General features: G+C 44.6%; 1 protein-coding gene across 1 annotated transcript; it reads right to left on the bottom strand.

Moving 5' to 3' along the window:
* Nucleotides 1-27332: 27332 nt before the first annotated feature.
* SACK1A (scaffolding CK1 anchoring protein A) lies at nt 27333-56342 on the bottom strand. Its single transcript, XM_083186188.1, has 4 exons — nt 55860-56342; nt 40436-40603; nt 39422-39546; nt 27333-27906 (listed from the first exon to the last, which is right to left on the bottom strand). Exons 1-4 carry the CDS (start codon nt 56340-56342, stop codon nt 27333-27335), a joined length of 1350 nt encoding a protein of 449 aa, XP_083042314.1.
* Nucleotides 56343-72089: the final 15747 nt, after the last annotated feature.

Here is a 72089-nt window from a genome sequence, read left to right as displayed (position 1 = left end):
TTGGCTCCGCTTTCCATCACGTAAGACAGTGTGAGCATTGTTATTGGAGTTAGCAAAGATACCTTTCTATGTGTTCCCTAAGCATTCTGCATGTAAGCACATGTAAGCTAACATCGATTTGAGCACTAGCTGGTGGTCCCCATAAAAGATACACAGATAGGATTGTCACACACGCTATACCTGTAAGCACGTGTAAGCCATCCACATTGGAATTTTGGGATCCCTTCCTTGGAATAATATTCCATATATTGTTTGCATGAAGAATTGTGTCTGATAGCCTGTTTTTGCTGTTTCTCTTTTTCGTTCCCCACGTGGAGACTCAGCTTTATACCCAAGAAGTAACATCTTCGGTGAACACAGAGAATCATTTGTTTGAGGCAGCAATATTGATCATCACAATTGAGAGGATAAGCAGCACAGAGATCTCTAAACCACCTTTGTTTCTATAGGGCATGAAATACCGCCTGTCGGCACATGTCGGCTCAAAAAACCTTATGACCAGTCGACCTTCCTCATGTCGACCTTTATGCAAATTCGACCCTAAGTCATGTCGACCTTGGCCCATGTCGACCTTAAGTCAGGTCGACCTTCCTGCCAGTCGACCTAGTGGGGTCGACCTAATGACTGTAGACCTAAGTTCATTCTGACAGATGACCGCTTCCCCCCACTACGACCACTGTGTATATACTGTGTGTATATATATCAATGAAATACCAAAGTACATCTGATGGTTGCACCTTTGAACGCACGCAGTGGATCAGAGGCGCCAGTGGGCCTCTCAGTACAAATTCACCCACTGCAAACGTGATAACAGCTGTGACCCCATTTGTGCCTATTTTTGCATAACCTACAGTTTCCCATATAAAACGATGCACAAGGCATCCCAGTATAGTCATAGACAGACGTCCGATGTCCACCTTCTCCGCGGATATGTGACCAGCGGCTGAGTTTGCAGGGTAATGAGTATTGTATTACTGTAGGCAGAACTTGGCACAATGTAGTATATATGTACATGAATAATTAGTAGGATCAGTTCTGCTCTCACTGACTGACTGGTTGTAGTAAAATACATGTGATGAAATACATTTCATGTTAGTGCTCAATTAATGCATCTCATTAAACTGATTGGCAAGCTGTAAACTCATCTGCATAATGCGTCTTATAAAGCAGGTGTGGCAATTGTATTGTCTGCATTTTACGTAAGATGCACTGTGTTCTCTTTTTTATTATTTCTTTTAAATCAAATCAAATCCGAAATAGAGAAATCTAAAGATTTTCTTGGTTAAAATCGTTTCGAGTTACCGTCTAAAAGAAAATGGTCACTGTATTTTTTTTTTTTTTTGGGGGGGGGGGGGGGGGTTACAGACAATGAAAATTTATTTTGCCGTTTAATTTTGTGTTTTTATTTTATTTCAATTTATTTTTAGTATATAGAAAACTATTATTATTTGTATTTTTAGTATTGTTATTATCATAATAATTATTTTTTCCTTTTTTATTATTATTAATTTTTTTAATTTTTATTATTATTAATAATTAACTATTAATAATTAATTGTAATATTATTAATAAGAATTGTTTATTATTATTATTATTATTATTATTATTATTATTATTATTAAAAAAACAGTTTTTTTAAACCTGTTTTTTTTTTGGCTTTAAGTCTGTATGAGAATCTGCTTAACACAGTGATTCTCAAAACTTTTTGAATCACGACACCCCCTACAGTATCACAATATTTTTCACGGCACCCCTAGGCCAAAAGTTTGTTACCTAGCATTTCAGAAAACAAATATTAAATTAAATAAGTTGTGATTACATTTTATCCTTAGGTCCAGTTATGTGGTGAGGAACATGATTCCCTTCTGTTTATCTACATATTTTATAATTGGAAGCCACAAGCACTGATTTTGCCTATTATATTGACTATAAATAATTTGAATTGGTTCTGGACCACCAACCTCAGGCACCCCTGCAAGTAGTCCGAGGCACCCCGGGGAGCCTAGGCGCACAGATTGGGAACCACTGGCTTAACACCTTGACTAAAATCTCACCACAGATTGGAATACACTAATAATGAGCAGCATCACTAACAGCAGATCCTCCTGTCTGCGGTCCTGACACTCCAACTGTTAGAATGTCACTTGTAAAATGGCTGCCGCCTTAAAGCAGACAGTTATTTAGGATGCAAGAGGTTGCCGCCTCCTCTAGCATCCTAACTGTCTGCTGTGAGGGGGCGGCCATTTTGCAAGTGATAATCTAACAGGAGGATCGCCGGGACTGCAGACAGGAGGATCTGCTGGTCCAGGTGGGCAGCAGCGGTGAGGAGGGGGAGTGTTGAGCGGTGAGGAGGGAGAGAACGACAGATTCGGCAGTGGTGGCGGCCCAATTAAAACCCAGCAATAGCTTTGCAGATCCCGCGGCGCCCAAACTTACCTAGCACCTCAAAGCCACCATGGGGTCTGCAGAGCTTTTGTTGCGCCACTGCGTAAAGGAAATAACTTCCACCAAACCCAAACTATAAATGAATAACACCCATCCACCAGTAAATAATAGATATTAGTTTGTGTGTCTATGGTGCATGAGGTTGGATGTTCAAGTACCCTGCATGATCTGCTGAGCAATGTGCATTTTAAATACAAGAATATTTAAGGTTATTATTAACTGTGCACACAATTCAAACTATTACTATTACTGATAAATCGCTTGTTAAGTGTATGAATATACTATAGGACAGGGGAGGCCAAACCAGTCCTCGAGATCTACCAACAGTTCACATTTTCCAGACCCCCTTTCTAGTGCACAGGGGTAGTCATTACTAACTGTCACATTTCCCAGACCACCTAGCTGGTGCACCAGTGCAGTCATTACTGTCACATTTCCCAGACCACCTAGCTGGTGCACAGCTGTAGTCATTACTAACTGTCACATTTCCCAGACCACCTAGCTGGTGCACAGCTGTAGTCATTACTAACTGTCACATTTCCCAGAACACCTAGCTGGTGCACAGGTGTAGTCATTACTAACTGTCACAGCTCCCAGACCACCTAGCTGGTGCACAGCTGTATTCATTACTAACTGTCACATTTCCCAGATCACCTAGCTGGTGCACAGCTGTAGTCATTACTGTCACATTTCCCAGACCACCTAGCTGGCGCACAGCTGTAGTCATTACTAACTGTCACATTTCCCAGACCACCTAGCTGGTGCACAGCTGTAGTCATTACTAACTGTCACATTTCCCAGACCACCTAGCCGGTGCACAGGTGTAGTCATTACTAACTGTCACATCTCCCAGGGCACCTAGCTGGTGCACAGCTGTAGTCATTACTAACTGTCACATTTTCCAGACCACCTAGCTGGCGCACAGGTGTAGTCATTACTAACTGTCACATTCCCGGGTCACCTACTGTAGCTGGTGCACAGGTGTAGTCATTACTGTCACATTTTCATACATGCTGCATTAATTCCTAACCAAAACATTCCACAGATCCACAGGTGGCTTGGAAAACGTGACCTGTTTGTAGATCTCTAGGACCGGTTTGGCCACCCCTGCTATAGATAGTTCAGTGTCCAGTGTTGAAGTCCCTTGCTTGGAGCTGGGCAGACATATTACGATAGACATCCTAAGCTGCTCTAACATTTGATGGTGAGTCCGATATGTGCTCGATGGTACCTGTACAACATTAGCCCCAGTTGAGGCTGATACTGCAATTACCTCTATATCTCGCCCTTTGTCCTACGGCCACACACTTTCTCCCGCTGTGCAATCTGCAAAAGCCAGTTCTCTCACTGCACAGGTCACAGCGAGTACTAAACACAATACGCCGTGTGATCCGACAAGGACACCATTATAAATATACATCACCAGTGCTGCTGCATCACTGACATAATCACAAGTGACAGTGATCTTTTCAAGCAGAACCAACCTTTGTGAGTGAAAGTATGTGAGCACAGAGCAGAGCCGGTAGCAGGGTGTAGCGTCAGGATTTCCGGCCCAGCCCATTGTAGGGACAATACCTTTTATTGTTGATTTGATGAAACAGTGCATCTGTGTACTGCAAATATTCCTGCGGGTTTACTGCAAGTGCAGGGACTTACTGTAAATAAAAGGTGATGTGTCTTAATAACATCCATAGGCTGGAATTTTGTGCTTTAAAAAATGATTCTTTCCACTTATGTCAGTAACACCCTGTCAGAACACGGTGAATGGGTCAACTGTCCCTACAGTCGGTGGAAAGTCCTGAGCATTTAGGACGGTTTCTCAGGACCGGGGACAGCTCCACACTGGAGCAGATGGGGAGCTCCACCCAGGTCTCCATCTATGTGGTTCCATCAGCTGATTATTATTGTATAGCGCTAAAACCGGATCAATTGAATATTACAATGTTAATTTATTAAAAAGAAAATTAAAAAAATAAGATCAATGACAATAAAAATATATAAAAGAATATGTGTATCAGTTTCAAATATGGACAATGAGGGTTAATACTTATTGTATCTGGAACACTGCTAGTTGTATATTACTCCCATGGAGCTAGTGACTCCTTGATCCACTAGATGGTATATCACTTGGAATGCACATGTTACATCTTCCCCACCTGCAGTGCACATGGTTTTGTCCATTAGAGAAGGAATTTGCCTCTAAGAGTGAACTAGAATAAGGCCCATTGTCCTTGTGGGTTTGAGGGACCTCAATGGTGGAGACACAATGACATGTAGTTGTTTCATCCTATAAGACAAAGATTTCCATACATGCATGTAAAGCGCACACGTACTTGGGTAATAATAACAGATGACGCTCGCAGGATGTAGTTTTTGTTCAACTCTTAGTGACCCAGGTGTGCATTTTTCGTGCTTCATGTACACTGCTGACACTCGCACTGACAGCTGATATCCCAATGTCACTTTCAGGTTTGACAGAGACTCTCAGCGAAACTCAAATAACTATTGTTGGCACCTGTCCATCTTTTGTTTTTGTTCTTGCAGATCTTTACAGTCAGATACAGTAAGCAATCGTTACAACTGAAGTTGTTATTATATTACGGCCATATTCCTGATTTCCCGGGGTTGTTCTTCACCTGAAATAAACTTAGACAAATAAATAAACGTTATACACAGTGCTGGTGGGTAGGTCTCACCGGTGGCGGTTTCTACCTATGGGCTGCAGCCCCCCTCCCCCCCCCCCCCGGTAAAATCCGCCACTGTACTGAAGCCAGATGCTGTCTGTGAGACTGCTCTGGCTTCACTGTGTCTGGTCTGGCAGTGACTTCCTTCACTCCAATGGAAGCTGGCCACATGCGCAATACAGAGGTCGGTACTGCGCATGCGTCAGTTCCAGCGCCTGTCATCATTGTACAGGCACTGGGAACACTGTGGCGGGGACCAGGAGGAGCAGCGGCGGCAGGGGGTGCTGCCAGCATCGCGGCCAGTTCCCCTCCTACCATAAGGTAGGATCCGCCACTGGATCCCACTGTATGCACCCTATATGCGACCATTAGAAATGTCTCATGATTAAAAATTTACACACAATTTTTTACTTATTTATTAAATTACCTTTTTTTATCTGATTTTATTATGTTAATAGCCTCTCCTCCCCCCCCCCCACCCCCTTGTCTGTTTAATACATTCTATTCCATTGAATTTATGGCAACAGACTACGATCGTTAAGTCGACACAGGAAAAGTCAACTACATTGGATAGACCACTGAAGCTCGACATGGGTTAGGTCAACACCTGAAATAGGTCGACATCCTCAAGGTCGACACGGATGGACGGTCAACACAAATATATCAATTATATAGTTCATTATATATATAATTGATAGAAAATGATGGGGAGAGGACGGGTAGGAAGTTCGTCTGCACCCTCTTAGTGGGTCGTCTGTATTTTTATTAATGGACCCGTGTTGCCCGCTATTTACAATTCACATGCGGGGGTTCCACTCAGGGTAACTTGGAATATACAGAAAACTGTGGTAGCACAAAAAGAGTTCGTGCCGAAAAAGAAGTTACGCTGTTTGAGTGCACACTATATATTTTGATAGTTTGTACTGTATTGTAATGATGAGTACGAGATAAGTTTAACTTTTAATAAATTTATTTTTAAAAGGATTTCCTCTTTATTTTTATTCCTTTATATTCTTGGGAACAAAAGAGGATTTGGTTATCTAGGTGAAATATAAGGTTAAAATCATATACATTTAGACATGGTGCTCATACAAAGAAATGAAATGAGAAAGTGTGGAGAAGTAAAGTATTTAAAAATGTCAGAGCCCGTGGTCTGCTGCACTTAATTTGATATTTTTGATAATATTACTGTAGGTCTCCCCTGGGTCTTATCGTGTCTATGCACTCTTGCCTATATTTGGCTTGCGCCCGGTTACCTATTCAGATATATTACGTATGGGGATATATGCTGATTATTACTGTTGCCTAATTTTGTTGGCGTTTAGTTCAGCATATTCCTGTTATCCAAGAAAAAAGGCTTTTTCAAGACCTTAATAGGTGAAACGCGCGTCGAGCTGTTAGATCCCGACCTCTAGCTGCACTATATGATAATAATGTTATAGAAATGTATATGATCTAAATCCAGAAAATTTGGGTGTGTATGCGGGGACAACCAGCGGGGATACTCACCAAGAAGTGAGGAAAACAATTGGTGCTATAACACAAATATATGTGTATATCAATATAAAAAGCACCAATCACTTAGAGTGGGAACGCAGCCTATGAGTGTGCATAGGAGCAAGCCAGCGTGCACACATATAAAAAGTAAAAAGTGCCACCCACCCAAAGTGGGAAAAGGAAGGTTTTTCTGAATGCACATATGAATCAAATGAAAGCACATACAAAAAAACTGTGTAAACACACAGGGAATCACCATTAACCCTTAAGCGCGCACAAAGATATATTATATTGCTGGATGTATCACTATTTGTAGAGTAAAAAACTCACAAACAATAGTATCAATATAAACACTCTCCAAAGCAGGAGATTGTAGCAAAGCTCCAATTATTGATAGGAGATGCTTGTTGCAACTAAATGATACAAATGTGGTAATTAATACAAAAACCCATAAAGAACATACCAGCAAAATCCACAAGTGAGCGCTGAATAAACACCTAAACGTTATGTGCAAATAAAGAGAGAACAAATGCATGTGTATCTTTAGTTGGAGAATCACTGTGAATAAAACCCAAATAAATATTCAATCAAAAACTGCAACAGGGCTCCAACTGTCGGTCCAGACAGGGACCCTTACGGCAGCATAGGAATACATATTGAGGTGAACAGTGATAGACCAACTAAGAAACCATGCCACTCTATAAATATTAAAATTAGAACCCAAAGGTGATATGTGCACATAAAAACTATACACAGAAAACCTTCTTTTCCTAAAAACCTTTTGGAACCGAAAATCCCAACAGTATTATTACTAGCTGGGGCAAACACAACCCCCAGGCTTGGAGGGAGTGGTATAACCTCAAATTCTGAGGAGATACAATAAACCCCACACACAAAATCCCCCCCCCCCCTTTTTTTTCTTGGATAACAGGAATATGCTGAACTAAACGCCAACAAAATTAGGCAACAGTAATAATCAGCATATATCCCCATACGTAATATATCTGAATAGGTAACCGGGCGCAAGCCAAATATAGGCAAGAGTGCATAGACACGATAAGACCCAGGGGAGACCTACAGTAATATTATCAAAAATATCAAATTAAGTGCAGCAGACCACGGGCTCTGACATTTTTAAATACTTTACTTCTCCACACTTTCTCATTTCATTTCTTTGTATGAGCACCATGTCTAAATGTATATGATTTTAACCTTATATTTCACCTAGATAACCAAATCCTCTTTTGTTCCCAAGAATATAAAGGAATAAAAATAAAGAGGAAATCCTTTTAAAAATAAATTTATTAAAAGTTAAACTTTATCTCGTACTCATCATTACAATACAGTACAAACTATCAAAATATATAGTGTGCACTCAAACAGCGTAACTTCTTTTTCGGCACGAACTCTTTTTGTGCTACCACAGTTTTCTGTATATATAATTGATATACAGGTATTTAATTGTCCCCAATGCTGGAGTTATCCCAGATAACCATACCTATCAGCCCCACTTATTATTGTGAAAATACATAGATCTGGGAACTTATCCCATATTTTATCTATTTTTGCATAAAAATAGAACTTTAAGGGGGTATTCAATCTCCCCACAGGGAAGATGGTCGCCGGGCCCTATTCAATGCGGTCTTCCCCGACAGCATTAAGCAGGGCCGGCGCCACCACTAGGCAGCTCTAGGCATTTGCCTAGGGCGCCGGCACCTGGAGGGCGGCACTTCGCCCCTCACCCCCAGCGAACTGTGTAAAAAAATTGCTGCCCCGGCATCCCTGCAGTGCTGCTGGAGCGGTCAGGGGTGTCCGTGCCGCAGGGGTACCTGCGGCGCCATCATGTGTATAAAGCTGGCTGCGGCCGGCGGGGTCCCTGTAGTGAATATCAAATAACTAGCGCTATGCACGCGGCGGCGCGGGAAGCACTAGTCATCTGCTATTCACTACAGGGACCCCGCCGGCCGCAGCCAGCTTTATACACATGACGGCGCCACAGGTACCCCTACGGCACGGACACCCCTGACCGCCCCAGCACTGCAGGGACGCCGGGGCAGCAATTTTTTTTGCACAGGTACCACCCCCCCTCCCTCCCCCCGGCACCGGGGCGCCCCCACCCCGACTCGTCTGGGGCGCTCCGGTGCCTTGCACCGGCCCTGGCATTGAGCAGGGTGTCTTGGCAGAACGAGCCCGACTTCACTAGCTGTCAGGCTCGTTCTGCCAAGAACGGCTGGGAATTAACGAGCTGCTGGCTGCGTCTCGCCTCTTCCCAGCCGCAACTCGCGGCCAAGCTCCCTTCTCGCTCCCTGGCAGGCGGGACATTGAATCCCACCTGCATGTTCTCAGTCGAGCTGACCGAGAACGGGAAAGGGTCACGGCGGTCGAGCTTGCTCGACCGCCGTGACCTAAACATTGAATACCCCCCTTAGTCAGGCAAAAAAAGGATAACTGAATTAAAAACAAAAGTACAGCTCTTATCGGCAGAACTGTAGTGGTATTTAGGTATGGATGTGCAGAGGAACGGGACCCAATAATTCATCTTGCCTGGGGCCATTAGGTTCTTAACTAAGCTCAGAGGGAAAAGGGTTTGAAGACAATTAAAGTTCAAAAATGAAATGATTAGGTAATAAAACGTAGGTCCCGGAATCCTAGAACTGGCGTGAGAAGTGATGAAAGCGCGGACCGCCTGAGGCTCTGCACTGCGGCGACACAAAGCCCATCTCCCTGCTCCCAGGCACCTGCCTGCTGTACACAACAGGTAAGCTAAGCTTGTTAGCTGATGATAAGCCTCTTCCTGTCCACCCACACAGCGCTGGAGGCCCCAGGTCTCCCATCACTGAGCGCAGCAGCTGGGCCTGTTTACCGAGCACTTACATGACATCAGTAACACAAACATGTCATCAGAATTCCATGTCCATGCGTGTTACACTACACGGAGCACCGCGTGAGGGGCACAGGAGCGTGGTGACATCACCCGGCAAAGTGATACGTTGTGTACAGGACACAGGATCATTCTGTCTGTGCAGGTCAAAGCTAGTTTTATCTGCTGTAATAGGAAACCTGATATCCTGAACTGTATGGAATGGGATCATTGGATCACAGGGTAGCACTAGGGTGACAGGCATTAGGTCAACACAGCTAGGTCGACATGCAGGAAGGTCGACATGCAGGAAGGTCGACATGCAGGAAGGTCGACATCACTGAAGGTCGACATGGGTTAGGTTGATAGGGTCATTAGGTTGACAAAAGCAGTAGGTCGACAGTCAAAAGGGTGACGTGCTTTTTCACTGTTTTTATACCCGAATGTTGACACAGTCAACATGGACACTAAAATGTAGCACTGCATCCCCTGGCATGGCTCGCTGCACCTGCCATGCTTCGGTGCGGTGCCTCGCTAAGCTTGGGACATTATTTTATTCTCCCACCACGCCCTAGTGGATGGTAGGGCATGAAATACCACCTAGTATATTGAAAATTTGGGTGAAGGTAAACGTGGCGCTCGATGGTTTCTGGGGTTCGCCCTTCCGAATTCCTTGGGGTCTTGCCCTAAAGGTACCCCTTGGTTTTATAAATACAAAAGAAATGGGTGGAATTCTGATACTAGGCGCTCTCCACTTGGACGTAAATTAGAGTCTAGGGATGATCAAGAAGGGAAATACAGAAAAATTACTTCCCTTAGTCACAAGGTGATGTTCTTCTGTCAGCTTAGGAGGAATTTCCGGTCCAAATATTCCTTTTTTTCCTTCCTCTTTTGTGTTCTCCAATGCGTTTATATGTGAAGAAAGTAGACAGTGTATTATATCCTTCACTCTTTGCATGAGTAATATATTCCACAGTTCTATTTATGGTTCACACGCGTACCAAAACTCACTATAAATAGTGGTTGGACACACTTATAGAGGTGTCTTTCTACTAGGTGACACGCACCCGTACTCACGATGTTATCTGTTATGCGAAGCTCATAAAGGTATCTTTTCTTTTCCAAAAAGAATTTTTTATTGGTACACACAATGGTAAAAATAAAACAGATAAAATATTTCTCCAAAAAAAAACTGTCCTAATCACTGGTTAAGAATAGATGGTGCTAATGTCCAGTCAACACTTCCAAATGGTGTTCCGGACCCAAAAGGCAGTGGACTTGTACATATACACTCACCTGATCCTAGCAGTGGTCTTCCAGTTTTTGCACATTCAGATCTGAGTCGACATGTTTCAAGACTATGTGTCTCTTCCTCAGGGCTCAGATCTTTGTGTGCAAACTTCCCTTATATTCCGATTGCCCCTCCCACTTCCGGTTTTTAAAAACCGGATGTGCAAATCAGTGTATGAAACATATAGTCCAAAAAGTACTTTATATGTCTCCTTATATATCGCCCTCTTATATAGGCAGGGCAGCGTTGGTTTCCTATAGGATCACATAGATCTTCTTGAAGAGATCTTCAGCGCCGCGTGCGCTAGCCGCATCGACTTCCGGTGGCGGGTGACGTCACTTCCGGTCACTCGTACTTGCGAAATTCTTTGCCGCACATCTTGTGCCCTAACTTCCGTTCTCACATTCTGAACTGTCCCCAGAGACAGTGGTACTGAATCTAAGGTTCCGTCCTTGGTATGGCAATATAGGAATGTTCCGTTTTTTGGTATATATACATCAGTTTTCATTCGCAATGATTTTTCTGAAAGATATCATTAAAAGTGATGTTTATTTCATTAATATTCACATATTCTCACTGGAGTTTGCAGAGAACTCTTATATATATAAATACTAGGTAAAGTGACATAGTGATAATATAAATATAAATATACATAGAGATATACGGAGGTATATAAAATGGTATATGTAGAAAAGGTATATAAAAGGGAATATATTTAAAATACATATATAAAATAATCCTTTAAAATAATCCTTTAAAATGAGAAATATGGATCATAACTACATATATAAGAAAACAGGGTGATTGAGGGTAAAATTCATTAAAGGAACCATTTTAGCTCAAAATCTTGATTAAGACCCAGTGGAATAAGAGTTTTATATTTGTAGATCAGCTTCATCTCAGTTTTCGCTAATCTTTTTTCTATATTCCGATCTTTCCAAGTTGCTACTACTTTCTGTAATCCTAGGAATCTTTTAATAGAATTAGTAGAACAATTGTGCTTCTCCTTAAAGTGACTGGAAAGGTGATGGGTTGTTAATCCTTTTTAATATTCCGCAGATGTTCGGATATTCTAACTTTCAGTGGACGTGTTGTTCTTCCGATGTAAAAAAGCCCACATTTACATTCCACTGCATATATTACATTATGAGTGTCACAGGTTATAAAATCTCTAATTTTAAAAGTCATTTGATTAATTGTCACTTCAATTGTTTTTGAGTTTTCTGATTTAACTGTTCTGCATCCGATACATGTTCCACATCGGTGAAAACCTTTTGAGCGGACCATAGACTTTCTCTCTTCTGGTAAACAGCTTCGTACTAGTGTGTTCTTCAAATTGGCAGATTTCCTGTAAATAAATTTTGGCTGTTCTGGCAGGATTTCCTTCAATATGGGGTCACTTTTTAATAGATGCCAATGTCTTTTAAATGATTTTTCTAGGTCCTTGTGGTTCCGGTCATACTGTGTGAAGAAGGCAAACTGGAAATCGTTTCCTGGTTTCGTCTCTATTCTGGTTTTCACTTGAAGTAGACTTTCTCTATTTTTTCTATCGGTGTCTTCAATTACTTTATCTAGATCAGTCCCTGTGTATCCTTTTTCTAGGAATTCCTTTCTCAATTTTTGGTTTTGTAAATGGAGCACTTCTGGTTCACTGCAGTTTCTCTTAAGACGTAAAAACTGGCTTTTAGGAACACCTTTCAGCCATGGTCGGTGGTGTTGACTTTTAATTGGAATAAAGGTGTTGACATCAGTGGGTTTATGAAAAGTTTTAGTTTGTAACCCGGAATTATTGATGTAGATGGTTAAGTCCAAAAAATTCACCTCCAATTGGCTCCGATCAAAAGTAAACTTGATGTTATGGTTATTCTCGTTTAGTGTTCCTAAAAAATGATGAAGTTCCTGTTCTTCTCCCTGCCAGATTAGAAGAACATCATCGATATATCGATTCCACCTAAGTAATTTTGTGCCCCAAGCTATGCTTCCGTAGATGGCATCCTCTTCCCATCGGGACATAAACAGATTCGCATAGCTTGGGGCAAATTTTGTACCCATGGCGGTACCTCTTAGTTGTAGGTAGTATCTACCCTCAAAATAGAAAAAATTGTTATATAAAATGAAACTTATAGATTCCATTATAAAATCTTTTTTTTCGGTGGAATATTCTGTCCTCTCCAAATAGAAGCTCACCGCTTGTAGACCATCTACGTGGGAAATACAGGTGTATAAGGAGGTTACGTCTCCCGTAGCCAGCCACTTATTTTCATCCCATTTTTCCTCTTGTAATATCCTAAGGATATCGCCTGTGTCTTTTGTATATGAGCGGTTTTTGACCACTATCGGCTGTAAAAAAGAGTCGATTAGAGCCGATAAGTTGGAAGTAAGGGAGTTGGTTCCCGCAATAATCAGTCTCCCGGGGGGGTTTTCACGATCCTTGTGGACTTTCGGCAAGATGTATATTGTTGGTGTCACTTCATCTTCGATGTCTACATATTCAAATTCCTTTTTTGTAATTCCATGGGTAAGGAAGTGTTTCCCTATCAGTTTTTTAAAATCGGTGCGTATTTTGTTCGTGGGATCGTTATTTAATTTTTTATATGTATCCTTCTCTTCCAACTGTCTGTTTATTTCACTTATATATTGGTCTCTGTTTAGTATGGCTATTCCCCCTCCCTTATCACAGGGTTTAATTACAATCTCTTTATCTTTACCAAGAGATTCTAGTGCTTCCTTCTCTTTCTTCGTGATGTTGTTGTTGCTTCTCCGTTCTTTCTGACTCTTTTTCTCTATTTTTTCTAGGTCATTTAGGACCAATTTATTAAATGTTTCGATGAAGTTCCCTTTCATATACGTTGGGTAGAATTTTGACTTCTTTCTAATTTTTTGGACTTAACCATCTACATCAATAATTCCGGGTTACAAACTAAAACTTTTCATAAACCCACTGATGTCAACACCTTTATTCCAATTAAAAGTCAACACCACCGACCATGGCTGAAAGGTGTTCCTAAAAGCCAGTTTTTACGTCTTAAGAGAAACTGCAGTGAACCAGAAGTGCTCCATTTACAAAACCAAAAATTGAGAAAGGAATTCCTAGAAAAAGGATACACAGGGACTGATCTAGATAAAGTAATTGAAGACACCGATAGAAAAAATAGAGAAAGTCTACTTCAAGTGAAAACCAGAATAGAGACGAAACCAGGAAACGATTTCCAGTTTGCCTTCTTCACACAGTATGACCGGAACCACAAGGACCTAGAAAAATCATTTAAAAGACATTGGCATCTATTAAAAAGTGACCCCATATTGAAGGAAATCCTGCCAGAACAGCCAAAATTTATTTACAGGAAATCTGCCAATTTGAAGAACACACTAGTACGAAGCTGTTTACCAGAAGAGAGAAAGTCTATGGTCCGCTCAAAAGGTTTTCACCGATGTGGAACATGTATCGGATGCAGAACAGTTAAATCAGAAAACTCAAAAACAATTGAAGTGACAATTAATCAAATGACTTTCAAAATTAGAGATTTTATAACCTGTGACACTCATAATGTAATATATGCAGTGGAATGTAAATGTGGGCTTTTTTACATCGGAAGAACAACACGTCCACTGAAAGTTAGAATATCCGAACATCTGCGGAATATTAAAAAAGGATTAACAACCCATCACCTTTCCAGTCACTTTAAGGAGAAGCACAATTGTTCTACTAATTCTATTAAAAGATTCCTAGGATTACAGAAAGTAGTAGCAACTTGGAAAGATCGGAATATAGAAAAAAGATTAGCGAAAACTGAGATGAAGCTGATCTACAAATATAAAACTCTTATTCCACTGGGTCTTAATCAAGATTTTGAGCTAAAATGGTTCCTTTAATGAATTTTACCCTCAATCACCCTGTTTTCTTATATATGTAGTTATGATCCATATTTCTCATTTTAAAGGATTATTTTAAAGGATTATTTTATATATGTATTTTAAATATATTCCCTTTTTTTTTTTTTTAATCATTAGATTTTTATTTTTATTTCTTCAATAAAATAACAGGGGGGTACAGAAGGGAAAGTTGGGGGGGGGGGACAAAAAAAACAGTGAGTAATAAGTTGTACATGTCTCACACATAGCATCAAATCAAGATAGTACTTTGATAGTTCAGTCTGTATCCATATGTTCAAGGAAACATTGCTAATCCATTACATTTCAATTTCAATGCAATTCAATTCAATTAGCCCCCATCTACTGTGAGCACAGTATATTCAGATCAGGAGGACTGATGTGTACCGTTGTGTGACCGGAATTTTCCATATACATGGACCAGCCAAGCCATTTAATAACTATTGAGTTAGAGAAGGAGGAGTACTTGGCGTCGGCAGTCTCGTATACATAGTGGCTATGTACTTTATTCCGGATAGACAATATGGACGGAAGTATATCAGATTTCCATAATTTAGCGATGCTGGCCTTGGTAGCTATAAGGACATGACCCAGAATATACCTATCTGCCGCTGATAATATATTCCCTTTTATATACCTTTTCTACATATACCATTTTATATACCTCCGTATATCTCTATGTATATTTATATTTATATTATCACTATGTCACTTTACCTAGTATTTATATATATAAGAGTTCTCTGCAAACTCCAGTGAGAATATGTGAATATTAATGAAATAAACATCACTTTTAATGATATCTTTCAGAAAAATCATTGCGAATGAAAACTGATGTATATATACCAAAAAACGGAACATTCCTATATTGCCATACCAAGGACGGAACCTTAGATTCAGTACCACTGTCTCTGGGGACAGTTCAGAATGTGAGAACGGAAGTTAGGGCACAAGATGTGCGGCAAAGAATTTCGCAAGTACGAGTGACCGGAAGTGACGTCACCCGCCACCGGAAGTCGATGCGGCTAGCGCACGCGGCGCTGAAGATCTCTTCAAGAAGATCTATGTGATCCTATAGGAAACCAACGCTGCCCTGCCTATATAAGAGGGCGATATATAAGGAGACATATAAAGTACTTTTTGGACTATATGTTTCATACACTGATTTGCACATCCGGTTTTTAAAAACCGGAAGTGGGAGGGGCAATCGGAATATAAGGGAAGTTTGCACACAAAGATCTGAGCCCTGAGGAAGAGACACATAGTCTTGAAACATGTCGACTCAGATCTGAATGTGCAAAAACTGGAAGACCACTGCTAGGATCAGGTGAGTGTATATGTACAAGTCCACTGCCTTTTGGGTCCGGAACACCATTTGGAAGTGTTGACTGGACATTAGCACCATCTATTCTTAACCAGTGATTAGGACAGTTTTTTTTTTGGAGAAATATTTTATCTGTTTTATTTTTACCATTGTGTGTACCAATAAAAAATTCTTTTTGGAAAAGAAAAGATACCTTTATGAGCTTCGCATAACAGATAACATCGTGAGTACGGGTGCGTGTCACCTAGTAGAAAGACACCTCTATAAGTGTGTCCAACCACTATTTATAGTGAGTTTTGGTACGCGTGTGAACCATAAATAGAACTGTGGAATATATTACTCATGCAAAGAGTGAAGGATATAATACACTGTCTACTTTCTTCACATATAAACGCATTGGAGAACACAAAAGAGGAAGGAAAAAAAGGAATATTTGGACCGGAAATTCCTCCTAAGCTGACAGAAGAACATCACCTTGTGACTAAGGGAAGTAATTTTTCTGTATTTCCCTTCTTGATCATCCCTAGACTCTAATTTACGTCCAAGTGGAGAGCGCCTAGTATCAGAATTCCACCCATTTCTTTTGTATTTATAAAACCAAGGGGTACCTTTAGGGCAAGACCCCAAGGAATTCGGAAGGGCGAACCCCAGAAACCATCGAGCGCCACGTTTACCTTCACCCAAATTTTCAATATACTAGTTCTATCTTACCCTAGAAGGTTTCGAGCGCAAAGATGTTTGGACACAGAGAGAAGAGAAGACAAACCGTGGAAGAAGTATTTAAATTGACTGAAGAAACAGATATGACAGATGAGAAATTAACGATAGCCATGAGAAAGCTAGGAGACTGGCTAGTCACCGAGAACAAATTGTGGTGGGAGGTAGCCACACTGGAGAGATACATGGCGGAGCATATCATTCCTAAAGGCTTGCGCCTGAAGAAAACACCATCCTTCGAAGAGAGAACAGAGACCTTCAGCAAAGAGTGGGACAGTATTTTAAATATCTGCTCGTTTTCTCTAATGGAGCTCATTCTGAGAGAGAGAAGGGAAAAACTCAAAGAGGTCTCAGAGAGAGTAGATACCATACAATCACTAATAACTCAATTTAGCCAAATGTCAATATATGCTGAGTTAGAACAAAAAATCATAGCCAAGCTGGACAAAAACACAAAATTTCTAACAAAGAAGAAACAAAAGAAGTTACATCGGGATTATAATTATTACAAATTTGGTCTCAAAAAAGACACCTCAAAAAAGACATCACATAACATCGAGGAGAAACATAAGAAAAATAAAGAAAAGACAACCAAGCTCAAACAGAGAAAGAAGAAGAAAGAAGATAGTCACCAAGAATCATACAAACAAATAGAACATCAATATGAACCTCAGCAGGAACACATCAACCATTCCGGGGAAGAATATGGAAGATATGAACCTAGGAGAAATTTTCCCCGCAATAGAAATATGCCATTTAAACCTTATTGGCAAAATGATCATCGGAGAACCTATTATAATCCCAACAGAGAAAGAAGACCCTGGAAAAACTCCTTTGGACCTCCAGAACAACTATATCTTCCAAGAAGAGAGATCATTAGGAACCAATATAGACCTCGTGACTACCCACAATCATGGCGAGGAGGGGACAATATAAGAACAGGAAGATACCATCCCGGAAGGGAAATATATCCCCAATATAGGGAAAGAACCAGATCGCGAGATCTTCATGGTAATCATTATGAAAAAGAACAAACAAGAAGATACAACTTAAAAACACGAGAAAAAGAATATGAAGAAAATCATCAGAGAAATCGCTATGAAGACCATCAAGATTCCAGCCTACGTAAGGAGAGGGATGAAGAAAGAGGTAAACCACAAAGGAGAAATACCGATCCACAACATCACCATAGAAGTAAGAACTCACAAAGAACAGAAGTGCAACAAAAAGAAAAAACAAGAAAACCAATTCCGGAGAAAAGAGCAAATCCCTCCTCACCTTTTTTAGAACTAAGGAGAGAGAGGTTGAGAAGAAGAAGTCCCACAAGAGAAGACGAACCGAGGAGGAGAAATCGGAACTTCCACTAAAACCTAAGAAGAATCAAAGAGGGAAAAGAGGGGGGAAATCTTCTAAAAAAAGCTATAACAAAAGAAAACGAATGAAGAAAAGAACAAGTGGAATAAGCACGACCAACGAGACGAATATAGTCTTCAACTTAAGCAAGAGAATCCTTACCAAAACAGAAGAAGAAGTTCTTAATAAAGGGCTCAAGTACGCCCCCACCTCCACTACAGACACCTTCGATAAATTCGTGGATGTGCAGAAATTCGTAAGACAATTGACTCTAAAGAAATTTTTCGCTTCAAAGAACAACATGAATAAGGAAGATGAAGCCAACATAGACGATACAACAGCAGGAACCTCCAGAGATGAAGAGAATAAAATCAATCCCAAAATTAGAAAGAAGTCAAAATTCTACCCAACGTATATGAAAGGGAACTTCATCGAAACATTTAATAAATTGGTCCTAAATGACCTAGAAAAAATAGAGAAAAAGAGTCAGAAAGAACGGAGAAGCAACAACAACATCACGAAGAAAGAGAAGGAAGCACTAGAATCTCTTGGTAAAGATAAAGAGATTGTAATTAAACCCTGTGATAAGGGAGGGGGAATAGCCATACTAAACAGAGACCAATATATAAGTGAAATAAACAGACAGTTGGAAGAGAAGGATACATATAAAAAATTAAATAACGATCCCACGAACAAAATACGCACCGATTTTAAAAAACTGATAGGGAAACACTTCCTTACCCATGGAATTACAAAAAAGGAATTTGAATATGTAGACATCGAAGATGAAGTGACACCAACAATATACATCTTGCCGAAAGTCCACAAGGATCGTGAAAACCCCCCCGGGAGACCGATTATTGCGGGAACCAACTCCCTTACTTCCAACTTATCGGCTCTAATCGACTCTTTTTTACAGCCGATAGTGGTCAAAAACCGCTCATATACAAAAGACACAGGCGATATCCTTAGGATATTACAAGAGGAAAAATGGGATGAAAATAAGTGGCTGGCTACGGGAGACGTAACGAGAGGACAGAATATTCCACCGAAAAAAAAGATTTTATAATGGAATCTATAAGTTTCATTTTATATAACAATTTTTTCTATTTTGAGGGTAGATACTACCTACAACTAAGAGGTACCGCCATGGGTACAAAATTTGCCCCAAGCTATGCGAATCTGTTTATGTCCCGATGGGAAGAGGATGCCATCTACGGAAGCATAGCTTGGGGCACAAAATTACTTAGGTGGAATCGATATATCGATGATGTTCTTCTAATCTGGCAGGGAGAAGAACAGGAACTTCATCATTTTTTAGGAACACTAAACGAGAATAACCATAACATCAAGTTTACTTTTGATCGGAGCCAATTGGAGGTGAATTTTTTGGACTTAACCATCTACATCAATAATTCCGGGTTACAAACTAAAACTTTTCATAAACCCACTGATGTCAACACCTTTATTCCAATTAAAAGTCAACACCACCGACCATGGCTGAAAGGTGTTCCTAAAAGCCAGTTTTTACGTCTTAAGAGAAACTGCAGTGAACCAGAAGTGCTCCATTTACAAAACCAAAAATTGAGAAAGGAATTCCTAGAAAAAGGATACACAGGGACTGATCTAGATAAAGTAATTGAAGACACCGATAGAAAAAATAGAGAAAGTCTACTTCAAGTGAAAACCAGAATAGAGACGAAACCAGGAAACGATTTCCAGTTTGCCTTCTTCACACAGTATGACCGGAACCACAAGGACCTAGAAAAATCATTTAAAAGACATTGGCATCTATTAAAAAGTGACCCCATATTGAAGGAAATCCTGCCAGAACAGCCAAAATTTATTTACAGGAAATCTGCCAATTTGAAGAACACACTAGTACGAAGCTGTTTACCAGAAGAGAGAAAGTCTATGGTCCGCTCAAAAGGTTTTCACCGATGTGGAACATGTATCGGATGCAGAACAGTTAAATCAGAAAACTCAAAAACAATTGAAGTGACAATTAATCAAATGACTTTCAAAATTAGAGATTTTATAACCTGTGACACTCATAATGTAATATATGCAGTGGAATGTAAATGTGGGCTTTTTTACATCGGAAGAACAACACGTCCACTGAAAGTTAGAATATCCGAACATCTGCGGAATATTAAAAAAGGATTAACAACCCATCACCTTTCCAGTCACTTTAAGGAGAAGCACAATTGTTCTACCAATTCTATTAAAAGATTCCTAGGATTACAGAAAGTAATAGCAACTTGGAAAGATCGGAATATAGAGAAAAGATTAGCGAAAACTGAGATGAAGCTGATCTACAAATATAAAACTCTTATTCCACTGGGTCTTAATCAAGATTTTGAGCTAAAATGGTTCCTTTAATGAATTTTACCCTCAATCACCCTGTTTTCTTATATATGTAGTTATGATCCATATTTCTCATTTTAAAGGATTATTTTAAAGGATTATTTTATATATGTATTTTAAATATATTCCCTTTTATATACCTTTTCTACATATACCATTTTATATACCTCCGTATATCTCTATGTATATTTATATTTATATTATCACTATGTCACTTTACCTAGTATTTATATATATAAGAGTTCTCTGCAAACTCCAGTGAGAATATGTGAATATTAATGAAATAAACATCACTTTTAATGATATCTTTCAGAAAAATCATTGCGAATGAAAACTGATGTATATATACCAAAAAACGGAACATTCCTATATTGCCATACCAAGGACGGAACCTTAGATTCAGTACCACTGTCTCTGGGGACAGTTCAGAATGTGAGAACGGAAGTTAGGGCACAAGATGTGCGGCAAAGAATTTCGCAAGTACGAGTGACCGGAAGTGACGTCACCCGCCACCGGAAGTCGATGCGGCTAGCGCACGCGGCGCTGAAGATCTCTTCAAGAAGATCTATGTGATCCTATAGGAAACCAACGCTGCCCTGCCTATATAAGAGGGCGATATATAAGGAGACATATAAAGTACTTTTTGGACTATATGTTTCATACACTGATTTGCACATCCGGTTTTTAAAAACCGGAAGTGGGAGGGGCAATCGGAATATAAGGGAAGTTTGCACACAAAGATCTGAACCCTGAGGAAGAGACACATAGTCTTGAAACATGTCGACTCAGATCTGAATGTGCAAAAACTGGAAGACCACTGCTAGGATCAGGTGAGTGTATATGTACAAGTCCACTGCCTTTTGGGTCCGGAACACCATTTGGAAGTGTTGACTGGACATTAGCACCATCTATTCTTAACCAGTGATTAGGACAGTTTTTTTTTGGAGAAATATTTTATCTGTTTTATTTTTACCATTGTGTGTACCAATAAAAAATTCTTTTTGGAAAAGAAAAGATACCTTTATGAGCTTCGCATAACAGATAACATCGTGAGTACGGGTGCGTGTCACCTAGTAGAAAGACACCTCTATAAGTGTGTCCAACCACTATTTATAGTGAGTTTTGGTACGCGTGTGAACCATAAATAGAACTGTGGAATATATTACTCATGCAAAGAGTGAAGGATATAATACACTGTCTACTTTCTTCACATATAAACGCATTGGAGAACACAAAAGAGGAAGGAAAAAAAGGAATATTTGGACCGGAAATTCCTCCTAAGCTGACAGAAGAACATCACCTTGTGACTAAGGGAAGTAATTTTTCTGTATTTCCCTTCTTGATCATCCCTAGACTCTAATTTACGTCCAAGTGGAGAGCGCCTAGTATCAGAATTCCACCCATTTCTTTTGTATTTATGAAATACCACCTGTCGACACATGTCAGCTCAAAAAACAGTGAAAACTCCCATGTTGACCTTTTGACTGTCGACTTTCCCCATGTCGACCTAATGCTTGTGTCAACCTAATGACCGTGTGATTAGGGATCCAGGGACCGTGTCCCAACTGTATTTGTACCAGAGACAGCTATTTGGAGCAGCTGCAATCATGGGAAAACAGCTGCCACGCATGTGCAGGAGGAATTTTGTCTCCGGAACACGGCGGGCTCCATGTTTCCGGAGACCTGTGTATGTTCAGTAGCCTATGGCACAATGCCAGATTCTACTGCGCAGTGAAGAGGAGGAGGCCCACCCAGAGTATGCACATGGGTCTCCTCCGTTAAAACGCCCTGCAGCTCCTAACTGTCATTTTGCAAACACAGCCCCTAACATGGATGCTACTATTTCTCAAGGTACATGGTGGGAAATGTACTAAGCAGTGAAATAAATCTGAAGCCAATCTGCTTTGAAGTAACATTTATAATTTGCATACTATAAAATTACTCAGAGCGGCTGACTGGTTGCCATGGGCAACATCTCCACTGAAGCATCTCATGACCCCATTCACCTGGGAACTTACGATTTCAAATTAAGTCCAAGAGGGAGACAATTGTGAAGCATTCTGATTGGATAATGTGAGAGTCACTCTGGAACCAGAGAGAGAGTAAGGGGGTTATTCTGGTTCACTCAGAAAGGCACAATCACTCTCTAATGGACAAATCAATGTGCATTGCAGGTGGGGCAAATGTAACATGATGATGTACAGAGAGAGTTAGATTTGGGTGCGGTTTGTACTTCAAACTGATATCTATATTGCAGTGTCAAAATAAAGCAGACAGTATTTATCCTACACAGAAACAATATAACACCCATATCTAACTCTCTCTGCACATGTTACATCAGCCCCACCTGCAGTGCACATGATTTTGTCTATTAGAGAGTGATTGTGCCTTTCCGAGTGAACCAGAATTACCCCGTAAGTTAGGCCTGTAGATCATGTCTGTAGTGTTATAGGGCCTTATTCTAGTTCACTCTTTCTGACAAAATCCTTCTTAGATGGACAAAACCATGTGCACTGCAGGTGGGGCAGATGTTACTTGTGCAGAGAGAATTAGATTTGGGTGGGGTTTTACTTCAAAGTGAGATCTACATTGCAGTGTAAAAATAAAGCAGTCAGTATTTACCCTGCACAGAAACAAAATAACTCACCCAAATCTAATTCTCTCTGCACATGTTACATCTGCCCCCCTGCAGTGCACATGGTTTTGTCCATCTAAGAAGGATTTTGTCAGAAAGAGTGAACTAGAATAAGGCCCTATATGTGATGTTTTAGTGATCTGTCATTTAATACTTTTTAACTTATTTTATTCTGGGAATGATGGTGCACGTGTGGCCTGGGGAGGATTGCATGAGATATCGGGTATCAAGCACATTTACACCCTGACAATAATATGGCGACATCTGTATCCGTTACAGCAGCGTACTGCTATGTGTGGCCTGAGGTGATACAAACACTGGAACTGCGCTGCAACACATTCCACTTGGTCTTGGCTGCTGGCCAGTCTCAGGCATAACCGTGGTACAGCACAGACACATCTACATCATAGAGAAGCAGATCTCTCCCCGGTATGACACAGGAGATCGTTCACCTGCTACTGACAAGCTTTCTGCTACTGCGTGATGCTCCGACACCAATGTATAGAGACGTCACAGGAAAGTTACTGCTGTGCTCACATTGCCCCGGGCACAAGCAACTAGTGGGAGAGCGCTGTGAGCATTTGGTTTGGGAATGACAGAATTGCTAAAGCATGATACATCACTTCTCTTCTGGCTCATTTCTCCTCCTGTATCACTGCTTCATACATCTACCCCTTTGTGCTTTATAACCAATGTAGGAAATACCACTCATGAGTCTATTTAATCAGGGTTGCCTACATTTAAAGTCTCTGGAGACTCAGGAGACTGACAGCAGAACTTCTGGGGGGGCCTGATGTAGACACCATTGAGCCCCGCCCACAGTAAGGCAATCCCACGATTTGTGGGTCTATGAGGAGAGGGCGGGGTTAAAAAGGGGAGTAATTTGCATATTTAGCCCCACCTCCTCCCCCAAAAGCCACAAATCGCTGTCATTTTAACAGTGACGCCGGGGAGATGGGGGGTCTGGCAGTATCCGGAAGGGCTTGCCCACCTTTCCGGGGAACCGGGAGAAGGACCCAATTTTTGGGAGCTTCCCAGCCATTCTGGAATTTAAATGTATACAGTAGATCACTTTCCCCAAAAATTTAAAATGTGTGTTAGGTGAAATGAGGGAGATTGCTAGACTTCTCGGGGAGAGAGGGAGATTGCTACTATTTTAGGGAGTCTCCTGCAGAATGCTTAAGTGTAGGCCACTATGACCTGGAAATGTTCTCTATTACGTAGCAGCAGTCTAGAGAAGGGATAGACCACATAAACAGACAATGGGACAATTCTATGGTGGGCAGATAATAATATTGTTCATACAGATGTGTTCTACTAATGTTGTTGCTGACAACGCCGCACAGTATGCGAATTTCCACGCCAACACCCAGTGGTGGTCCCCTTTTTCACAGCATACATGCTGAAGCATGCCACAGCACAAGCAGTGATATAAAAGGACACATCTGTATGATCTCTATCTATGCAGGAGACATCTAGAGGCCCAAGTAACAAGGCTGTTTGCTGTCAACCAATACATCAATTTTATGGGGGGGGGGGGGGGGGGGGGGCAGATACATGCCAAATGATTTTGTAGTAATGATTCCATAGTAAAGGTAATAAAAGTGCTGGGTATGGCAGTGAAGTAAGAATTGGATGCCAGGCCATCTCATCGCAAACAGCAAGCAGTTTATTTACAGTTCAGACAGGGTTATCATGGACATAACATTTATTCCATTGTCCTTCTCCCTCATTACATCTTTCAGCATTTCCTTTCACTCGCAGCATAAACAATGATGGGACAGCAAGCCATTATCAGGGTATCATGGGATCAGTAGTGCCACAGCAGCCCACTAGGACTCTTTTTATTTGTGTGCTCTTTCCCCTATTCACTGGGGGCTCTCTGCTGTCTATCTAACCGGGATCTCTCATGGACTTGTTGCTGGGGGCTTCCCGTCACGCGGTTTCCAACCACTGACCCAGATCATCCTCTCCCAAAACTCACACCTCTCGTCCTGCTGCTAGGTACCCCCAAGGTACCCTTATTCCTTCCACTGATTTCTGCATACTGCTGCCCTCACACGCTGGTGTCCTTTCCATAAGGCAGGAACCATGGAATAACAACTGGTTTGGACCATAAATTCCCACACTCACTGATAAGGCTGCATGGCTTTTGTAAAACGTTTCACTGGGGCAGATGTATTAAGCCTTGAGAAGAGATAAACTGGAGATAAAGTGGAGATAACTTGGAAGAGTTAACGCACCAGCCAATCAGCTGTGTTTGAAATATGACAGTTGGGATCTGATTGGCTGGTGCGTTATCTCCTTCCACTTTATCTCCAGTTTATCTCTTCACCAGGCTTAATACATCTGCCCCACTATCTGTTAAACCCTGCAGTGTCTGCAGCTCAGCTAAAGCTGGCCAGTAAAGTCTGGGCTGCCACATACACACTAAGTGATGTGTACCCAGTGCAACCTCAGTTGCACCGGGGACCCGATTGAGAGCTGGCATTGGCAGTTGCGATAGGAATGGCTTCTGTCCGTCTTGCAGAGATACGGTCACTACTGTAGGTCAACACCATTGAGGTCAACATTCATTGTGTTGACTACTGAAGGTCACACAGACAAAAGGTTGACATGCCTGCCTAATGTCGACTCAAGCATCAGGTCAACCTTGGGAAGGTCTACATGGGGGTTTTCACAGATTTTTATTAGCCGACATGTGCAGTCTGGCGGTATTCCATGCCCTGCCATCCACTAGGGCGTGGAGGTAGAATAAAATAGGGTGTTGAGTGTAGCGCCCGAAGCATGGTGAGAGGACGTGGTGCACCGATACGGTGTCCATGTGGACTATGTCGACATTGGGGACAAAAAAAGTGAAAAACCCATGTTGATCTTTTGACTGTCGATCTTCCCAATGTTGACCTAATCCTTTTGTCGACCTTTTGACCCCATCGACCTTAGGATTGTTGACATTTTTTCTGTGTCAACCTAAGGCCTGTTGACCTTCAGAGGTTGACCCAATGTATGCCGACTAAAGTTGGTCCAATGATCCGTACCCGTCCTGCATACAGGGCTGACGAAGGATGTTGCTGATGATGTGTGGGAGAACTCATCGTCAGCAGCAGAGTGCGCACAATATTTAGACTATAATTAGATTTTATCATTCTGACCCGTCGGAATCGACAAAACCGTTATCAATAATATATAGAGGTCCTCATTCAGAGTCAGTTGTAATCTTGCAAGGATGAGCAAAATGACAACTGCCGGCACCAGGGCAAGTCCACCGCGCTCACTGTGTCCCTCCCCTTGATGCAAATGCTAAATTTTGCGTTTGCATCCCTAGTGTGCAAGCACTTTGATATACAGTGAAGCACGTACTCAATACCGGCTTCCTCCTGGGTCCATTATCCATGTTGCTGTGGATGTGTGTCTTGAAGTACGCCCCCCCCCCCCCCCCCAAGTGTCCGGACATGCCTGCGTTGTCCACACTGTGCCCCAGCAACAGTCAGTCGCCATGTCGTCGCTCCTAAAACTGCAGTCACAATACGCAAATTGTAAAACCGTCACCTGCGATTTTTAGTAGACCTGCGGCGCTAGATGAATTAGCCCCAGAATCCAGAAAACATTGATCGTTGATCTGCAGCATAGTAAATCTGCCCTTTAATTTTTAAAATTTACATTGTAATATTTTATTTTGATCAATTGGAAATATACATAAATATACATACATACAAAAAAAAAATATATATATATATATATATATTTATATACCTTTTCCCCAATGTACTGCATTCTCATTTCACCATATGCACAAATCAATCTACAATCATCACTGTATCCATCCGAATTTCCTTTCATCTTACATATATACTATATAAACCAGTGCAAGTCTTTGGTTCAATCGGTGGCGCCAATAACAGTAACCATACAATGGTACACGGGTATATACCGTAACACTTTCTTTAACAAGAGTAACAAAAAGCAGAACATGGAAACCACTTTGCTAAGCTACAGGTAAAAAAGTAGTGTAAAGAAATATGTATAAATGTTAAAAAATAGTAGTATACTATATCAAGAACAATACTTTCTGGCGGCAAAACATGAATACATACAGTGGCAGCGAATAAGCATGGGTGCATAGTTTTTGTACGTTTTCAATGTCACAAATTTATGTCTTATTTAATAAAAATGTCTATTTGTTTATATTATGTTCTCTTTGTTCCTTATTCACCTTTCAAGTGTTTCTCTAATAGTGCATTCTGAGCATCATGAGACAATCCCAGACATTAAGTCATTGTAGGCTTTGAGAATAATCTCCATCCTTGGGTAAACCTCGAGATGGGAGGTTCCTCCCTACGGGTCCTGATGGAGCGGTAGAGGGTGTTATTGTTGTTGAATAGGTGTGAGGTGGGCTCCGGATGATAGTTCCTCTGCTGGTAGTTGGTTTGGTAGTTGGTTTGTCCGAGAGGGGACCTCAGGGAAGAGTATCCATGGAAAGAGTTTATCCTTTGAAGTGGAGACTGGATTGGAGACTGAAGTGGAGACTGAAGTGGAGATTGCACTGGGGAGTATACAGGGGATGGGGGGCGCTGTGAAGCTTGGGAGATGCTGGTAGCTGGGGAGCTACTAAGGGGTTCTGATGTAGTATTGGCACTCTCCTGGGTGCTACTGCCTGTCCTGGTGCTCACCCCACCGTTGTCTTTCCTCAGTACTGGTGCCATGGGAGCTGGAGACTTCAAACCCATCACTGGTTTGGAGGAGGCATAAAGATGCCTGAATTCCTCATCGAACAGTTCAACCACCACTCCAGAAAACTTGGACAAGAAGTTTCGGTGGACCTGCCCAGACAGCCACGTGAAGCTGAAATAACAGAGAGAGAAAACGTTAACAACCCATTGGTCTCTATATCCAGGGCTAAAAGTGTGATGAGGAACGGAGTTCCACCCCCTTAAATGGTGAGGTGGAACTAGTTCAACTTCCTTAATGTTTGTGGGTACCCCCCAAAATCTAGGAGTTCCGGTGGATATCACATGAATATTGCGTAATAAATGTGCCTCTAAATTTGCGCCGGTCGTGGTGCAACATCCGAGTGCAAAGTTACTGCCCTTTTATTTTTTTTGTTTGCATTGCCCCCAACTGAGAATCAGGCCCATTATGCATAAACAATGCTATGAAAACTAAGTAAGAATTACCAATTAAAAAATAATCATGTTGCATAATAAAATGTAAAAATTATACAAGCAAAAGGCAGAGATTGTTCACAAATTATATAGAGTGGCTAAAATACATATAAATATAGAGGACTTACTATTATGAAATAAAAAAATTCCAATGATCATTTAGGAAAATTGCTTCAAAAGCTAATAAAAAAAATAAAAAAAATTGCACCTGCTCGCCACCTGTTGGCACCCACCAATCCTCTCGCCAGTGCCCCCTCTTGAAGCCTGCGGCAGCACAAAGCCTACCGTTTTTTTACAGTCCCTACGGAGGGTGGCTGGCCACACCTCCCTGCACTGGCCATGCCCCCTCCCAGTACCTGGACACGGCACAGCTGTTGTCACTCACAACCAATCACTGCAGTCCTCAATGACTACACTTTGGCAGGGGGTTTTGTTACTGTGGGGACCGTGTGACACGATTAATGGCCCCACTGTACAAAGCTTGTAATATTGTCATTGTGCCGCAGGGGCGTGGCTACAATGCTGTAATTGCAGTTACCACGCCCCCACACAGCCTCCTTCAGTGAGCCCCATCCCCTATCATCGCCGGCCCAGACACTTACCTTACTGATCTCACTACCGTCTCCCGAAGACGGTAGCCAGAAAGTCAGCAACCATGATGTATTGTAAACTGAGGATAAAATGAATCAAATTCAATTATCGCTTAATCATTGCTGTAGCTGTATATAACTGCGCCAGCCAATAGAAGCTCGGAGCCGATTGCAGTGAATTTGGCCTTTGCGGCACATGAACAGCCCCCACACATGCTAAGGTCACAGATCCTGTCTGATGACTTCTCAATGAACCTGTTTGGAAAGCTGGGAACGCAGACCAGTGAGCGCCATTCGTCTTTCAACAGATCAAATAATCAAATGATAACTGTCATTTATGGAAGCTATTACAGAGCCTCAGAACTCTTTTGAAGAGTGATGAAATAAATGCAAAATAGTTTGTGCGTGTATACCCCATACAAACTTGTGTGTTGGCCTTGGGACCGTCTCCTTGCGCTGACTACTGACAGAGGAATGCAGGAGTCACGGCGCAGCACACTACCTGCCAATCACCGGTAATTATGGACAAGTAGGAACAGAGGCAGCGAGTGAGGGGATAATCTAATCAACACTTTGTTTGGCTTTTGCATCAATTTGCCCTTGAGGGTAAACAGAGCCATTATTTTATATCATACATTTCGGTGGCAAAAGTTCATCTTCCAAAATAAGGGCCTGATTCAATCCAGTCTAGCAAACAGGTAAACGCCTCCTGCCGCCGAGACGAAACACTCCCCCTCGCGTGCCCGCCGCACATCCAAAAAAATCATTTGATAATCGCTAACATCTAATGATTTTTCTGCCATTCGGAATGAACACTGGACACTAAGTTTTAATTTATACGGTGTCCTCAGAATTTGGGGCGGGCGCTGATGTCATGTGTGCAGGGGAATGCCAAGCATTTTCAGGCAGATGCCCATAAAACGCTGGACGTTTCCCTGCTTCTGCCTCGACCGCCCTCCCCCCTCTTCCTCGATTGAATGGCTCGACGAGTGTGAAAGTTGCCAAAGCTGTTCGCTTCCGGGATTTGCACATGGCCATATTCGCACACGCAGCGGGGACGAATTCGGACTGCTACGAACAAATCTGAATCGTCCTTTAAGTTAGTTGTGCAAGTGGCGCGTTGCCTACATATCTATCCGGCCCCCCGCCTGGCCCCCCGGAAGGGAGTGCAAGCCTACCGCATTTAGCAAGGCACCCGCATCGGCCCTCACACCACCTCCTTTTACTGGTCAAATACCGGGCATTCGTGGCTCTTTGTTGAGGGGGCGGGGCTAAAATGACAAATTGCGTCATTTAGTACCACCCCCTTCTGGAAGAAAAGCTGCAGAAAAGAGAGGAGAACTTTAAGGTAGGAAAGTATGCTATGACTACTGTGTCTATGTTATGATAAAAGGGCCTGATTCTGGTGGACTCGCAAAAAAGCGGCATTTCGCTGCTTTTCGAGCCAACTAACGCCACCGGCTGCGCGCTGAGTGTCACCGCAGGCCTACGAATTGATGATTTGCATAAATATCGATTCGCGAAAAATTACTTAGCCACTTACTGAGTTAATAAATCGCATTCCGCACACACTGGGGAATGAGAAGGGGAATAATCTGTATTGTTTGTGCTTGTTCCATACACCTGAGTACATACATTAGCTGAGTTTATGTGTAAGAACGTCAGACAATGATTCCAGCTGAATACATCAGCCCTGGCACTGATTCTTGTACCCTGTGCCAGAATACACACAGTATATACGGACTGGAGCCAACAGTGCGCACCTTCTGTGACAGGCCGTACATCATATTTATTTCAAAGAATCAACGAACAACACAGAACAAATTAATTGTGTAATTGTGACAAGTGCTGAACTGAAATGGAAGTGGTTTTGTGGACCTGAGTCAGAGGAACTGATGTGTGTAAGCACCTGAAGATACTCAAAGTGGGTTCCTCCGACCTGGGTATTTCTTGCTGTTCAAAGGGCATGCTGCCATTTTTGCTCTGCAATACGTTCAGAGTCTGCGGAGTTGGGTTCTATTTTATTACTGGAACTACATTTTCTCCTGTATGTTGGTCTTCCCAAGACGCTCTATGCAATGTAATACAATTCTTTTCCTCATCAAATGATTTTTTTGCACCCACACGCAAGGCTGCAAATGGATGTTTATGCTAAACATCCATTTGCATACGTGCAGGGAAATCGGTGTGCTTGGGGGCGGCCACTCACCCCCAAAGTGCACAACCTATACCTGTGTGTGAATACCGTCCATCACCAGCAGAGAATCATCAATCTCCGGTGCCTGCTGTCACTTCACTACCAAGCACCTCCTGGCAGTACTAGAGGTGGGATTCAACCGGTTCTCACCGGTTCTGCAGAACTGATACCTAATATACGTATCAGTTCTAAGGATCCTAAGTGCTAAGGAGCGCCGCAGATGCTCACAGGGTACTGTAAGCAGCTGTGACAGCCGGGCAGAGAGCTGCGTGCTGCCTGGCTGTATACATAAAGCAGATCCGCGGCTCGCGAGCTTGCGGTCTGGCAGCCAATAAGGAGCGGCACTGGTTGTTCATTATTGGCTGCCGGGCCGTGAGCTCCTATTGGCTCGCGGTCCAGCGGGAGAATTCAAAATAGCCGCGGACCTGCTTTCAGTATACAGCCGGGCAGCACGCAGCTCTCTGCCCGGCTGTCACAGCACCTTGTGAGTGTCCGCGGCAGTAAGATGCGGCGGCATTTCACTCCCCCTTGACAATGAGCAATTACTCCCCCTTGGCAACCAGCATGTATTCCCCCTTGACAACGAGCAATTTACTCCCCTCGACAACCAGCATGTATTCACCCTTGATAACGAGCAATTTTCTCCCCATTGGTAACCAGCATGTATTTTCCCTTGGCAACGAGCATGAAGCCCCTGGCATCGAGCAAAACCCATGAGCATGTAGGTAAGTTGCACTTATGATTCAAATATGTAATGGGCATCATGGTGTGCGGCATAATGTGTGACTGGCATCACGATGTTTAGCACAATGTGTAATGGGCATTAGTAATGCCCATTACACATTGTGCTAAACATCGTGATGCCAGTCACAATTACGCACAATTACGCATTACGGTGTGTGGCCTTATGGGTAATTGGCATTACGGCATGTGGCTTTATGCGCAATGGGCATTAGGACATAGAACCTGTGGTTAATTTATTTGAATCCCACCACTGGGCAGTACCCACCCCCATTGCTGGGCAGGATATCAGGTGATCTCAGCTTAGCGCCTCATCCTGACTTCCATTCCATTCCTGATCTTCTAAGATTATACAGCCTAGATGCAGCGGACTGAGCCAATGCGTATATCAGTGCACCGTGGTGGCGCTTTGTAAGGGACCTTTGACCCCTGGTGCCTAGAAATGTCCGGGTGTAATACTTCCTCATACGTGAAACAAAGTTCAATCACCTAACTTTACACTGAGTCATGTAGAATGGAGGAAATACTGACAGGTACCAGAAATTCAAGGTACCTGATGGATTATCTGCCCAATATGACATACCTGTCTCATTATGAGATTATGGCCATGTTACTGCCCCGAGCCTCCTTGTGTTAGAACCTCAGGAGCGTATTTCCATCACTGTCAAGAAATGGGTCTCAGGTAACTATTTTTCTGTAAATGTAGCTACAGCCTGGGGTTCCCAGCGATGCACACTGACAGGCCCTGCATGTACTTCTAGGTAATGACAAACTATGCTGACCTCCAAACCGGGAGACAATGGAAAATCAGCGTCCTGCTTTCTCTCTTTCTATGAATCAACAATTATATGGGCACTCCGCTGGAGAGGTCAGGGGTGCAGAGAGACACACCTGTCCCTGGGAAATGAATGGAGGAGTGGCCTAAAAAGGGTGGCGCCCCTTAAAAATGATAGAATGTTAAATATGAATAATTGCAAGACAATTTCATTTCACAGGAGTGGCCTTTTTCATGGAGAGGAAGCACGGAGGAGGGCACCCACTTCCTACCTTGCTTGCTGGAAGTATCATGCTCCTGCGCCCCAGTGGCGCCTGCTCTCCCCCCCCCCCCCCCGCCGCCACCGCTGGGGCTGCGGAGCCTTCCTTACGCCACTGCCCGTATGCACTAGAGAATGAAAAATCTGGGACGCCTGCGTTTTCCCTGACACAGCCAGAAAGTAGATAGATATCGTCTACAAACGCCAGATTCCTGTTAACATCCCCACAGCATGATGCTGCCACCACCATGCTTCACTGTAGGGATGGTATTGGCCTGGTGGTCCAAATATGGTACCTGGCATTCACGCCAAATAGTTCAATCTTTGGGCGGTATTCAATGAGAATACCTGCGAGGTGCAGCGAATCCTTTTTAGGATTCGCTGCACATTCGCCACGTTCCGGAGCCGGCGGGCTCCGGTATTCAACGTGTCAGGGGCTCGCTGCCCCTGACCGGCGAATATGAGCTCCTGCGGCGATTGCCGCAGGGAGCCTGAGGACGGTGCCAGGCAGAGAGATGGTAGTCTCTCTGCCTGCCCCAGAACTTTGTGGGGGGTAGGTGGGCTTCCCGGGTGCCAGGCAGCACAGGCTGCCCCCCGGGGGTGCCAGCAGGGGAGCGTATATTCACTACACACGATCGTAACGATCGGATGCAGTGAATATATGAATATGTAATGAGCGGCTCGGCTCCGGCGCCCTCTGCTGGATGCTGTGTAAAAAAAAATATATATATTTTTTTTTAAATTAAATATATATTCATGCACATGAATAAAAATAGCATGCCCCTCCTCAGAATAAAATTCCTGATTTTTTGACACCAAATGTAAATAAACAAACCACTTTATTTTAAAAGTTCACATTCCACTTCACCATAAAAAGATAGCGATTGCTACTCGGTGAATCATGGTGAAAAAAACCTTGAAATGTATTCGCCATGTGGTCATTGAATAGGGTGATTCACCGTTTTAGTCAGAAATTCGCCAAACAGCACAAATTCGCCATAAAAACATGGCGAATCAGGCTCATTGAATACCGCCCTTTGTCTCATCAGACCAGAGAATTTTGTTTGAGATTTTCAGTTTAATTTTGGCAAACTCCAGGCAGGCTGCCATGTGCTTTTTACTAACAAGTGGCTTCTGTCTGGCCAATCTACCATACAGGCCTGATTGGTGGATTGCTGCAGAGATGGTTGTCCTTCTGGAAGGTTCTCCTCTCTCCACAGATGAATGCTGTAGCTCTGACCATCGAGTTCTTGGTCACCTCCCTGACTAGGGCCCTTCTCCCCTGATTGCTCAGTTTAGAAGAACGGACAGCTCTAGGAAGGAATCAGTTCTGGTGGTTCCAAACTTCTTCCATTTACGGATGATGGAGGCCTTTGTGCTCATTGGGACCTTCATAGCAGTAGATATTTTTCTGTACCCTTGCCCAGATTTGTGCCTCAAGACAATCCTGTCTCTGTGGTCTACAGACAATTACTTTGACTTCATGCTTGGTTTGTGCTCTGACTGTCAAGTGTGGGACCTTATATAGTCAGGTTTATGTCTTTCCATTCATGTCCAATCAACTGAATTTACCACAGGTGGACTCCAATGAAGCTGCAGGAACATCTCAAGGATGATCAGTGGAAAGAGGATGCACCTGAGCTCAATTTTGAGCTTCATGGCAAAGGCTTCGAATACTTATCTACATGTGATTTCTTACGGAGTGCACACACATGCAATTTACCCTTCGATTTTGACTATATAGTCTTGCATATCGCACATCACATGGAGACGTGGTTTTAAGCTTTCTATCCTGATTCGATGCCAATGCGCGCTCCCATTCAGCTGAAACCGAAAAGCCAAATAGACAGGGCAGCAAGGACTATATAGTGCAGACTGAATGTAGATAGTATGAATTGTATGTACATAGCCAGGGCCGAAACTAGGTGTTTCGGCGCCCGGGTCGGCAGTCACTTGGTCGCCCCCCCCCCCCCCCCCCACTAAATTACTGCCTTGGGGACAGGCAGCGGGGGTCCGGGGACTGGAGAAGGTTAACTCCGACTCCTAGCGCTGCCGGGCGGTGGGCGGGAAGCAGATTTTGAAAAGACTTGCCGGACGCTGATTGGCTGAATTCAACCAATCAGCGTCCTGCAAGTCTTTTCAAAATCATCAGCGCTTCCCGCCGCCAGGCAAATAGCGAGCGGCTGTGTATGTGAAAGCTGACGCTACACCAGTCCCTGGACCCCCGCTGCCAACATACCTGTGTGCAGCCAGCAGGGGTAGGCAGCGTCCAGGGGTCCAGGGACTGGTGTAGCAGCAGCCTTCACTCACTCCATCTCCTAGCGCTATCTGCCTGGCGGCAGGAAGCGCCGATGACTTTGAAAAGACTTGCCGGACGCTGATTGGCTGAATTCAGCCAATCAGCGTCTGGCAAGTCTTTTCAAAACCTGCTTCCCGCCCACCGCCCGGCAGCGCTAGTAGGAGCCGGAGTTAACCCACCAGTCCCCGGACCCCCACTGCCCGTCCCCGGGACCCTGGTAGGAGCCAGCGTTAACCCACCAGTCCCTGGACCCACGCTGCCCATCCCCGGGACCTCACACTAGCGCCCCCACCCTCCAGCTCCCGGTGCGCGTGATCCCCTAGCCCCCCCCCCCCCCCTAGTTACGGCCCTGACATAGCACGAGTTAGCAAAAATTGCATAACAATCTAATCTTAAGCCCTGTACACACGGGGCGATATATAACCAGAGATGGTCGCTGAGGAAAAAGAAACTGCCGGGGAGCCTGACAGTGGAACCAGCAATCACTACGGGCAGAAAATGGGAGCGTGCACCCGGCGATTTTTTTCGCCGGTGCACACTCCCATCGCTGGCATTATGGCCACTCAGCGACCATATTTCCAGCGATATTTGCAATAATCGCCCCCGTGTGTACGCACCTATAGTCGAATAGCAAAGGAATCTCACCGTGTGTGCACACCATTAGTTTTTATTTTTAATAAATCTGCAAAAATCTCCCAAAAACATTTTTTATGTTGTTATTATGGGGTAACATGTGTAGAATTTTGAGGGACAAAATTAATTTATTCTGTTTTGTGATGAAGCTGTAACATAACAAAATGTGGGAAAAAGTGAAGCGCTGTGAATACTTTCTGGGTGCACTGTATATCTATATATAAGGTACTGTAACATGATAAAACAATGCGATAGTTAAATCCTTGTTTAATACTCTTTGATGAATATCTTCACGTAACCCCATTAATGGCTAATAACCCTCTTCTCACGTAATAAGCCCTAACTATCACTATATACAATGAAAGGAAGGCGCCGCGGCCTACTCATTACTGTTCTCCTAAATCGGCAGAGACTCCCCCAGGCTTGTACAGGTAAAGATTATTAAGCATTCATTAGCAGCAGCAGCAGCAGCATTTTATAGCCTTTTCTAAATGACACCTCCACATACCAGGGTTTCACCAATCCTGTTATTACACCAATTATAACATAGGGCCGGGCCCTGGAGACACGCTATATTACAGGATCTATTTCTGGATCCACTTCAGGATAAAAAGTTATTGTATTTTTATATAAATACATATCTGGAGGTTACAGGCTGCGACTGGCTGCAGAATACGGCATAAGGGTAACCTGTTATCACACGCAAGGTTTCTCACAATGTAAAAACATAGGGCCTAATTCAGGTTGGTTTGCAAAAACAAACTCCTTTTTTAATGGACAATACCATGCTGCGCTGCAGGCGGGGCAGATGTAACAGGTGCAGAGAGAGTTAGATTTGGGTGGGGTGTGTTCCAACTGAAATCTGAATTGCAGTGTAAGAATAAAGCAGTCAGTATTTACCATGCACAGAAACAAAATAACTCACCCAAATCTAACTCTCCCTGCACGTTACATCTGCCCCATCTAAAGAAGGAGTTTGCTTATGCAAACCAACCTGAATCGCCCCATATAGTAATATTATATTTAGGTAAAACATACAAAGGTTACTATTACTGGGTGAATGTCGCTGGACACTGTAAACTAGGGGCCTGTTTCAGACCTGCGAATATATGCTGCCTAGCAAGCAGGTTAATCCCTTCCGCTGAACGTAAGCCCCCCCGCTGAGTAAATCCCTGCACTAACATGCACTGGCACATCCCCTCGCATACTAGCTGACCATCCAATCATTTCTGTAGTCTATACTTACTACCCAGATGCCCGCTATCCACCAAATTGGCATCGACACGCCTGCATCTGCAGGGGTTTGCCCAGCATTTCTATGGGCGCACCCATAAACGGACTTCAATGAAGCTGCAGGAACATCTTAAGGATGATCAGTGGAAAGAGGATGCACCTGAGCTCAATTTTGAGCTTCATGGCAAAGGCTGTGAATAGTTATCTACATGTGATTTCTTACGGAGTGCACACACATGCAATTTACCCTTCGATTTTGACTATATAGTCTTGCATATCGCACATCACATGGAGACGTGGTTTTAAGCTTTCTATCCTGATTCGATGCCAATGCGCGCTCCCATTCAGCTGAAACCGAAAAGCCAAATAGACAGGGCAGCAAGGACTATATAGTGCAGACTGAATGTAGATAGTGTGAATTGTATGTACATAGCCAGGGCCGAAACTAGGTGTTTCGGCGCCCGGGTCGGCAGTCACTTGGTCGCCCCCCCCCCCCAAAAAAAAAACAAAACACCAAATTACTGCCTTGGGGACAGGCAGCGGGGGTCCGGGGACTGGAGAAGGTTAACTCTGGCTCCTAGCGCTGCCGGGCGGTGGGCGGGAAGCAGATTTTGAAAAGACTTGCCGGACGCTGATTGGCTGAATTCAACCAATCAGCGTCCGGCAAGTCTTTTCAAAATCATCAGCGCTTCCCGCCGCCAGGCAAATAGCGAGCGGCTGTGTATGTGAAAGCTGCCGCTACACCAGTCCCTGGACCCCCGCTGCCAACATACCTGTGTGCAGCCAGCAGGGGTAGGCAGCGTCCAGGGGTCCAGGGACTGGTGTACAGGACACTGCTGCACACACACACACTACACCCCTCTGGGAGGGCAGTACAGGACTCTGCCGCACACACACTACACCCCTCGTGGACACTAGACCCCACAGGGAGGGCAGTACACGACACTGCCGCACACAAACTACACCCCTCAGGGAGGGCAGTACAGGACTCTGCCGCACACACACTTCACCCCTCTGGGAGGGCAGTACAGGACACTGCCGCACATACACTACACCACCCCTTACACCGGCGCCTACACTGTCTCATTCATTATACATGTTTCCCAGTACCGTGTGCTGGGTACTGGGAAACAGAATATACAGGAGGGTGTTATATGTGTTCCATGGATTAGGGCCGGTTGCCTTTGAAGTCTCTGTTCACACACTTGTTGCTCTCCTGTGCATTTCCATAGATAGAATCAGAGATAAACAGGCCGGTGCGCAGTCCTATAATTACAGGTAATTCTGGGAGAACTGTGTAACAAGTACCTGTTATATAATAATCAGCTTTGGCAGCAACAACTATGTACACGTTCTCTATACAAGTCTTCCTAAAAGTGAACTCTTTTATTGATCTCTCCTAAGTGATCAAGATAATTATTTATTATTATTCATTTTACTGTTTTGTGGAGGAAATAATCCATTTCCAAATTTCTGTCTGCAAAATAACCTGGTTTTTCTATGTATAGTTTCTGCAGCCCCTATTTCCCTATATCAATGTTGTAGAACCTGAATCCTTACATGCTGGTAGGCTCACTTACGATTTGGCAATTTATCACATGTAACTCTCAGGGAACTGCAGGCAGGGGGACAGGAGAATTTTCAAAAACCCCATTCAAATGAATGGGTGGCCGCTGATTGGCTGAGAGCCTTCCATTCTATTGTATGAGGTTTTTTAATCTCCTGTCTGCCACTCCGACTCCGATTCCAATCCGATGTGCACTTGACCGAGCATCAAATTGAATGTCAGACACATGCTATTTCTCGGCCAGATCTGCTGGAATTGGGTGAAATTGGGCCCAAATCTCATAGTGTATGTCGGCCTTAAGATTTGATGGAGGATTCTTGGTCTGACTTCCCAAATTTTTTTTTGTATTATATTTTGATTTATCAAATCTTTATCAAATCTTGGAAATAAATACAGCAGAGAGAGAGAGGGATAAAAAGGGGTAGACTTATCAAATATTGGAGAGAGAGAGAAAGTACCAACCAGCTTCTAACTGCCATGGATGTGCTAGAAAAATGACAGTTAGGGACTTATTGGTCGATTGTTTCTCTCCCTCAATGATTTACTACATCTCTCCCTAGGGGATGCAGTCAATTTGCCGGCGGTCGGGATCCCGGCGGTCGGAATCCCGACACTGGAATCCCGACCGCAGAAATCCCGAAACTTTCTCCCTCCGTGGGTGTCCACGACACCCATAGAGGGAGAATAAAATAGTGTGCCGAGCGTAGCGAGGCACCGGGCCCGCTGCGTGGCGAGCGCAGCGAGCCCACAAGGGGGGGCGCTCCACGTCCCCCCCATGTCGGGATTTCAGTGTCGGGATTCTGAACGCCGGGATCCCGACCGCCGGCATTTCGTATCGGATCCCTCCCTAGGACCCCTCCTACAAGCACAAATACTGCAGTATCATAGACCAGCCACCTACCTGTATGTGCCGGACAGGACGCACCTCCAGTCGGATATGATGAACTTTTCATGAATTTGGCCAAAAAACTTCTTGCCGGATTTTGCGCAGTAAACTTCGCCCGTTACACTCCTGATAGATATATTCTGTAACATACCAGTAACAGTGTCAGGACCGAATCATATGGAAACCATATCATACACCAACCCAGGATTTTATCAGTGGAAATGGTGACCAGGTAAAAATCCTGGGTCTAGTGACCCAGGATTCTCACCCAGGAACCAAGCAGGATTTTAAGTGGGAAACGACTCTTACCCAGGTTTTTTGACCCGGGCAGGGTAGGGGAGGCTGCCATTGTGCAGACGCCCCCCTCTGCTCACCCATCCCTTGCTAACAGCCCGCCCCTTCCCTGCCAGTGCCCCCCCCCCACCGCCACTGACCCCCCCCCCCCCCCGCTGGTGCCTGCCCTTCGTTGAATGAACAAAACTGTAAGAGGTTCATGATAATTGTATAGGTCCTTAATAGGGACCTACAGTATCCAGTTCTTTCACTGTTCTTTTTTATTATGGAATCTTTCAATTTTAGAAACCATGGTCCTAAGGGGGTGATTCAGAGTGACACGCTAAACAGCAAAAAAAAATCGCTGCATAGCGAGCCTTCTATCGCCGCCCATGCAAATGCCCACCGCAGTCCGCACATCCCAACCGCTTTGCGAATGGATGTTTTTGTCCCGAATTACGATGTGTTAACATGGACACCGTGCGCTCGCCATGCTTTGGGCACGGTGCCTCGCTGCCCTCGGAACACTATTATATTCTCCCTCCACGTCCTAGTGGATGGTAGGGTATGAAATACCGCCGGGTTTTAAAAAAAAAGTGAAAAACTCATGTCGACCATTGACACCACTCTCCGTTCTCTATCCTGCAGCCAGTTTCTCACCCTGCTACAATTTTTTACCCCTAGACCACAGGTTCTCAAAGTCGGTCTTTTATCTAAAACATATAACAGATGCAGGTGTGTGGAAATAGCCGGTACCTGGAGATGGACGTCTTTCACCTGCAGCTTCTCGCACATGTCCAGGAAATTCTGTATCTTGCTGGCGTCGAGCAGGAGGTAGACAAACACGTTCCTCTTATTAGCCGCTTCCAACACATCGCAGAATATCTCAGCGTCTGTGAACTCGTCCATCATTATAGCCAGGACCTGGACAGTATAAAGTAATGTGTGTTACACATACAGGTTGGTAGTGTAAAGAAACTCATATTGACCTTTTTTGACTGTAGAACTTCCCATTGTCGACCTAATGCTTGTGTTGAACTTCTGCCCCTGTCGACCTTCTGCCCCTGTCGACCTTAGGCATGTTGACCTATTTCATGTGTAGACCTATGAACCATACCCCCTATAGTATCTATCCATCTGTCCAATAGGACCTCTAGCATCTGTCCAATAGGACCTCAAGCATCTATCCATCTATCCAGTAGGACCTCAAGCATCTATCCATCTGTCCAGTAGGACCTACAGCATCTCTCCATCTGTCCAGTAGGACCTCTAGCATCTATCCATCTGTCCAATAGGACCTCTAGCATCTATCCAGTAGGACCTATAGCATATCTCCATCTGTCCAGTAGGACCTATAGCATCTATCCATCTGTCCAATAGGACCTCTAGCATCTATCCAGTAGGACCTATAGCATATCTCCATCTGTCCAGTAGGAAGTATAGCATTTCTCCATCTGTCCAGTAGGACTTCTAGCATCTATCCATATGTCCAGTAGGACCTACAGCATCTATCCAGTAGGACCTCTAGCATCTATCCATCTATCCAGGAGGACCTCTAACATCTATCCATATGTCCAGTAGGACCTACAGCATCTAACCATCTATCCAGTAGGACCTCTAGCATCTATCCATCTGTCCAGTAGGACCTATAGCATCTATCCATCTATCCAGGAGGACCTCTAGAATCCATCCATCTGCCCAGTAGGACCTACAGCATCTATATATCTGTCCAGTAGGACCTCTAGCATTTCTCCATATGTCCAGTAGGACCTCTAGCATCTGTTCATCTGTCCAATAGGACCTCTAGCATCTATCCATCTGTACAGTAGGACCTACAGCCAAGGGCGTAACTACCATAGGTGCAAGGGGTGCATCTGCTATGGGGCCCAGAGCTGAAGGGGGCCCATGTTTACAGTCTAATCTGTATATGCTATATACATGTATTACCATCAGTTGCTAAATAGGGGGCCCTTACAAACTTTTGCTATGGGGCCTACAAATGTCTAGTTACGCCCCTGCCTACAGCATCTCTCCATCTATCCAGTAGGACCTCTAGCATCTATCCATCTGTCCAGTAGGACCTATAGCATTTCTCCATCTGTCCAGTAGAACTTCTAGCATCTATCCATCTGTACAGTAGGACCTACAGCATCTCTCCATCTGTCCAGTAGGACCTCTAGCATCTATCCATCTGTCCAGTAGGACCTCTAGCATCTATTCATCTGTCCAATAGGACCTCTAGCACCTATCCATCTATCCAGTAGGACCTATATCATCTCTCCATCTGTCCAGTAGGACCACTAGCATCTATCCATCTATCCAGGAGGACCTCTAGAATCCATCCATCTGCCCAGTAGGACCTACAGCATCTATATATCTGTCCAGTAGGACCTCTAGCATTTCTCCATATATCCAGTAGGACCTCTAGCATCTCTCCATCTGTCCAGTAGGACCTATAGCATCTGTCTTCTTCAAGGCAGCGGACATTTTTGGAGGAACATTTTCAGCAGATGCCAATACGAACGGACAGACTCATTGGAATCTGCACCCCCACAGCACCGGCTCCCCCCAGCCACCCCTTGGGCTGCAGTGCCACTGTTACACCACTGCATTGGAACCCTTGGGGCTCATTGCCCAATTCTGAATGCGGGCCAGTAAGCAGGAAATGTGTGTCTACATCAATCCTTATCAAGCTCAGTCTTCACAGACACCTAACAGTGCATGTTTTCAAGGTAACCTCAGCAATAATTTGTACCATTGAGGGCTGTGTTCAGAATATAACAGAAAAGAGGACACGAATGTAAAAATCCTACAAATCCTACAAACCCAACTCTAACAATCCTGGGTCTAGTTGTCCTTTACTATGTTATATTATTATGTTATATTATTTATTATTATTATTATTATTATTATATTTATGTTTTAGGTTGTGTCATGACAGAGGAACCACGAAGTTTGCATATTAATGCTTACTGTACATAAACCTGTTATTCTGCAGTATTCTATATAAAATCCGCCCTTCTCATAACAATCCGATCTGATTGGTCCATGGATGATAACCACCTATTGTATGTGTACATTGGATCCTAGATTATTTTATAAACAGTACATAATAGAAGCATAATACAGATTATAAGTAGGTTTGTCACTCCACATAATGCCAAAAATAAACCTCTTGTTTTCACGCTGTCAAATGAAATGAATAATTTCATTAATTCATTTGCATTGATTGCTGTGCTGCGATCACCATAGATATTGTTTTTCTACCCTCCCACGTTGTTTATATACACAGAGATTATTCATGCTGATTAATTAGCCGCACAGGTGGATGTATTGATTCAGAGGGAAGCGGGGACAGGTGAGGCTGTAGTACTCACTTCCTGTGCAGCGGTGTATAATGGCAACGTGCAGGTAATAGGATGTTAGTATAAGCGGTAATGTCTCCCCCATCTTATATTGTATTTACCAAAACAGGAACTTTAATAATAGCCTTTTACATTATAAGACAATGGGATTTATAGATCAGACTCATGTGATAAAGAACACAAAGGAAACACACGTGACTTCAGCGAAGAGCATGTATTAAACTGTTCCATACTCTCTGTACAGCGCTGCAGAATATGATTGGTGTTATACAAAGAAACAATAACAGTACAGATCTCCCATGTCCGAAATGCTGGGAACCAGAAGCATTTTCATATTATCATATAATGAGATATCTTGGGGATGGGACCGAAATCACGAATCATATACACCCAGTGACGGATCCAGGGGGGAACACTCCGGCACATTACGTGTCGTTTAGGGTGTCATTAAGTTATATATATGTCAGTAAGTGTGTCTGTCAGTAATCTGTGCCTGTGTAAGACTTTCTGCGTTGAAAAGTGTGTGCCAGTAAGTGTGTCTGTATCAGTATATTTGTTGCAGTAAGTAATATCTGTGGCAGCAAGTGGTGCCTGTGTCTGTAAGTGTGTCCTTCGGCACTCACTGGGCCTACTTTGAATATTGGGGGGACACACTACTCTGTGGCATTATGATGTAATGGGCACTACTACTCTGTGGCATTATGTGTAAGGGGCAAGCACTGCAACTTTCTGGCATTATGTGTAAGGGGCACTTACACCGTAAAAGCGCCCCCCTCCCCCCCTTCTCCTATCATGGTACCACTCCCTGACACTTTTTTTTTTGCCTTTTTCCTCGAAGACCACCCCACTTTTACACTTTTAGAGGGAGATGAAACTTTTTGACGAGTGGACAAGTCGCAAAGCGGAGAAGATGGCACCTTTCCTCCTTGGCAGCAACACATTTAATGGACTGTACCATGGAAACCATGATTGCGGAGCGGGTTGACCCTGACAAATGACAATAGTGATTGACAATGTCAGTCAGGATGTCCCTATTCTTAAAACAGCTGCGACTGGTGTTTGTTTATGAGCATTAATAATGTCCTGCACTGACGTTGACAGACTGTCAATCATAATCCTTGGCTCTGGATCGCTTGCACTCTATAGAACATTTTGTTTTGCTCATTAGCCATTTTTTACCCATAATCCATTGAAACGGCTCAATGCATGTTGTTGTACCTTATGAAAAGATGAGGGTTTAACCTTAATCCTTGTCTCTAGGTCACTGTTCACAGTGAGATCGGCACAAACGCTGTTATATTCTTCAGCAGTTCCGTCCATTTTTCCAGTTAAATTTAGAATTTTCAAACTGTTTGTTGGAAGCGGGACTACTGGTGGCATTGTAGTGACACCTCAATATTTCAGTGGGTCTTTCCTCTCTAGTATAGTGACGTAGGCTTCTCTTTTTACACGGCCATAAAAAGTCACTTGCAACGCAGTTTATTTTTACGTGATTTATCTATTTTTTTGTAAGAGAAAACGAATGATTGCATAAGAGGTAGGTCATTCCGTATGACTCATGGTGACACACAAACAAACAAAAAAAAAACTGAATGTTAACCAAACTACACTTAAAATCAATTTGGACATGTGACTCATGTTACACATGGATGTGACTCACGTTACATTTCTGTCCTCAGTCGAAGATGGACGTCACAAAATGCTTGCTATTGATAAATTGCTTGCCTTTAATGTATTTTGGGCTTGATTCTGATCTGCCGAGCAGTTATGGTGCCACCCCACCGAATCTCCGCACCGCCGCCCCACCATTACCTGTTGTGCCAGCAGTAGTGAGCAGGTGCTCCAGGTGATATGGGAGTGGCGGATGAACACGCAGCCTTAGGGCAAAAATATTACATCCAGGGCTGGGTCATTGCCTATTCTTTCATACATAATTATTCGCTAATGCTGCGAATTCTCTACAATTGACCTGCACCAATTAACCCCATGTACTGAGTCATGCTAGAACTATGGCTGATTATACAGAGCTGCTGCAGCTCACACATACCATGGTGAGTGTACACACACACACACACACATTGCAGGGATAATCTGAGGCAGTGGGTGAAAGGATTGTGCAACATCCCACTACAAAAGGTGAGAAATGTATCAGTTGCAGTTGTTGTGAAAGAGGATACAGGAAGGTGACTGATACACGCCGGCTAATTACACGGCGGCTTACAGATGGTCACAGGTAATGTGCAAACGTCAGCCTCCGTCACTCAGCACCGCGGCAATTGGAAAACGACCATTAACATGTTTCTAGATCCCGCCACAAGGACGACGATCCCGACATTCAGGACAAAAACGTAAAAACTCATGTCAACCTTTTGACTGTCAACCTTGCCATTGTTGACCTAATGCTTGTGTTGACCTTAGCTATGTCGACATATTTCAGGTGTCGACTTAAGGTCTTTTCACCCAACGCATGGCGAACTAAACTGGGTCAACCCAATGACCCATACCCGTTAGTTACACAGTGGTATCTTTGTTTTCCATGGCAAAATAAAGTCCATGGCAATTACTATGTCGACCACATGCTGTCGACGTGTATTAGGTGGACAGTGAAGTATTACAGATACTAGTGGAAGGTCATTCCTGGCATACAGACGTACACATGAATGGGCCGACAGGTAGAAACGGATACATTTTTCAAAAGTTTTTTCTTTGCCCATATCTTGTATATTTAACGTTCTGTGACCACCATCGGTACAACCGTACACGCTTGCACTGTTTCGGCGCGGGGACTCACTGGTCCTGATTTTCAGAAAATTATTATTTCTCTGTATATAAATTATTTGAGTATTTCAGCTGATCTCATACTGGCCCTTATTCTGATCGGTGCGGCCGGATCCGAATATGCGGCCAGGGCCGTGCGTGCGAAACCCCGCCTTCCATACGGATCGCCAACTCCGTCTGTACGCGGTAAGAAGCTGGCCGAACGGACCGCACATGTATTTTTCATGGAATACGCCTCCTCCATCTCAGGGAACCTCCCCCATCATTCGATGGTCGCAGACCATCGAATGCAGGACCGAGTGGTCCACCAGCTCCCGCAACCTCAGACCACACGGACATTTTTCCGTGCAAAAGCAGGGATCTGGGCGGGCAGCTGACATCCGGCAATGTCATATGTCCGCCCCCTACACGTGCGTCACGGCCGCATTACCATACGTACGCCCAGCGTTTGCATGGGAACGCCCATGATACCATATGCGTATGCATATGGTAATGAGCCCAAATAGCCCTTCACGCCCCTCTCCACCCCCTGTTCGGAGTATTCACATTTCATGCGGGATTTGGCCGTATGCCCCGCTCGCACATGCGCAGAGACGCCTCTGCACATGCGCAGACACAAAACATCGGCGGCACGAACGCACGCGGATATTACCGCACCGATCAGAATAAGGGCCACTGAGAGAAATCCTGCTGAATGCAATGCACGCCAGGTAATAATGCATGTCTCCTGCAGCAGCCTCAGGAAGAGCGCCAACTGGGTGCATGGAAGCAGAACCGGCCACTAGGACACTACGATTACTAAAGCTGTGATTCCATTTGGATAATTCATCATTTATATGGACCAAATACCAATAAACAATACAGTATTACTGTGAAATCCATTATCCGCTTAAATATACAAATACTCAAAAGTCCGCGGGGCTATCATTCAATGCTTCTAGTAGCATTGTATTAAAATAGAGATAATTACATATATAGCAATAGTTGTAGCTTTTTGTAAATGGTCTGTAATAACAATTAGTATGATTATTCCCGCACAGTCAGTAAAGATCCACATACACAGACTTAACCTCTGTAAGAGATGTGTAAAATATCCGCTAAAGATGGCAGCATCTCTCACATTTGTTATATAAATTCAAATAAAAAAAATTGTCAAAAAAAAAGGATTATATTTCCTATGTACGGTAACCGTTACAGGTCACTATGATGAATAGAAATGTTTGCTTAGAAATTTTCACATCTATGTTGACAAATTTACGTGGCACACAAAGGGTTAAATACGGGGTCTCTGTATAAGGTGTGCAGTCACCAGTGTGCGCAGTCAATAATCTGTGCCAGTGAGTGTTTGCCAGCATAGTTACTGCTTAGTAGCCCAAACTTATTAACCCTTTCAGGTCCAACGTCTCAACAGCCCTAGCGCTAGTAGCAGATCCAGTGGTGAGACGCTCTAAAATAAGAACAGTAACATTGTTCAACATTCAGTGTAGACCGTTTTTTAATAAAAAAAAAAAATGACGATTAATGGAAACATTTAAACCAGACTGAGTTGAAAAAAAAAACATTTGGACTGCAATGGGTTAAGTTTCATATACTGTAGCTTGCCAGCTCACAGGAGCTACAAGTCCGCACAGCTCTGGAAATAATGACACCATTAGTAGTGGGGTCATTGAGTCTGTGCATTACAGCTGTGCTGAGCAATACGGATGTACCCAACTGCATGTACTCTAAATGCTGCTTTCACATTGCCTGAGACCCGGTATTTTGAAATGGTATATTACTGTTTTAAACCCCTTTCACACTGCACATAAATACCGGGTTTCAAGTAGGTTTATTTGCAAGTGTGAAAGCAGGACAGACAGTAGCTATAGCTATAAGACAGTGTAGTGCATATGTAATTAGCCGCTCATTACATATGCGCATATGTAATCAGGGGCAAACGCAGGATTTTCAGAAGGGGGTTTCCAGAGGGGCGGAGTAAAGCACGGAGATGGACACTTAGGTGACCCAGTATATGCTGGGTCAGTTAAAGTATTATAGATAGACCAAATGTATATAAATAATAATAATAATAAAATATATATATATATATATATATATATATATATATATATATATATACATACATATATATATACATACATCAACAGCAGTGTAGACCCCTGGGCATAACAATGTATTGAGGCCCCTACTGATCCTCCAGCGGTAGGGGTGGGGGAAGCTTTGATGTCCCGCGGGTGGTAGGGGGTATTATATAAACCGCTCAGCATGTAGGGCCTGGATCAGTAATTTCCACTCATTACCCCTTTACTGCACAGATGGTGGGAGATAAGGTGGGAGAAGGGGCATTGGGCTGAATGAAGGGGCCCTGATACATAACTTCCAGGGTGGTAGAGGATGTTTAATACGCAGAGGAGGGGTGTATAGTGGAGTGGGCTAATTATTCATAATTTTCTGGTGGGAGGACAGCTTGCTTGACTGCAGATATCTCCAGTTCCCGGAAATAGATTTCTTAGATTGTAATGGTATTAAAAACTAGAGAATCCCACCTACCAAATGGTATTGGGGACTAGGGGATCAAAGTTCAGGAGGCAGAGCAATCTGCCAATGAGAATATAAAACTACATACCAGGTGTGTGGAGCTGGAGCAGTAACCAGCTGCTGGAAGGCTGATATCTCTGGTTCTGGGCACAGTAGAGACAAGCTACTAGTGTCCATCAAAGGGGGAGAGTCCCAGCTTTTGGAATATACCCTGATAAAAACTCTAAGGGGCGCATTTATCATTCTATAGCGATCCTGGCGTGATGACAACGCCGGGCATTGCATTGCGGTATCATCAGATACCGCAGGAATTTATCATTCTGGGGGCGCAGGGACAGGGCTCCGATAGGAGCCCGTCCCTGCAAAGCCCTAACCCGGAAGCCGGGAGGTCAGCGCATGCGCGGTTATGCGCTGACCCCCACGACCTCTCTGCCCTGCTAGGGCAGTGCGATGTGTAGCCATAGGCTACAATGGGCTATCGCCATATCAGAATGGCGATAGCCCAGGGGTGCGATGCCGGGCTGCCCGATGTTGATACATCGGCCAGCTTCTCATCCCCCATAGAAACCTATGGGGGGTGCGGCTGGCGGCGCTGCAGGGAGGATCACAGCAGGGATCAGAGATTCTTGCTGCGGCCCACTTTAATACATTTCAGGGATACATAATATATGCAGTTAACCCCTGAAAACGGATGTTTTCGGGGATTTAGCCGCAAATCTTACTTGATAAATGGGCCCCTATGTCAGATAAAACCTGAAATATCTGACCGGGAATAGCAATTAACAGGCTTGGATGGGGACCACTGCTTTGAAGTCAGATATCTCCGGTTCCCAAGGGCCGATTTTTTAAATTCTTGTACTCATGGAAAGAGGGGATCCTCAGCTTTCCCTTAGAATCCTGGGTGGGGTTTCTGGGTACTCAGAACCCCCCCTGCGTGCGCTACTGATAATGAGCGCAGTGCATCAAATGAGCCGCTCATTACATATGTGAATATGTAATGAGTGCAGTGCATATGAATGAGCCACTCATTACATATGCACTGCTCTCTTATAGCTACTGCCTGAGTCCTAGTTCGGAGCCGTTCACACTGCATAAAAAACGGCTCTGAACCGTGTAGGACTCTGCTTTTTAACCATTTGCAAATACCGGTTATTTGTAACCGGTAAATGCAGACTGGAGCTTTCACACTGCAGCTCACATCGTTTTAAAAGTCAAAAAAATCGGCAATATACCGGTTACAGGGGCAAACGCAGGATTTTCAGAAGGGGGTTTCCAGAGGGACGGAGCAAAGCACAGAGTTGGACACATAGGTGACCCAGTATATGCCAGGTCAGTTAAAGTATTATAGATAGACCAAATGTATATAAATAATAATAATATAAATATATATACATAACAGCAGTGTAGACCCCTGGGCATAGCAATGTATTGTGGCCCCTACCGATCCTCCAGCGGTAGGGGTAGGGGGTGCTATGAGCTGAAGCTTTGATGTCCCGCAGGTGGTAGGGGGTATTATATAAACCGCTCAGCATGTAGGGCCTGGATCAGTCATTTCCACTAATTACCCCTTTACTGCACAGATGGTGAGAGATGAGGTGGGAGAGGGGGTCATTGGGCTGAATGAAGGGGTCCCAATATATAACTTCCAGGGTGGTAGAGGATGTTTAATACGCAGAGGAGGGGTGTATAGTGGAGTGGGCTTATTATTCATAATTTTCTGGTGGGAGGACAGCTTGCTTGACTGCAGATATCTCCAGTTCCCGTAACTAGATTTCTTATCTTTTAATGGAATTAAAAACTAGAGGATCCCACCTACCAAATGGTATTGGGGACTAGAGGACCAGAGTTCAGGAGGCAGAGCAATCTGACAATGAGAATATAAAACTACATACCAGGTGTGTGGAGCTGGAGCAGTAACCAGCTGCTTGAAGGCTGATATCTCTGATTCTGGGCATAGTAGAGACCAGCTTCTAGTGAACCCCAAAGGTGGAGAGTCCCAGCTTTTGGAATATACACTCGGAAAAACTCTAAGTCAGATAGAAACTGAAATATCTGACTGGGGAGAGCAATTAACAGGCTTGGATGGGGACCACTGCTTTGAAGTCAGATATCTCCGGTTCCCCAGGGCCGATTTTAAAACTTCTTGTACCCATGGAAAGAGGGGACCCTCAGCTTTCAGACTTGGGCCCTCAGATTTCTGGGGTGGTTTCTGGGTACTCAGAAACCCCCCCTGCGTGCGCTACTGAGTTAAGAGCTGCAGTGTGAAAGGGGTAAAATGTAAAGATCATTTGCAGAGGATGGATACAGCAGCAACATTACATTACAATTTTTTTTTATAAAGGTAACAATATAGATATATAAGAGAAGCGCCAAAGAACTGATCTGATAATTAATCTTTGTTTATTTATTTATTCATAAATATTAGGATTAAGATAATGCAACATTCATAAAAAAGTTCATTAACATAAAAACGATATATAATTGATAATGCACTTCTCCAATTTAATAAAGAATTAGTAGTAAACAATATTGTATATAATATAATTATATGTTATACAGTATGATATTATATAATTATATGTTAATGAACTCTTTTATTAATGTTACATTATCTTAATCTTAATATTTATAAATAAATAAATCATTTTTCATTATCCTTGAAAGTTCTCTGGCGATCTCATATATATATATATATATAATTGTGACTAAAAAAAATTGGTAGTTCAATTAAACAATTTCCAGATTACTATTGGGAGCAGCCAAAATGTTCTTTTTTCATATATTTTAATTTAATGTGTGAAAATCTTTTGGGTTGTTTTTGTGGTTTCTTTTTGAGCCAGGTTCCAAAGTAATCTGGATTCCCTGGTCTGCAAATATATCAAAAGAAAAATGAATGGGAATTAACCTATGCACAGGCTGCACGCAGTGCCGGTGCAAGGCGCCGGAGCGCCCCAGGCGGGGGGGCGACCCGGCGCTCACCCGCTCCACGGGTAGGGGGTGGGGAGGAATACGGACGCCGTGCTGCTCCTGGGGGGGGGGTGATGCGTGATGCGGCCGGCACGCTGATTTGGGGGGGGGAGAGGGATACGGCCACCATGCTGTTCCGGTGTATATATAATTACTCACCCTTCAGGGGGAGCTCGGGTCTAGCTCAGCGGACGGGAGGGAGAGCTGGAGGTCTGGCTTAGCGGGCAGGAGTGAGGCCTCACAGTTCAGTCCCGGCGCAGTGTGACTGACATCTTCCTCCACTCGCACCGTGTACAGCCGCTCAGCCGGGCAGCGCTGAGCACTTGGCTCACCCTCAGACGCTGCCCGGCTAAGCGGCTGTACGCGTTGTGGGTGGAGGAAAATGTCAGTTAACATGCACTGGGGTCCGGGACTGAACTGCACACAGCGCAGCGAGCCCTCCCTCCTTCCCGCTAAGCCAGACCCCCAGCTCTCCCTCCTGCCCTGCTCCCAACTACCGCCCCCCAGTGGCCGGCGCCCTAGGCTAACACTGCCTAGTGGTGGCGCCGGCCCTGGCTGCACGTTTGAACGAAAAAGTGTAGATATCACAAAAGGAATGTAGTTAATCCACAATTATTAAATATGATACCAATCCAGTGGATGTGCTCCCCTACAAGCAGGGAAGAAGAAAGCACTCTCTCTCTTTTTTGGGGGGGGGGGGGGCACAGCTGAGCCACAGGTCCTCTGAGCGCTTCCTGAACACTGCGGACTGTCTGCCCCACTGTAACATTCACGCCGGTCAACCACACCCCCCGGACCCCTCCACTGCCCGCCCCTGCACATAGGTGTGTGCAGTACCATTTTTCTGGAAAAAAAGAACAAGGAACTGGGGCCCGATCCATTGGGAATGGGTGAAATCTGTCCAAATCAGATAAGTGTATGGGCACCTTTAGCTTAGCGCTGTTTGTTACTGTGCCACTTATAGACGGCGTTAGCGGAATGGGCCCCATTGCTGGCCTTTCCGGCTATAATGAAGGATACCAGGCTTTGCTGAGTCCCCCGCAGCTGTAAGCGCAATATGCGAGCAATACGCAAGCTCAGCAGATTTGCTGCTTAATATTTAAATGTATTACAATATAAATAATAAGTGCTTGACAGAACGCATGCAGAAATGGTCATTTACGATATAGGAACCGGTGCAGGTATCACCAATATACTGCGTAATGTGGGTCAGTCATTTCTACAGCAGCCCCCATAGGTTTCTCCGTGTGCTGCAAAACTGTCAGATTTACCAATGATTCACATTCTGGAGTATGGCCCATGCATATAATGCTATCTGAAGATAGCATTAGCCTATGCAGCCTATGGGATATCTTCTGCAATAATGACCAGGACCAAGGTCCTTATTCCGGTCTATACACTCCCCTGTGTGTTCGCACAGAGGAGCGATGGTGAGTGATGCTAAACCGTTATGCGCATGTACAGCCACTTGGTGCGTGCAAGCGCGGCAAAACACTTGATTATAAGAGGTGTCTTAGGTCTGCAACCGCTTACAGATTCATTCGATGCTCGATGACCATTGAATGATTTTGTCCCCGCATGCAGCGCAGTAGATCCTTGGGTTCCTGAGACAGATTTGCAATCGTATCTGCGTACAAATATGAATTTGGCCCATACAATGATTATTTGGAAGAGGGTTCCGTACTCTGTAGTTCAGAGGATCAGGGGAATCGTAAAACTGGTTCTGCGGAGCGGATTACAGATCCCAGATCCTTCTGCATTTGTGCTGAGTGACTTTACCCAAAGATAACCCTTCTGCTGAGGGTCATGAACAGATCAAGTACAATGATAGAACGGATGATTCATTGTGAACCTGCTGCAGCAGCTGACCTTCTGGGGGATCACCCCGGGGCAAAGGATTTGACCTCTGCATTTCTAGAGCCCTTGTTCATTACTAAAAGGCCTGTTAGGTCCTGCAAGAAGCGCTGTAGTCGCTGGACATGTAGTTGCTGGACATCGTAAAACTGGTTCATTCTCACTTACTGCAGAATTAAGGATTCAGGAGATCAAGCGACTTTAACCCTTTGAGTGACAATGTCGCTGCGAGAGATCCAACATCGCTGCGAGAGATCCTCAAAATATCTGTTAAAATTGCCAGCGCCACTCACAGTAAGTGTTCTTTTTTTTTTGGGTGCAATATTAAACTAAAATTCAATGAACTGACTCGGCTGTATTTGTATTCATTTATACTAAAAGAACAGTCGCTGTGATCGATGCTGGATTTTTTAGCGGATATTTTGAGGAACAACATTGGTACCATACTGTGCCTCCCAACTGTCCCGGTAAACGTGGGAACGTTCCGGATTATGGGGATGTTCCCGTGTCCCTCCCGCGGCTGGCAGTGTCCTGCTGTGGGGGGCCGGGGGGGGGGGCAGTTGCGAGTGCCCCCCCCCAATCTGACTTTTCTTCCCATGGAAAAGTTGGGAGGTATGTTGGTACTCAAAGGCGTTAAGGGGTGAAATAAAATTGGTGCGAGTTTGGGAAAGTTAGTTTCATGGTTTCATGATTTGCATAATACGCACACCCAAGAAATGTGACATTCGTTAAGAAATGCCAATTTGTTGTAGTCGTGTGGAAGTTGCGCGATTTTTCTACTAAATGCATCCTGGGGGACGTGCATGAAAAACCGTTTTGGACCCCCCCCCCCCCCCCAAAAAAAAAAAGTGGCAACTGATATAGCAGGATCATATACAAGATTTAAGATGGGTACACACTACACAATGGGGAAAATGTATTAAGATGAGAGTTTCACATGGGATGTTGCTATGGGAAACCAATCAGAATCTACTTTTTATTTATTTATTTAGCACCTTCTAGAAGATAATAGATTATGGGCCAGAAGCACTAAGCATCAAAAATGATAAAATGGAGAGTGATAAACAGCCAGCCAATCAGCTCCTGCCTGACATTTTTCAAACACCGTCTGGGACATGGCAGGTTGGAGCTGATTGGCTGGCTGTTTATCACTCTCCATTTTATCACTTTTGAAGCTTAGAGAATCTGGCCCCGTATCTGATTGTTTGCCCATAGCAACATCCCATGTGAAACAGAAGTCCCATCTTAGTAAATTTCCCCCAATGTTTGTACCCAGTGACGTGACCCAGCGGAGAAGCCGGCATTAGCAAGTGCCTGCACACTTGCCGATGACGGCAGGGGGCGATTGGTTGCGGAATGGCCCTCGTTAACAGTCTCCTCCGTCTTCTGTACATACAGGACGACGGACGACATTGTTAACAACCCACGCATCAGTAACGATATAGTGCCTTGATGGATAACCTTGACACTCCAGCTGTTGTTGAACTGCACATCCCAGCATGCTCTGCTACAGTTTTGCTATTTGGCCATGCTAAAACTGAAGCAGGGCATGCTGGGATGTGTAGTTCAACAACAGCTGGAGTGTCCAGGTTAGCCATGACTGATATAGTGTGTGCACATTAGGAGATATGAACCATAATATTGTTAATCGTGCATATCGTTAACAATTATCGTCTAGTGTGTACGCACCATCAGAAAAGAAAAGGAGGGTTTGAAAAGATGGCAAATGGCTGATGTTTGCTCATTTACATAATTATTCTAACTGCTCTCTTTAATTATGTATCTAGTCAATTTTTTGCCTGTATTAGTCTGTTCTTATATTTCCTGGCAGTTTTAATTCCTTGGATGGCGCTACAGAACCCTTGTGGCGCCTAAGCAATAAATAATAAATAGCATTTTATCTGTATGTGTAAAACTGTATTTTGCTGTGTTGAAACATTTCTTTGCATTGAAACTAACCCCAGAGTAATATCTAATAAATGACATGGGTCCAATTATAGTCGTTAAGAACACAGGCTCTCAAACTCGGTCCTGAGGACCCCACACAGTGCATGTTTTGCAGGTCTCCTCACAGAATCACAAGTGAAATAATTAGCTCCACCTGTGGATCTTTTACAATGTGTCAATGAGCAGTGAATGCACCTGTGCACCTGCCGGGTGACCTGGAGAATGTGAACTGTGTGGGGTCCTGTGGACCGAGTTTGAGAACCACCGCTTTAGAAGTTATTTTGTTAACATGATATTGTTGTCCCCTTGGAAATCAGTTCAATTACACATTCCACCACTTTACAGTCAGTATTATTTATTATTGTACATTCATATTGCAACAAAATATTACTCAGCGCTGTACAGGCGCGTGTAACCTAATAATACAGGGGCCAGCAGGGCTCATACGGATTTACCTAATGCATTTCTACTTTCCCACCACTCATTACAATTGCATGCAGTGCATTTTTCAACTGAACCAGTTTCACAGATTCATTACATAGCAATGGGGTAGGGAACACGTGGTGCTCCAGCTGTTGTGGAACTACACAACCCAGAATGCCCTGCCACTGTATTACTGTCAGGGCATGCTAAAACCGTTGCATGGCATTCTGGGTTGCGTAGTTCCACCGCAGATGTTATGCTCATGTTGCCTACCCCTGGCATAGGGTATATGGTGCACGCATGCGTACCTGATTTGTTCTGTGTATGCTTCTTCTGATGGTCTCCCTGATGTTATTGGTTTTGTCGGATTGGAAGTACACTGTGGCGCTGGACTTGTCCTTCAGGTAGGGCTTTTCCTCTGCGCTCCAGTTATGCAGGGGTAACGTGGGCTCGCTGGTGTCAGAGTTCATTGGGTAATAGCTTTCCGATTTGTGGGAATGGTTCCCATTTTGCACCGAGCCGTTCTCGCCATCCGTGTGGCCTTCGTTGGCGTAATAGGGCTCTTTCACATTGTCCAAGACGTACTGGACTTCTGGTTTGGAAAGAAAGTCCACCTCTCCTTCCTCCGTGAGGACTTTCTGGTACGCATTCTGTCCACCATCCAATAGGGCATCCGTGGCCAACCGGGCGCTTTCGTTGTGGCTGAACTCCAGCTTGGACAGCCTTGCCCATTTGTTTTTGGCTTCTTCAAGCCTTTTCTTTAATTTTCCAAGTGCCTTGCACCTGATCATATTGTCTTCCCAGGCTGGTCAATTCTGTTGACTGTATAAAGGAGTTTTCCCCTGGCCACCACCGAGTGCTCTGCTGCTTAATTCTGCTGTTTCTGGTAGCCAGGTACCCGTCCTCTGTCACTGTGATTTAGGAGATCATTGTAGGAATCTGTTTCTTAGTAGGTTCACTTCATGCGGACTGTAGAGTCAACTCTAGAAAATGCTTCTTGCAAACTCAACGGGGATGGGATCAGAAGGGAAGCAATCTGTTTTATCTACGAGAAGCCACGCCTTTACCTGTGGGCTACACCAGTGGTTAAGAAACTCCCCCTGTGGGGCTGTCAGCGTCTGTCATGTAACTCACACTTCACTCTGTAAATGGAACATGTCAAAGGAACAGGTTTCGCTCATTCCTTGCTTTTTTCTTTTTTTTTCAATGAAGTTTTGAACACATATATCTTTATCTGTGTTTGCTTTGACTTCCCAATATGAATGTTTTTACTAACTGACAACATAGTAGAAAAAAAATTGAATGCGAATTGGTAGGCAGTACATGCATATGGATTGCAGCATGCAAGGACAATCTGTGATAAAATCATGCAATTTTTTTTAACGCTGGCCGTACGCAAGTTGATTGACAGGAAGCCGGTGTTTGGGGGTGGTAACTGTCAGTTTTTTTCAGGAGTGTCCAGGCAATTCAGGGGAAGTCATGTGACGTCGGCTCCGGCCCAGTCTGACTGCTTCTAAGTCCTGGGTTACGCACAGACTGCACACAGTGGAATATGTGTGTCCTTCGTTGGCGAAATTCAAATTGCACCGCACAGTAGCGCAACCTCAGTCCCATTACACCACACATTCTTTTGTTCACATTACGCCACACAGTGGTTAGCATTACTGCCTCACAGCGCTGGGGTCATGGGTTTGATTTCCACCATGGTCCTAACTGTGCAGAGTTTTTATATTTTCCCAGTGCTTGCGTGGGTTTCCTCCGGGTACTCCGGTTTCCTCCCACAAAAATATACTGGTACTGTAGGTTAATTGATTCCCAATAAAATGAACCATGGTATGAATGTGTGTGCATGTACATGCGTTAGGGAACATAGATTGTAAGCTCCACTGGGGCAAGGACAAATATTATATGTAAAGCGTTGTTGAAAATGTGTGCGCTGTATAAATAACTGGTAATATAAACAATAAATAAATAATTTGTTCTACACAGCAGTGCCTTCCATTTACATTATGCCACAAAGTAGTGCCCGTTATACACATTTTGCCTCTTATTCACTTTACAACACACATTACTTCCCCTTATTTCACCTTACACCACACTGCATTGTCTCTCATTCACAATACTCCACACAGTAGTGCCCCTTATACACCACATTGTGCCACACCATAGTGCCTCTTATACAGATGTTTTCTGACATATCTGATACCTGTTGCGACCCCTCTTTTTTCAACAGCAGAATCAGCCCCTATAGGTTTCCATGGGAACTGCAAGACTGTTGGATATATAAAACTACAGAATACGTGTTTTTAGTAATAAATTTGGGCATTACATTATTTCTCATTGCTGCGAATAGTAAATACGCTCCATAAACTGTTAAATTGTTCCTCCTGATGGTGGATATATTATGTAGTATATAGCCTCTATTTAATCAGCAAATAGTTACTCGTGCACCTGTGGTAAGGGATATAGATTGTAAGCTCTGCTACGCAGGGCCGGATTAACAATGGGCCTGATGGAGCTATAGCTCCAGGCCCACTCTCCAAATAGGCCCATGTTGTAGCTGAGGGCCAGGGCTTTCCAAAGAGCCCAGCCCCGCATCGCTAGTCCCACGGGAACCGGAGATACCGCCAGGCAAACCTGGAACGTTTTCCCCATAGGATAACATGGGACCCACTAATTCCAATCCTCACCTGGTTCCAACGACTGCCAGTTTCCCCTCCGGCATCACAGAAGCTCCAGGTTGATCTCAGTCGAACCCAAATCGCTGGGCCTTCAATCTGATACCTGGTCCATATGGGTTCATTGGTTCTAGAAATATTGCAGGTAAACCAATTTATTTTTTCATTTCTGAAATGTAATTTCATGGCTGTTCATGTTGTTTGAGGACAGATTTCTCTGGAACCAAACGGCCCAGTTTCACGGGACAAAATCATTCGAAGCCTACATGTAAATGGGTCAGTTGGTTCCGAAGATACAGCTGGTTGTTTAAAGGGGGGCGGGGTGGTTTTCTCTCCCCCTCACACCAGAAAATGCAGGGACTAGGCTGGTGTAAAAGGGGCCAGTCCGGGAATGTCCCTGCATGATCCTGGAACCATATTCCTGGGTAAGTCCCTGCAAAGGGGTATTATTTCAAATAGCTGGGACATGCATTGCTCTGAATACAGCCGGGCAGCCCCCTGCTCTCTGCTCGGCTGTCAATGGCTGTCATTTCTGCCCAGCGGCGGCTGTCCACCAGTTACCACGAGCATGTATTCCCCCTTGGTAATGAGCATGTAATCCCACATGGCAACGAGCATGGAACCCTTGGCAATGAGCATGGAACCCCTGGCAATGAACATGTAGGTAAGCAACACTTATGTAACATAATTTTTAATAGGCATTATGGTTTTTGGCATAATACGTAATGGAGAATATGGTGTGTGGCTTAATATGTAATGGGCATTATGGTGTAAAATTTTAATGCCCGCCTTTGGCGCGCAATGCCCCTATTTATGAAGCATATTGTGCATTATTGCTCAATCTGGTATACTGCAGACATGTCCAAACTATAGCCCTCGAGCTGTTGTGAAACTACAAGTCCCATCATGCATTGCCACAGTTTTGCTATTAGGGAATGCTAAAACTAAGTCAAGGCATGCTGGGATGTGTAGTTTCACAACAGCTGGAGGGCCACTGTTTGGACATGCCTGGTATAGTGTGTATTTTGGCTAAATCCATGTGCCATAGTGTGAATTTTGGCTCAATTGGTGTGAATTTTGGCTCATTCCATGTGGCATAATGTGTAAGAGGCAAGTACAGTATAAGGGGGTTACTGCATGGTTTGTATAAGGGGTATATGGTGTGGTAAACTTAGGTGACCATATAAAAGGGGCTGAAATGTTGTCTACCAAGTTTCGGCTTTCAGTATATTTTTTATGACTGGAGTGCCGCCTCACCCCGCAAGTATCTTAGGACATCGGTATCCTGCGGGTGCACCTTTAGAGGGCACCCGCCAATATATCTCCCTGCTTTTTTCTTATGCCAGCCCCCTGCCTTTTCCAGGCATATATAAATAGTTGAAAGTATTTACACAAATACAGACACACCCATGAGCAGACCACCCAACCAGAACACTGGTCACGCCTCCCACATTATTAGGTGCTGGCCACAACCCCTATTATTGCGCATAATAGGCCCTTGATCATTTTCAGCTCCAGGCCCATTTAGACCTTAATCTGGCTCTGCTGCTACGGCACATTGCAACGTGAACGAATAAACATTCTGTGACTGTACAACGCTGCATTATCGGCGGCACTAAGCAACAATCACTGCTCCCTAGCACCCATTCATCATATTATCCTATCCATACAATAAATACATGTATCTAGTAATTAAACGGAATAATTATCATTTATGTTGGCAGACAAACATACAGTAATCAGAGCCATATTAACCCATGGCTGGGCTCCGAGGCTTTCAGACGGGTATGGGTCATTGGGTGGACCCAACAAAGGTCAACCTGCATTGGGTGGACCACTGAAGGTCGACATGGCTTAGGTGGACACCTAAAAAATGTCGACATTATTACGGTCAACATGGATGGAAGATCGACACAAGCATTAGGTCAACAGTCAAAAAAGTCGACATGGGTTTTTCACTTTAATTGTCAAGGATGTCAACATGGTCGACATGGACACCATACAGGTGAACCGCGTAGGATGTGCCACGCACTGCCAAGGGTGCGTGTCATACTGCGTAAATACTTGTTGTTGTGAGGTATTTCTATATAATATTAGTACAAATATATTTTGAACAGTTTTGCAATTTTTGATGCTAATATGAGGTTTCTTGTTTGCAACTATATATTCGTTGTCATATTTATTTTCTTCTCACTCAGCAAAGTATACAATAAATACAAATAATTCCTGTGTGAATTCATCCATAAGCATATAAGTATGTCTTCGGTGGATGAAATGTTATTTTTATTAGTATTATTATTATTTATAACAGTTTTTTATACAGCTCAACAGGCTCCGTTGTGAACATTGACTGTCTGCAACTTTAATGCACTTCCTATATTTATTGGATGTGCTATTTTCCATTCCATTATAGTATAAGCAATATCAGTGTGGACACCAGATACTCTAATTAAATAAATGCTTTTAACTAAAGAAAGATTACTAGCAACAATTCTTACCATAAATCACTTGCTACTAGAAGAAGCAGCAGCAGCATACTATGGATCAGTGCACACCAGCACAGAAGACCCTGTGTGATCATGTGGTGTGTGTCTCTCTCTCCTGTCAGGGATGCCACAAGGGGGATAATGAGAGTTGTCAGCAGAGACCCTTAGGCAGAATCTAAAGAATCCGGGAGATTAGGAGTGCAATGCAGGGCAGCAGGGGATTTATAACTGAAATTGGAGCCTCCTGCAGGATACAGAAAGGTAGGTAACTATGGGGCAGATTAATAGTGCATTCACTACATAGCAGCAGACAGAGCAGCTCTTTGTTCCTCAGTGACATGGATTGAGAGGGTGACAGGAGGTGCAGTGATTAGCTCCTAACTGCCCGATTAGCATTTGCCCCAGAGCCTCACCAGGTGATTAGGGATTGGGCAAAAATTGTCACATACTTTAATAGAAAGGAGCATAGCCTGTGTATGTGCAGGGCTAATCCTCTGCAACATTTTTACCTTAAGTACATCCCGCCCTTGGGCTTTAATATTGCTTTTATCACTACACTCAGTTACTGCAGGTGACATGCAGTTCATACATGAGTTCTAGATCAGTGGCGGACCGTAAATATTTGTTTTCTGTCCACATGTAGCCAAGGACGTTCTGTGTCGTCATATCCAGGAACATTCCTGCCAGGAAAGCTCTGTGTTATGTTATATTAACAGCAGGTGGTTGTCATGGTGACATCTTAATAAATGATGAAGCCTGTGTGTTATGTACTGTAGGGTGACAGACGTGACAGAAAGTACAGATGCTGTGACATGTCAGGGGACCGTAATGGATGGCCATGAAACATTCTGTCATTACAGAGACTGAATGGCCATTGCGTAATAATGGCACCGCAGCCCAAGCCATGGCTTGGGGGAGCCTGTGCTGTTGGGGTGCACAGTCTCTGAATATTCCTATGGGTTTGGATGTCCAAATGGAATCTTCTAAAAAAAAGTCCCCCCCCCAGACAGATGCTAGAGGTCCTACTGGACAGGTGGATAGATGCTAGAGGTCCTATTGAGTAATGTATATCCCTACCCAGAAGGTATGGATTCCAGGTAGGGGTATATATATTTCCCCTGGAATATATATATATTGCCCCAGGCAATGAGCATGTAAACCCCTGGCAACAAGCATGTAACCCCCTGGCAACAGACAAGTAACCCACTGATAAAAAAAAAAAAAGCCAATGAATAAGAAAACCCTAGCAATGAGCATGAAACCCCTGTCAATGAGCATGTAACTCTTGTCAATGAGCATGAAAACCCTGGCAACAAGCATGAAACCCCTTTCAATGAGCATGTAACTCCTGTCAATGAGCATTAAATTTATAATAAATGTGTGGGGAGGGAGGCGCTAGAATTTTCTTGGGCAAGGGGCGCAAAATTTCTAGTTATGCATTGACACAAGAATGAATACCCTAGGACGAGGGCTGGCGTGGGGCATTACCACTAGCCTCAGTGGCACAAAGCAGGGCATGGGTGTGTTTTGTTGAGGGTTATGTAATTGACTTGAACTGTAGACCTCTCTGATTTCAGTCTTCCCACACACCCTGCATTTGAAAGTTGGGATTGGTTGGTACTTTACCTCTCTCCACTTTATCTGTCTCCAAGCTTTCATAAGTCTCCCCCTTTCAGATCAGGCATCTGCTTCAATTAGGAAGACCCTCAAAGCCAAATTTACCTTACCTGAATGCAGGGCAGTAGGGAGTCTGGCTGGGCCCAGGTATTTCTCTGGGGGCGTAGCCTAATCATGGGAGGTGTGGCCACACAGGACCAGGGCCCCCACTGGGGCCGGGTAATTAGTACTCCCTCCATCCCTCCATCCATACTATACAGAGGCCTGTCCTTGTCCCTGGATCCCTGCAGCATCGTACAAAGAAATAAAAAAACAATATTTTTTTTATTTTTTTTTAAAGATGATAAAAATTGGGAAACCGAACAACTCTGACTGCAAACGGTGACTTTGTAATTTACATAAATCTCGCCCCAAGCCCTAAAAGGGAGAGGAGGAATTTCACGCAGGTAGATCTTATCTAAGGGTATGTTGTATGTTGTGTTATAGCAGGACACAAAGGGTGCACTCAGGGGTTACACAGTGTGTACAGTATATCACACAGGAGAGTGACAGGCAGCACCAGCCTGCACATGCAATCGGTCATTCCAAACTGTGCGCTTCTCTGTCCCACCTCTCACTGGTCTATGGCACCGATGGGCAGCAGGGCAATGGCAGAGATTAGCACTAGATACGCAGGCTGCAAATGACGGAACCCGATGTAGGAGCAGTAACCGCATGAGGTCCTGATCAGGATAAGTATTCTTCTATTTCTAAGATTGACACCAGCCTAGCGCCCTCTCTCCCTTATCTCAACCCTCTCTACTTATCCTGGTCAGGGCTGTACCTAGGGAAGATAGTGGTAAACAATTTGATGGTTAACCATCGATAGTTTTAGCTATCGATGGTCATGCTTTATATTTGACTGAATGGCCCGTGTGCCAATGAGATCTCAGGGGCATGACTTCCGGGTGTCGGCGGGTGGAGCTATGCACAGTGTCCCGCCACCTTGAAAAAAAAAAAGGAAACATCTGTTCTCCTTTGCCATCGATGCCAATATTATTCGACATCGGCCATAAACCATCGATGATTTCAAATCATCGATTGTCGATGGCCATCCCTACTTCCGGGTCTGACCACCTGGAAACTTACCATCTGCTCGCAACATCCAATCCCTGTTGGACTTCCCCACGACTCCAGATCACTGGGAGGAGACAGGACTACGAGACTGCGCCAAGCAGTTGGTTATCGGTAGTTACAGGTTAGCTCGGTTTCCTATAAACTCCACACAGACATAGGCATTCATCCACACTCACACTACTTATCTAAGAAATAAAGACGCGTACAACTGAATGGGCTTAAAGGGGACGGCTTATTTATTTTGAGCAGGGGCGGCCTATTTGAATCTAACTAAAATTTATGTCCCTGCTCTAACTAAGGTGGCGGGCAAAGAACGGCATGCAAGATAAATAACATTGCTGGAAAATAACAAAGTAATAAAAATAACAAACTCCGGATCTAAGGGCCTCCTGCCCTTAATTGCCAAGGACCGGCCACCTGCCAGCGTCCAAGACAACGGCTCAATTACGAAGCGGACTTTTCAAAAGGGGCCACTTGCCCTTAAGGTCAGGGGGTTGACCTTCTGCTTCTGCCCCTGACCTCGCAATATCACTAAGGCAGAGCTCACCACTCTGCCCGAGTCATCAAAAAATTGGGCCACCTGCCCTAAACTACAAATGTCCGCAACAATTTACGCTATCCGAAGTAGATGATCGTTAAGGTCCAGATGTGGGCCCACCTGGATCGGTGATGCCCACATCTCGACATCAACCACCAGCTAAGTGTAAATACAGCTCTAATTTAAACTACCGTTCTTTCCGCCAAGACAAAATAAGCCGACAACAACTAAACGAATAAATGCGAACGACTTCTCAAAACTCATTCTAACTAACAATTGGGGCGGGAGGGAGGGCAACGTTTCCTGAAGCAAGAGGCAGAATCTTCTGGAAGCAAGAACATCACCCCATCAATCTCCACCTCTGACCTCAACCAGCCTATCCTGAACCGTCATTCAAATCAGCCAACCCGTCAATCAAGATAAGCCGAACCCCCGGGCCCAGATCCAGTGTGTGAGCTAAAGATTCCTGCCAATAGCCAGGTGAGTTTATGCTGTTTTCAGCCAGACAAGCTGGCTTCTACAGTCTTAAACTCTACACAGACATAGGCATTCATCCACACTCACACTACTTATCTAAGAAATAAAGACGCGTACAACTGAATGGGCTTAAAGGGGACGGCTTATTTATTTTGAGCAGGGGCGGCCTATTTGAATCTAACTAAAATTTATGTCCCTGCTCTAACTAAGGTGGCGGGCAAAGAACGGCATGCAAGATAAATAACATTGCTGGAAAATAACAAAGTAATAAAAATAACAAACTCCGGATCTAAGGGCCTCCTGCCCTTAATTGCCAAGGACCGGCCACCTGCCAGCGTCCAAGACAACGGCTCAATTACGAAGCGGACTTTTCAAAAGGGGCCACTTGCCCTTAAGGTCAGGGGGTTGACCTTCTGCTTCTGCCCCTGACCTCGCAATATCACTAAGGCAGAGCTCACCACTCTGCCCGAGTCATCAAAAAATTGGGCCACCTGCCCTAAACTACAAATGTCCGCAACAATTTACGCTATCCGAAGTAGATGATCGTTAAGGTCCAGATGTGGGCCCACCTGGATCGGTGATGCCCACATCTCGACATCAACCACCAGCTAAGTGTAAATACAGCTCTTATTTAAATTACCGTTCTTTCCGCCACATCAGTTCAAACTGAACTGACCCGCCACCAACCTAATGACAAAAAACTCCCTCATCTAAACCTCTAAACTTCTCAAAGCGTCTATCAGATTCTGAAAAAATAAATCCATGCCGACTAAAGAGAGATGCACCCCATCTGGCCTATACAGGGTCTCGTTTCTAAAGGATATGGCCTCATGCCTGACGACCACTCCGCCCTCCGTTACTATAGCCCTGCCGACTACGGAATTGATCCGCCTCCGTACTAAATCGATGGCCCCCGGATTGAGTGCATCTCTCCAAACCCTCCTAGGTATAATCTCTGACCAAAAGAAACGACAAAATCGCCATTCTCTGATCAGGTCCAGCAATAAATTCCTAATCTCAAATCGTATATTGAGACCGGAATTATGCGTGAGGTCGTTGCCCCCCAAGTGAATGATGACAAAAAGTGGGTATCCAAACGACCTAACTGACTCATCCAAAAGACCCCTCAACGCGGACCACCTCATACCTCTACGCCCCAGCCAACGGATAAATCGCGTCTCAGGGAAACGTTCCGTATCCGTGGTTACCTGGGACAAGGACAACCAATAAATAAATGAATGACCCACCATCCAAATCATATTGGTGTCCAAGCGTTGACCTGTAAGTCGAAATGATAGATACTGTTAGAAAGATTGAAATCAAGGCAAACATCTGGCAAAATTTTTTAACGGGCCCGGGAGATTCCCTTAAAGGTGATTTTGGAGTTCTATATTAAATTGTTGATAACTAATAGGACTATGATTTGGGTGATCTATTTATGACTAATTGATTATTTGACCCACTTGACTTGTGTGTAATCCCTACTTGTTGTTTCCTATTTTGTGGTGGGGGGGGGATGGGTCACCCGATTTGACTTGAGGCAAAAAACACAAATCTTCCACCAGTTGGCTAGAGCCTAATTTAAGACTGGTGATAACACAAAAAATTCCTCAAGGCCCCCCAAACACTAAAGCGCGTTTGGGCGAGCGGCTACTCCTCAAATGGGCTCACTGGACTATGTCGGCCTGATGTATCGCTTAAATGCACCAGACCTCCATCTTCCGAGTGCTCGTATGTCGACCTGAGACCAACCCGCCGCAGCGGCTGCCGAAGCGGCGCCGATACGGAAAGAGTGTGTCCCAAAGTCGGCTGGAGAAAGACCCTGATGCAATATACAACGCCTGAACACCGACCTAAACTGGAAGTTAGTAAGGGGGGACCCGTCGATGTGCATCAGCCAGGCCCCGGGCAATTGGGGCCGCAACTCCACGTAAGCCAGAGCCGCCGCCACCGGACAGATCCGGCGGTCGCCACTCCGACCCAAATGGACCCACTGACCCCTGCCCGCTACGTCGGTCTTTGAGCGCTGTATCTTGCACCATAAACCGTCGCGGTGCACGTCGACATGGCCGAACAGCATAGGCGAGGAAGATGCCCTGGTTGCGGACACCAGTTCGCCTACTCTGAACGCCCCATGGAAAGCCATGGCAAAGGCCAGCCTGAAAAGTCGAACCTCGTAATCGCTTGAGCAGATTACTCTTAGGGACCTCGAGATTCGACGCAACAGACCGGCATCAATCGGCCGGCGCCTGTCGGGCAAAACCGGCCTGGTTCTGGCCCATCCTTTTAGCATCCTTGAAAGGATGAAAGACTTGGTAATGTCTCTCCTCCCACCAAGACGCAAAAAGAATGATATGCCTGCCAGAGAGCGTCCAACAAAACTTCTGGACTTACCCTCTGTGTACAGGTTCCATACATAGGCAATAATAAGACGCTTAGAGCTCTTACCTGTGCCACCCTGTTCAAGCATGAACTCGCTCCAGCGCTCCCATGAGGCCAGATAAGCTCTAAAGGTAGCCGGCGCTAGCGACCGCAGGGCCAGCTCCTCTACCCCTCCATGAGCACCTGCCATAAAAAAATGGACATTGTTCACCATACTTCTGGGCTAAAGGCACAAGTTGCCTGAATCTTACCCATTCGAAACGGGACAATGCATCCGCTACTTCATTAAGTACGCCTGGGACGTGCTTGGCTCGCAACGTAATGTTGTTCGCCAAGCACATCATCACTATCCGTGCTAAAATACGCAAAACTGGGAGAGAGGTTGACCTTAGCTGCGTAATGGATTGGACCACCCCTAGGTTATCACACCAAAAGACAACCTCCCTGTTTCCCAATTCTGCGCCCCAGAGCTCTAAGGCGACCATTATTGGAAATATTTCCAATAATAGCATATTCTTGGTCATGCCGTCTCGTGCCCAAGATTCGGGCCAGGCATCTGCGCACCAACGTCCCGCATAAAATGCGCCGAATCCGGAAGATCCTGCAGCATCCGTATATAATTCCAACTCCGCATTCGCAACGGCTGGAGCTTGCCATATGCATATGCCGTTGAAATGATCCAGAAACATTTCCCACACTTTCAGATCCCTCTTCATTTCTGAAGATAGACGTAGAAAATGGTGGGGTTTGCGAATCCCGACGGTCGCTCGCTGAAGTTTTCTACAAAATATTTTGCCCATGGGTATAACTCTACATGCGAAATTAAACAGGCCCAATAAAGATTGAGCCTGTCTAAGTGTTAACTTAGCAGCCGCGATGGCATAAAGTATTTCGTCATGTAGCCGGCGTACTTTTTCTAGAGGAAGTTTACACAGACCTAACTCGGAATCAATTTCAATTCCAAGGTACACTAAATTAGTAGTAGGTCCCTCGGTTTTTTCCCCTGCCACGGGAACCCCGAAATCTCTAAATAAATCAAGCGCTGTTTCTAGTAACCTAAGGCACCGGTCAGAACTTGGAGGACCCACTAAAAGAAAGTCATCCAAATAATGAGTAATGCTGTCAGCTCCCGTCACTTCCTGTAGGCACCACTGCAAAAATGTGCTAAAGCGCTCAAAATAAGCACATGAAATGGAGCAACCCATGGGCAAACATTTATCTATGTAAAAACCCCCATTCAATTTAAATCCCATGTACTGAAATGCGTTCTTATGTAAAGGTAATAGTCTAAAAGCTGACTCAATATCCAATTTGCACATGAGGGCACCAGGACCAATCTTTCGAATGATGTCTATAGCGTCCTCAAATAAAAAATAATTAACAGTGCACAAATCGTCATCAATGGCGTCATTGACAGACGACCCTCTAGGACAAGAAAGATGTTGAATCAGCCTGAACTTCCCTTTAACCTTCTTGGGAACCACCCCAATAGGGGACAAAATTAGTCCCTCAACTGGTGGTGTTAAAAACGGGCCTGCCATGCGACCTAGTTTTACCTCGGCTTCAACTTTTTGGGATATTATGTCAGGATATTCCATGGCGGAGCGTAAGTTTCCCCAGTTCCCGTATTAATTGGAGCGGAAACAGGCAATTGGAAACCTTCTGAAAATCCGGACTGCAAAAATCTTGCTCCATCTCTGTCCGGATACCGTTCCAGCCATGGTAACATCCTGACCAATACTATTGGAGTTGGGGCTCTATCCAATGACAGGTGCCGCTGGACCGCGGCTTTGTTTTGTCGTGGACTGAGACCCACCTCCCCCACCAGTTGGTGGTTTTGTGCAATCCTTGATTGCGTGTGGACCTCCGCATCTGAGACAAAGGTGCCGAAAACGACACCGGTTTCCCAGGCTGCATTGCCCATTATTAAATGAGTAGCACTTACCATGGCCAGGCTTAGTATTACCTCCCTTATTAATGTTATTGTAAGGCCTACTCCCATACTGTCTTACCCACCCCTTATTCTCAGCAGCCCTAATAGGTGTAGCTGATTCGGCAACTTCGCCGTATAACTCTACGTCTTTTTTACCAAAATCGTACACCTCCCGGCCGTGCTGCTTCCTCCTAAACTCTTCGTCATAGACCCGCCAACCGGGACCGACGTAAGAGGTGTACAGTTTATGAATAAGGAACTGGTATCTCACCAGGTTCACATATTCATCTGGATGTGTCTCTAAATAACAGGCCGCAAAAATAAGTATGCCTCTAACCCAGTTATTATAATTTCGAAAGGCATCCTCGCTAGCGGGTCCTTTCTTCCTTGCGGCTAGGAGGGCCCGCCTATCTTTGTTTGTTAAAGCAAAGATATCTACATAGCGCCCTTTTCTAATCCTATCCCTAGCCCTAGGGCGTAAACCCCGCTTAACATCGGTGTTCGCGCACTGCACTGCGTCGGACTCGACCGATACATTAGAGGAGCCGGAGCTATGGGACCTATATTTTCTACGCCTCTTTCGCTTTCGTCTCCTCACGACGCCGTCTGAAGATGACTTATCTTCGGAAGATGTCGATGCCAACGAGGAATCCGAGGTTTCATTTCTGCGCCGTCTCTTCCGAGACTTTGCCGATCTTTTTCGCCTAGCTTTCTTCTCTACAGATGAGTCCTCCGACCCACCACTGCTAGACCCAGCATTATCATCATTTGTCCAGTCAGGATCATTCGTGGACTCACCAGTATCAGATGATGCTGCCCTCCTTCTTCCACGTTCACCCCCTCCTCGTCTTGACGATGGTCCTTCCATGGCTTGCTCCGCGGAATCTTGACCTGTCAATAGAGGTTCAGTAACAACCCCCGTCACAGTCGAAACATTCGGCGATACCCTTTCCGCTGAGGAAATGGCGTTACCCCCTCGCGCCGCAGTAATAGTCGGAGCTATTGCTTTGGCTATGATGTCAGATACTGACTCCACAGTCGCCGAAGGAACAGTGTTCCCCTGCCCACCTGGCCCGGTGGTTAACAGAGGAGCCACTGCTGACACCACTGCGGCGCATATAGATGTAAGCGCCGATGCGTCCAATGAGACCGTGTTACCATCTATGTTCCTCCCTGTAACCGCGTCAGCATATGAGCGACCCGGTTGCCGCCTGGCCCCTTGTGGGACCCTATTGACCTCCTTAGCCTTCTCTGTGACTAACCTTCTCCTCGCTGCCCGTCTAGTTCGGGCGTTAGAATTCTGGACCCCCACTACCGAATCTAAATGCAAATCGCCTTGAGGTTCCTGATCACTACTCCCGTCTCCCTCATTCGTCCCGGGTGAGGACCCTTGTGCTTGGTAGCTGTTTTCGCTGCTTAAGGAACCGACTTCACCTGCCTCGTTACTGGACGACCCGGATTCTCTGGAGTCGTCACTATTAGATTGCCACATAGCCACAGCTGATTTTAGCATGGCAAACTCAGCCTCAGTGAGTTTATGCCTCATGCCCTCAATAAATTTTTCCTTGGGGTTGCTATTAACCTGACTTCCACTAGATGGCGCTGCCCCTTCATTACTTTTATTCTTCCTACCTTGGGGCCTGCTGCCTTTTCTACTTATTACAGCAGAGGGCGCTCCAGCTTGAGAAGTGCCTGGAACACCCTCTGCATTCGCAGCAGCGTCCCCCTTGCGGCTCCTACTACGTCTGCCAGACATGCTGCCCACAGTGCTCATAGGCACTGCACCCCCCTTCCTTTTACTAGGGCCCGCTCCGGTTCCTTGACCGTTGCGTTGCGCCCTTGATTTTTGCTTGGTGGATGCGGGTCTTGAGTGACCCCCTGCATCCTGTCCCTGACCTGTCACGGCGGACGCTTCAGGCCTAGTGCCTGAGCTCCGCCGAGTGACCCGACTGCCCGATGACGCGGCAGGGACAGGCGCCGGCTGTGACGCCCTTGTCCCCGCCGCTCTCCCCCGCGCCCGCGACTTCCGTGCGCGGCTTGGAGGAAGAGGCGCCATGTTCCCTGCAGGCCCGCCACGACGCCCTGAGCTAACGGGCGAATAGTATGCCGCGCGGACCACCGGAGCGGGCAATCCCGCCCTCGCTCCGACAGCCCTCCGGCGAGGAGAGGGGGACAGTCCCCGCTCATCGCTCCTACATGGAGGCCGAGCCCTGGCCCTCACGAATCCCCCTGCAGTGTCACCTAGCGCCGCGTACCTAGCGGGAGCCCCCGCAGTGCGCTTAGGCCTAGAGGACATAGTAGCAGGGCAAATCACAGCAAGCACTATAAAAGAAAGCAGGGGATAGAATATAGATAGGATAGATAGTATGAGATTATAGATTGTCAGTAAGAGCAGAAGGAAAATAGAGTAAGAAGGGAAAGAATAGGGATAGAAGAATTTAAAGAAATAATGTGTCTCTAAAACAGGCTAATAAATTGTCTGTACTCAACAGTCCAACGTTTCCTGAAGCAAGAGGCAGAATCTTCTGGAAGCAAGAACATCACCCCATCAATCTCCACCTCTGACCTCAACCAGCCTATCCTGAACCGTCATTCAAATCAGCCAACCCGTCAATCAAGATAAGCCGAACCCCCGGGCCCAGATCCAGTGTGTGAGCTAAAGATTCCTGCCAATAGCCAGGTGAGTTTATGCTGTTTTCAGCCAGACAAGCTGGCCTCTACAGTCTTTCTCAAAAAGGGCTCCTATTATTCCCAAAGGGAACAGTAAACATTATTATTTTTTACACTATATTCATTTACCATTATTTATTATTAGTTTGTTTTTACTCTCTATGCCTGGGAGTATCCCCAAGTGATTCTCACCGTCTCGGTCATGAACATCCCCAGGAGCAGGGGCGGATTGGCCATTAAAGGCACCGGGAAGTTTCCCGGGAGGCCGGCCGACCCTGAGGCTGAAATCTGCATGTGATGACCGAAGGGGCCGGCCACTGTGGAGTTATGGGTAGCAGTGGCCGTGCCCGGAAGCAGTTACCCGGCTCCAGCTTTGTGAGCATAACTGCCCCTCTTCCTGCTCAGCTCTCCCCGCATTACAGGGAGATGAGGCCAGCCGAGCAAACAGCAGCAGCAGCTCAGGTGGTGGAGCTGCGGCTGCAAAGACAGCGGGGGTGCCGCTCGAGGATCGAGCACAACATAAAAGGAGCCCAGGGGGGAGCCAGGAGCGGAGGAGCAGAGAGCCCCCACTGCCCCCCTGTTGCTGCTGCTGCTGCTTTCAGTGCGTGGCTGCTGCTGCCTGTCACACTACGGCAGCACAG

This window comes from Crinia signifera, chromosome 5, assembly GCF_055691185.1.
Source record: "Crinia signifera chromosome 5, ASM5569118v1, whole genome shotgun sequence".
Taxonomy (NCBI): Eukaryota; Metazoa; Chordata; class Amphibia; order Anura; family Myobatrachidae; genus Crinia; species Crinia signifera.
Note: the sequence above shows the minus strand (reverse complement) of the source record. Positions and strands in the feature narration are given on the sequence as shown.

Excerpts from the sequence above, each read along its gene's own strand:
- SACK1A (XM_083186188.1), bottom strand. The coding sequence starts at position 56,342 with ATGATCAGGTGCAAGGCACTTGGAAAATTAAAGAAAAGGCTTGAAGAA. Across the intron at positions 40,604-55,859 it reads GCATACACAGAACAAATCAG|GTCCTGGCTATAATGATGGA; the intron begins GTACGCATGCGT and ends TATACTGTCCAG. Across the intron at positions 39,547-40,435 it reads TGAAAGACGTCCATCTCCAG|AATATATCTATCAGGAGTGT; the intron begins GTACCGGCTATT and ends GGTATGTTACAG.